Source organism: Momordica charantia, assembly GCF_013281855.1.
Source record: "Momordica charantia cultivar OHB3-1 chromosome 7 unlocalized genomic scaffold, Mcharantia_2.0 BLBB01000007.1, whole genome shotgun sequence".
Classification (NCBI taxonomy): Eukaryota; Viridiplantae; Streptophyta; class Magnoliopsida; order Cucurbitales; family Cucurbitaceae; genus Momordica; species Momordica charantia.
The window spans coordinates 11,709,667-11,770,614 of NW_028275165.1; the positions used below are offsets into that span (position 1 = coordinate 11,709,667).

General features: G+C 39.8%; 3 protein-coding genes and 1 non-coding gene across 12 annotated transcripts; 3 read left to right on the forward strand and 1 right to left on the reverse strand.

Moving 5' to 3' along the window:
- Positions 1-16,121: 16,121 nt before the first annotated feature.
- Positions 16,122-24,306, forward strand: LOC111024424 (actin-related protein 2/3 complex subunit 4). 9 transcript variants are annotated; one of them, XM_022302114.2, is made up of 12 exons: positions 16,122-16,324; positions 19,254-19,310; positions 19,426-19,756; positions 19,911-20,023; positions 20,165-20,261; positions 20,542-20,607; positions 21,664-21,716; positions 22,354-22,381; positions 22,613-22,687; positions 23,244-23,348; positions 23,704-23,793; positions 24,045-24,297. In XM_022302114.2, exons 5-12 carry the CDS (start codon positions 20,259-20,261, stop codon positions 24,132-24,134), a joined length of 510 nt encoding a protein of 169 aa, XP_022157806.1. In that variant the 5' UTR covers positions 16,122-16,324; positions 19,254-19,310; positions 19,426-19,756; positions 19,911-20,023; positions 20,165-20,258; the 3' UTR covers positions 24,135-24,297. The 9 variants fall into 9 exon arrangements, with proteins under 9 accessions (XP_022157806.1, XP_087982742.1, XP_087982741.1 ...); XM_088126616.1 differs by lacking the exon at positions 20,542-20,607; XM_088126615.1 differs by lacking the exon at positions 19,911-20,023.
- A 12,801-nt stretch (positions 24,307-37,107) lies between these two features.
- LOC148210357 (small nucleolar RNA R71) lies at positions 37,108-37,214 on the reverse strand. The gene has a single exon (XR_015792493.1). It is a non-coding gene; the product is annotated as a small nucleolar RNA R71 (small nucleolar RNA).
- Positions 37,215-50,853: 13,639 nt separating this feature from the next.
- Positions 50,854-53,408, forward strand: LOC148210358 (uncharacterized). Its single transcript, XM_088126298.1, has 3 exons — positions 50,854-51,130; positions 52,682-52,980; positions 53,034-53,408. The coding sequence occupies exons 1-3, from the start codon at positions 50,854-50,856 to the stop codon at positions 53,406-53,408; spliced, it is 951 nt and encodes a 316-aa protein (XP_087982424.1).
- Positions 53,409-55,211: 1,803 nt separating this feature from the next.
- On the forward strand, positions 55,212-55,667 carry LOC148210359 (uncharacterized). The gene has a single exon (XM_088126299.1). It carries the CDS (start codon positions 55,212-55,214, stop codon positions 55,665-55,667), a length of 456 nt encoding a protein of 151 aa, XP_087982425.1.
- Positions 55,668-60,948: the final 5,281 nt, after the last annotated feature.

Sequence of the window (60,948 nt, forward strand, 5' to 3'; positions counted from 1 at the left end):
AAGTGTATAAATTTCATTAGTCTTGGTGTTACCATGCTCTTTCAACGGCACAATTAATAAATTGAAATTGGAAGTCACCACGTGGATTGTTCTTCTCAAAGATGATAAATAAAAACAACAACAAACTTCTCTGCCAGGTCGAGATCAAACCCGACAGAGAGGGGGCCGATGTTCGGGGATAAAATATTTGATTGCCACGTGGAGGACAGAGATCAGTTGTCAAAAGAGATTGTTTGGAAGAACTGTTAAGCAAAGCACCTCCTCGGAACCTTCCGAGGAGGGAAGTTCATTACTCCTGATTGCATTACAACTTCGAAAATATCCGAGTTCGATCTACTCGAACCCAACATGTCTGACCTCAAAACCAACCAAGGTAACCCCTATCGTGACCCTTGTCGGGACCTAAACCTATAAATAGAGGGCATCATTTCACCATCAGGTATCGAATTTCTCCTCGAACTTAATATTAAGTCCGAGCTATTTACTAACTTGAGCGTCAGAGATTTTGCCCTCTTGTGCAGGTCTTCTCATTGTCTTTTGAGTCGGAGCGAGGACCGGGTTCGAGCTCAAGAACCATTGAGCAAATTCTTGCATAAACAGACTGCCACAAGCACCATCGACGTTCAATTTGATGCAGCCCGAAGGGGGGATTTTATAATTGTCAGGATATTCACTTATCGACTCACATTTCATTTGAAAGTCTTGAATCGAATGAGCCTGTGGCTCCAAATTTCGATCCTTCCATATGGCCCAACAGGCCTCTTGCTTGAGAATGTCAAGGATATGAACCCAAATACTCCGAAATTGCAGGTCGGGATTTGCGGGGACGGAGAGTAGTGAAAAAAGCCTGCACCAGATGTGGCGGGCTCTTTTAGTTTAATCTAATGAAAGTTTACGGACCAAATGTGTTCTTTAACCCTCTATTTATTTTTATTTTTTTCGGCCCTGTGGCTGTGATGTTGAAAAGGCATTTTATTTCATAATCTTGGTGGGAAATTAACCTTCCTTCTTTTAAAAGAAATAAATTTATGTGGAAATTTCTACCTCGATTTTATTTTTGAAAATTAAGTTTATTTGTTAATATTTTCTTGGCCGAGTCTCTCACTTTTCAAATTACATCTGAAATCTTAATTGAATTTAAAAAAAAAAGGTAAAAATTAAAATTTTTTTTCTTTTAAAAAGTGATTTTGTTATCAAATTACTTTTTGATAATGCCACGTTTCATATTTCTGTTCCTATTTTCTGTTTTTGATAATTATGTTGATTTCTATTATATATCTTTCACAAATACATATGAATTTTAAGCACAAAATTTTAAAAAACACTGTCTTTAGTTTTTAAAATTTAGTTTAGATGTTGGAACATTTCTAAAAATAAATAACAAAACAAATAAACACACAGTGTTTTTAGGCTCAATTTTTTAAAGCAGAAAAATAGAAAATAAAATAGTTGCCAAGTTTATGACTCCGTTGGATGATTATTTTTGTTTTTAGGTTTTTTTCTTGAAAATTAAGCTTACAAATCTTAATATTATATATATATATATATTTTAACTCTCTTAAGGAGTCATTTTGATTAGGTTGCATAGGAAGTAGGCCCAACAAATATATTTTACTTTTTTATTTTCCATTTGGGCGGACATTCTCCCGCTATTGCCACTGCCCCTCACAAATTCTTTTGCTTTATAAGAACCCATTGTCATCCTCCTCCGCCCATTTGCTACCTTCTTAACATACCTTCCTACGCTCATTTACTCCTAACTTGAGCTCTAACTTCTACCTTAAATATTGAAAATGCATTTGGTAGAGCTAGATTTTTCAGGTACTTGTTTAAAAATCGACACCAACACTTACAATTACGAATGTAGTTATATTGAATATATATATATATATATTGTAAAGGATATATTCAATATATATTACAAATATATTCATACATACTATATGTTAGAACTAAAAAAACCATATATTACCAATATATCTCTAAACGTAAATATTTTTTTGTCTTATTCCATTAATAACAAAAAATGCTGAAAGAAAATTTCAAAGACAACTGAAAAGTCCGTTAATTATTAGAATAATAATTAAAAAAAACACGTATACACACTCCACTGGTTGTTTAAGCTTCTTTTTAGGTTCAAATTCAAGCTGCAATGTATTTATTTTTTATTGTTTTTAGATTCAAATTCAAATTGTTGACTTGCTAAAATATAATCCATATTCATAATTCTATTTTAGGAAAGATCTACTTTATTATATTTTGAAAATTAATTTGTACTTATTTTTATATTTTTTAGTTTGAATTAAAAATGTTTGTAAAAGTTGTAAATATGCTGTGAAATTTACAAATATAAATTGAAATTTGTACTTATTGAAATTGGGAGTTGTGAAATTTAAAAAGACTTATTCACCTATACATTGTGAATATGTTTATTTCTTTAGTGGTTTTATTTCTTTATTTATTAAACTTGAAGTTATGTATTTAAATGGAAAATTGTTTCTTTATTTTGTAAAAGTTACAAATACATGTGTTAAAGTTACCTATGTAACATATGTAAAAATGTTACATATGTGTTTAATTTTGAGTGAGATGTTATTTGTTTGTACAACTATATATAGTTGTGGATTTCTTCATTTTGAGATATCCAAGCATATCACAATTGGGTATTCTCCTCCTCCCACAAGAATTTTCTCTTCTTTTGAGTTGTTCTTCTTGTTTATGTTGAGAGCAAGTATCTAAGAGTTCTGCCAGATCCGAGTAGTTCGAGGTTGCAGTTCTACTGGAGTTAGTCGTTGTATCCTACTGAGACGATCGCTGTAGTCTGCTAGCAACTTGTGCAAAGCGAATAATTATCTTCAGGTCAGCACTAGGTTAGCACTATTGAAGCGTGCCTCGACTATTTTTTTATCAAGTTTTGGTGTTCATCAAGTTGTTCAAATTTATATCGTTTGTAGCCAATTACGTTGTAATTTGTTTGTCAGTACTACACAGTTCATATATACAGCGTATATTTATCCAACAATCTGAAGACAATTATTTGATGGCTGCAAACACTTCTGCCAATGCTCCTACGATGATGGGATCGACCATTGTCAAATCACATGTAGAAAAACCAGAGAAGTTCAAGGGAGAAAACTTCAAAAGATGGCAACAGAAGATGATCTTCTACCTCACCACCCTAAATTTTGCTCACATCCTAAATGAGTTTTGCCCAACTACTCCCATAGAAGCAATCACTCCTGAAACTGAGGCTGCCAAGCAAGCATGGTTGCATTCAGATTTTCTATGTCGCAACTACATCCTGAGTTGCCCGGATGATACCTTGTATAATGTCTACTGCAATGCCTTTGATACTTCAAGGCAATTGTGGGAGGCATTAGACAAGAAGTATAAGCTGGAAGATGCTGGTACTAAGAAATTCCTTGTTGGAAAATTCTTAGATTATAAAATGGTTGATACCAAGTTGGTAGTCAACCAGTTGGAAGAATTGCAAATTATCATCAGTGATTTGCAAAGTGAAGGATTGGTTATTAATGAACCATTCCAAGTTGCTGCTGTGATTGAGAAGTTGCCTCCTACTTGGAGAGAATTCAAATGTTATCTCAAACACAAGCGAAAGGAGTCGTCCATGGAGAATCTTACTGTGAAACTCCGTATTGAAGAGGACAACAGAAAGGGAGACAAAGAGCCACGTAAAATTGAAGCTAATATTGCTGAAGCTTCAAGGCGTCATCCCAAGAAGAATCAAGCCAAGACAAAGAATGTGAATCTTGGGCCAAGGAATGACGCTAACAAGCGCATTCGTGCAAGAATGGCCATATAGCTGCAAATTGTAGACACAAGAATGGACAAAGCTCCAACAACCAGGCCAACACTGTGGAAGATGACAATTTAATTGCTGTCATCTCTGAGGTAAATATGGCCTCTAACACCAAAGGCTGGTGGATTGATACTGGTGCTACTAGGCACGTCTGTGGGGATAAATCATTGTTCACCACTTATGAGAAGCTAGATGGCAGTGATAAACTATACATGGGAAACGCTTCAACGACCTCAGTGGAAGGCAGAGGAAAAGTCCTACTGAAATGGACTTCTGGAAAGATACTTACCCTCACTGATGTGTGGCATGTGCCAGAGATTAGAAAGAATCTTGTGTCAGGAACCCTACTCAACAAAAATGGGTTCAAGCTTGTATTTGAGTCAGATAAGTTTATTCTGACTAAGGGGGGTATGTATGTGGGAAAGGGCTATCTAAATGATGGCATGTTCAAATTGAATGTACTGGCACAAGTGCCCAAGAACAACAATAATAATAACAACTCTTCTGCTTATATTGTTGAGTTGTGTGATGTATGGCATTCTAGGCTAGGACATGTCAATTATCATTTTTTACAAAAAATGGTAAGTGTAGGACTATTGCCTAATTTTAACATTGATAATAGACACAAATGTGAAGTTTGTGTTGAATCAAAGTTTTCTAGAAAGTCATTTTCATCTGTGAAAAGAAGTAATGAGTTACTTGATTTAATCCACAGTGATGTATGTGATTTGAAAAGTATTCCCACAAGAGGTGGTAAGAGATACTTTGTCACATTCATTGATGATTGTAGTAACTATTGCTATGTATATTTATTACATAGTAAAGATGAGACCTTAGATGTTTTCAAAACATATAAGGCAGAAGTTGAAAATCAACTTGAGAGGAAAATAAAAGTGCTTAGATCAGATAGAGGTGGTGAATATGAATCATCATCACTTTCTGATTTTTGTGAAGTTAATGGTATAATTCATCAAACTACAGCACCTTATACACCACAACAAAATGGTGTAGCTGAAAGAAAGAACCGAACTTTGAAGGACATGGTTAATTGCATGTTAAATAGTTCAGGTTTACCCCATAATTTGTGGGGGGAGGCTTTGCTTACAGCAAATTTTATCTTAAATAAAATTCCACATAAGAAGACTAATAAGTCACCTTATGAAGTGTGGAAAAAGAAGTTACCCTCATATAAAATACTGAAAGTGTGGGGGTGTTTGGCAAAGGTACAGGTTCTTTTACCAAAAAGGACAAAACTTGGACCTAAGACAGTTGATTGTGTCTTTATAGGCTATGCTATGCATAGTGTTGCTTATAGATTCTTGGTGATTAAATTAGAAATACCTGATATTAATCATAATACTGTCATGGAATCTATTGAAGCTGAATTTTTTGAGGATATATTTCATTTTAAAGAAGAAAGACCAAAAGGTAATGGTACCAAAAGAAATCATGAGGCTAGCTCTTCGAAAGGTCAAAACGATCAGGAAACTGAGATCGAGCCTAGAAGAAGCAAAAGAGCTAAGAAAGCTACTTCCTTTGGACCTGATTTCATAACATATATGATCGATGGGGAGCCTCAAAATTTTCAAGAAGCCGTGTCATCTTTAGATGGACCTTATTGGAGAGAAGCTATCAATAGTGAGATAGAGTCCATTTTGCAAAACAATACCTGGGTATTGGTTGATTTACTTCCTGGGAGTAAACCAATTGGAAGTAAATGGATTTTCAAAAGAAAGCTAAAGGCTGATGGCACTATTGATAAATATAAAGCCCGTTTAGTAGTTAAAGGCTATTGTCAGAAAGAATGGCTAGATTTCTTTGATACCTATTCTCCAGTGACGAGGATTACAACTATAAGGATGTTAATTGCTATAGCAGCTTTACAAAATTTGGAAATACACCAAATGGATGTAAAAACTGCATTTTTAAATGGAGATTTAGATGAAGAAATATATATGGAACAACCTGAAGGGTTTGTTGTAAAAAGACTTGAAAATAAGGTTTGTAAACTTGTCAAGTCTCTATATGGGTTGAAACAAGCACCCAAACAATGGCATAAGAAGTTTGATCACATTATGTTATCAAATGGATTTAAGATAAATGAGTGTGATAAATGTGTCTGTGTTAAAACCATAGATCAAGATTGCGTCATTATTTGCTTATATGTGGATGATATGTTGATAATGGGCACAACTAGAAGTGTCATTGATTCACTAAAAAGATGTTGAATTCCAACTTTGATATCAAAAGATCTTGGTCTTGCTGATGTTATCCTTGGAATCAAAATAACAAGAAATTCAAGTGGATATATACTTTCTCAATCTCATTACATAGAGAAAGTGTTGAGAAAATTTGGTCATTTTGAGAGTAAGCCAGTAGTTACTCCGTTTGATCCAAATTGTAAGTTGAAGAAGAATAATGGTGAAGGTGTATATTCTCTAGAATAGTCCAGAGTTGTGGGTAGCTTAATGTACATAATGAATTGTACAAGACCTGATATTGCCTATTCAGTAGGAAGATTGACAAGATACACTAGCAATCTCAGGCATGATCATTGGAATGTGTTAGTCAGAGTTTTAAAGTACTTGAAGTACACTTTGGACTATGGATTACATTATACAAAATATCCATCTGTAGTGGAAGGATTTAGTGATGCTAACTGGATCTCTGATACCATGGAGACTAAGTCAACCAGTGGGTATATATTTACCTTAGGTGGAGCAGCTGTGTCATGGAAATCTTCAAAACAGAAGTGTATAGCACGGTCTACTGTGGAATCAGAGTTTATAGCTCTTGATAAAGCTGGAAAAGAAGCAGAATGGCTTCGAAATTTTCTTGAAGATATTTCATTGTGGCCGAAGCCTGTAAGTGCCATATGTATTTATTGTGACAGCTTAGCAGCCTCAATGAGAGCTAAGAATAATGTCTACAATGGGAAGTCACGACACATAAGACGTAGGCATAATTTTATCAGGCAGTTGCTCTCTAATGGAATAATTTACATTAATTATGTAAAATCAAAAGAGAATGTTGCAGATCCTTTGACGAAAGGATTGTCAAGAGAGCAAGTTGCATATACATCGAGGGAAATGGGGCTAAAGCCTATGAAATGAAATATTTGGTGGTAACCTAACCTAGTTGACTGGAGATCCCAAGATCTAGGTTCAATAGGCAAACTGGCCGGATAATTCATAGTTGACATACTAAGAAACTTACAGTTTCATCCCATGTCTATGATGTTATGTGTGTGATCTGTTGATGTTAAAGTCATATTGATATCTTGATTATAAGAGGAATAGTGACAGAATACTCTTAATCAATATCACCTATGTGAGAGTAGAATTGGGTCGGTTCTATGAGAACTTTTCAAATGGTTTATGTTCTCTAAAGCTCTCATGAATTCGGGATCTTGTCCAGGACCAAAATGGACACAACCGTATAGAACTCAAAGATATAAGATAAGTTATGTGTGATATTTGTTGTCTCAATTTATCATGAGAATGATAGTTCCAAAGCTAGTTCTTACTATTTCTTCGGTAAATTCGATAAAGATTCACTAAGGAAGGTTCAAGTCCAAAAGACACCTCTTCTAATGCATAACTTATCTATTTGCTCTCAACGTCTTGGTTGTGTTTTGTCTGTCTCACTCTCTTTCATGTAGGGGATTGTTGGATTTAAAGGTGTGAAAGAAAGTGAAATTTAAAGAAACTTATTCACATATACGTTGTGAATATGTTTATTTCTTTAGTGGTTTTATTTCTTTATTTATTAAACTTGAAGTTATGTATTTAAATGGAAAATTGTTTCTTTATTTTGTTAAAGTTACAAATACATGTGTTAAAGTTACCTATGTTACATATGTGTTTAATTTTGAGTGAGATGTTATTTGTTTGTACAACTATATATAGTTGTGGATTTCTTCATTTTGAGATATCCAAGCATATCACAATTGGGTATTCTCCTCCTTCCACAAGAATTTTCTCTTCTTTTGAGTTGTTCTTCTTGTTTATGTTGAGAGCAAGTATCTAAGAGTTCTGCCATATCCGAGTAGTTCGAGGTTGCAGTTCTACCGGAGTTAGTCGTTGTATCCTGCTGAGACGATCGCTGTAGTCTGCTAGCAACTTGTGCAGAGCGAATAATTGTCTTCAGGTCAGCACTATTGAAGCGTGCCTCGACTATTTTTTTATCAAGTTTTGGTGTTCATCAAGTTGTTCAAATTTATATGGTTTGTAGCCAGTTACGTTGTAATCTGTTTGTCAGTACTACACAGTTCATATATACAGCGTATATTTATCCAACAATTTTTTCCTACTAAAACTGTGCTGCACTTCTAATGATAGTTTAAAACTGTCATTCATTTAACAATTTTTTTTTAAATTTTCGTGAAAGTTATAAACTATCATAAATTTTTTGCAATTCGTAAATCAACGTTTTTCCCATCAAATTCATGCATGCAGCATTCGTGATAAGTTTTTGTTTTGTTTTTTTTTTTCAATATTTGTTACTATTCATGGAAGTTATATTCTTATCCAATAGCTTATATGCTAAAGCTTCATGTTCTTTTTTAGTGCTCTTTCGGGATATGCTCTTCAAATTATTCATCTCACTTTGGCGATTATCACTTGAAGGAAAACATTAATCATCATCTTTATGTAGCCATAATATTATAAGAATTGCAAAGGTTATATGGATTAATGTTGTCTTGTTGGATTTGGAGCCAAAATTCATGGGCCAAAAGGTCCAAACCTAAAGTTTTAGGTTTTGCGTCTTCTACTCATATATATATATATATATATATATATATATATATATATATGAGTTGCTTTATGTGGTGTGCTAAAGGGATTTATAGAAGCAACCAATTTTGGGATTTTTGGCAGCTAATTTGTGTTGGCGGCTCGAGGTATTTGGTAGAGGTTTGGGCAAATCACGATCATCATTATTGGGGTAACTGTATCTTGATTCTATTGTAGTTTTTCATTCCTATACTTAAATAATTGTGTCAGATTGCTTAGAACCTAGGGGGCTTATGTTGGGACCTCTAAGGGATATTTTTGGGGAGAGTTTATCGTAATCCAATTCTTAACAATATTAGTGAATTACCTGCATCTGAGTGGAAGACTGAACGTAGCTCTTAGTGGTGAACCAGTATAATTTTGTTGTGTCATTTTCTTGTATTTACAGTTTCTTCCTTATTTGCATATTGTGGTGTGTGTTTCATATTTATGTGGAAGGATAAATTATTCAGGACTATTAATTTCCCAACAATTGGAATTAGAGCTATAGGGTTGCAGTCATGGGTGACAAATATCATGCACACCATTAATATGAAGGGGTTTTGAAGTATTTCAATATCCACATGGACGAGGGAACCTCGGTAAATTCTCACATTAATGAGCTCATCGATATATTAAACAAATTGGAAGGGATGGGCATCAAGATTGATGAGGAGGTGAAGGCTATGAGGCTGCTAACATCTTTGCCTGACAGTCAGGAGATGTTGAAGACCGCGATGTCGAATTTGTTAGGGGACTAGTCTGAAATTTTCAGCTATTTGTGATGCTGCTTTATATGAGAAAACCCAAAGAAAATCGGGGAAAATGTCTGCATCTACTTCAAGGGTAGAAAACGGACTTGAATTAGCTTTGGTAGCACAAAACAAGGGGAAGACCAGGATGAATTACACGGGGAAGCAACAACATAGAAATAATAGGGTTAATGGGAGTTCCAGTGGGGAAGTGGAGTGTTATTACTACCAAAAGAAGGGGCACATTAAACGCTTTTGCCGGAAGTTCAAAGAAGATTTTGAGAATGGGGACAATTCTGAAAATGTTGTAACAGGATAAGAGTATATTGAAGCGTTTCTAGCTTGTGTTGAGAGGAGCACATCTATAGACCATTCATCAGAGTGTGTATTGGACACTGTAGCATCAACGCATGTTACTTCAGACAGACGTTGATTATAATATTTTGCTGTAGGTGATTATGGCTTAGTGAGGATGGGGAATGAGAGTGACTCCAAGGTGGGAGGAATTTGAAATGTTTGTTTGAAGACAGGTGAAGGGATCGAGTTGGTGTTGCAAGACGTCAGGTATATTCCTGAAGGGATCGAATCTCCAGTGGTAGCTGTTTATCGTTTGTGATTCGACTTGGTTTAGAAATATTACATAACCAGTTTTAAAAATAGAACCAATTATATTCTTAAATGAAGGTTAAGCCTTACGGGAGGAAGATAACTTACATTTGAAAATCGTTGGGAATTCGTCTTCCACTAACCCTGATGTTTTGGCACGAACAAATTAACACAATCGCACGAACGATAGAATACCACCACAAAGTTTCCTTGCTATGACTCTAGCAACAAGAACCGGATTGTGGGATCCTTCTTGGAAAGAAAACGAAAAGGGAATTGAAGGGAGTTTGTAGTGGAATGAAAGAGATAGCAATGTGCTGTAGAACTTTTCCAGGACAAGCCAACAAAAAAAAACCAAAGAGATCTCCGTGTGTTTTAACAAAATGAGGTAAGAGAGAACCTCTCACTCTCCACCTCACCACTCCCGAGCAAAAATGCTAGGAGGTGGTAAATATGTTAATTATGTTAAAACATAATTAACCTATTTAATATATTTATTTTAAAATATAATTAATTTAATAAATAAATTAAATTAAATAATTAATTAAATTAAAAATATTTATTATTTAATTAATAATCAATTAAATTTTATTTAATTAAATCAAATGATATTTGAATCATATTCAAAATATACATTTCCCTCATAACCTATAGTATTTAATATGAATCTAATTCATATTAAACTTTAACCTATAGTATTGAATATGAATCTAATTCACATTAAACTTTAATCTATAGTTTCAATATGAATCCAAATCATATTATTCCTCTCATAATATATGGTTTTATAACGTATCATTATATGTCATATTAAATTGTGTCATACAAAATTAACTCAAATTCCCTTGAATTAAATTTGAACAATTCAAGTTCTTGCCAAGAATTAATGTTCTTGATTATCTGTTACGAGCTAGCAAGAGGACCTAATAGACCTATAGATCAGAAGCTCCAACGTTACGAGATTAATTGGTTAAACTCATTAACCACCTTAATCCACATACGTCAACTACGGGTTACTCCACTAAAAACTCGCAACTGCACTCTTATCACTATAGAATATTTAGGTGTGCATGGATATCGACCATTAATGGCAAGTCAATCATTCACGAGTGCTCGTTACTCAAGCTGGGTCAAATTTTCGTTTTACCCCTGAGTTACATCTTACTCCTTAAACACCACCGATCCTCCAGTGGGGGAGTGGAGTGTTATTATTGCCATAAGAAAGGGCACATTAAACGCTTTTGCAAGCAGTTCAAAGAATATTTTGAGAAGGGGGACAATTCTGCAAATGTTGTAACAGGAGAAGAGCGGATTGAAGAGTCCGTAGCTTGTGTTGAGAGGAACACATCTATAGACCATTCATCAGAGTGGGTAGTGGATACTGCAGTATCAGCGCATGTTACTTCAGACAGACATTGGTTCTAATATTTTGTTAGAGGTGATTATGGCTCAATGAGGATGGGGAATGACAGTGTCTCCAAGGTGAGAGGAATTTGAGATGTTTGTTTGAAGACAGGTGAAGGGACCGAGTTGGTGTTGCTACGTCCGGTATATTCCTAGCTTCATATTGAATTTGTTATCTGCAGAGAAGCTAGACAACGATGGCTACAATAGTGAGTTTGTTGGGGGTTGTTGGAAGCTCAAGATGGAATCGAAGGTAGTGGCGACAGGCCACAAGAGATCTTCTGTTTATGTGTTAGAGTTTGAGGTTGCCAAGGGTTTAATGAGACAAAGAATGCACAGAGTAGCTGCATATGGTTTAGGGCGAGACCTTAGAGGACCAGCAGCATTGATGGCCAGAAAAGATCAAGAGGATTTGCCATGAGCTCAAGTTAAACAGATGGGATGTACATGAAAGGGAATTTGATAGGCCATCGAGTTCATACCTCAACTGTCAGACGTTCAGGCGAGCTGGTGAAGTCACATAGGCGAATTAGTGCATCGAGGGTATGAGTTCTGTTTCTAGTGTGGTGACATGCTTGGGTGGGAGTGCCAAGCTTACTATAAAGAGAAAATATTATTTCAAAGATCAATGGGTTAGATGGAAGAAAGAAGCAGCGGGAACCACTTAGATCAAGTGAGAGTACGTGGCTAAAGATCGAAGAAAGAAGCAGCGGGAACCACTTAAACCAAGTGGGAGTACATTACTATGTCTTTAAGTTTGGGGGACAAGACCACGTGGAGATTCCCAGTCTCGGGGCAGAATCAGACAGAGCTTGGGGAGGGTTGAGTAGTGTGGATCAGCTCGTTGACAGAGCAGTCAGAACTGTGCCTTTTCAGGGGGTGCCAAGATGAATGAGAGTTAGAGAATTGGTGTTTTGTCTCCTAGTGGGAGATTGTTGGGTTTGGAGCCAAAATTCATGGGCCAAAACCCGACCTAATTTGTTAGGTTTTCTGTCGTATACTTATATATATATGAATTGCTTTATATGGTGTGTTGTAACTGTAGAACAAAAGGGTTTGTAGCAGCAACCAATTTTTTGGGGTTTTTGGTAGCTAATTTGAAGCAGCGACTTGAGGTATTTGGCATAGGCTTGGGCAAATCAAGATCGTCTTTATTAGGGTAATTGTAACGACCCAGAATTTCCATTGTAACGATCCAGAATTTCCCCCACACTTCTAGGTCACGTTAACTACCCAACTGATTAAACCTAACCCCAAACACGTCATGCCATCTCCCTATGCAACAATTATATAACATCAAGTTCCACTTCTCATCAATTCAACAATAAATCAAATTCATAGAATATCAATCAACAACATTCGTGGACAACCTCACGAGGAAATTTTATTATTCAAACAAGGCAAAACTCAATGAATGGAAGAAAACTAAAATAGGCACCTATCCCGAAATAACTTTAACAACAAGTGGGAACCTCCCCAATTATTCAAATACGAACAAATAGTTTATTGACCATAACATAAGGTCTTAACTAATAACTTAAGCTAAGCCAGAGTGACTAGCAGCCTATGGTCCTCGCTCGTCATGTCTCCTCCGTCTCATCACCATGGTCGCCAACGAGTCCTTCACCTGAAACAATAATTGTAGAGGGGGGGTGAGTATATAAAATATACTCCGTAAGTAGCCCTCACCAACAACACATACACATCATGCTCAACTAAATCATGAAACATTCATAGTCATGCTTTTCAACACATTATGCATTCAAACATAGACACATTCTATAAAAATCCGGTGACAACCACAACCAGGAACACATTAACTACCAACCTCTAGTCCCCCTAACATCTCAAGTACTTCTACGCTTATCACGGCTATCCTAGCCTTCCACAGTTAACTCCTTCGAGTAGAGTCGGCCCCTGACCATTTTTACCCAGAGCCCCGACACTGCTGCATCGGCCCTCGACCATTTATACTCGAGGCCCCGATGACTTCACCGTCTATTGGCCCTTGACCATTTTTACCCAAGGCCCCAATAGTCTTCCTTCCAAAGGACTCCTCGTATCAACCCTCGACCGTTTTTACCCGAGGCCTCGATACTCCATTAGTGACGTATCAACCCCCGACCATTTATACCCAAGGCCCTGACACTCACTCATTCTTTCCCTCCAAGAATCCAACTCTCACCAGAGTCTTACTATATACTTTCTTAAGCCACTACTCCTGCATCTTTCAACTCACAAATACAATTCAGCATGCTTCCACATCATAGACAACTTTCTAATAATAAGATAATAACCCAATCATGCTAAATATCCAACATCATTATTTTACAAGCATTACTAAGTATAATAACTCACAACACACACTGAACAATTCATACATATCCAGGCAACAAACATTACCACAGCAAAACTCAACAGTTTAGCAAAGTAGAAATCTCACCATCTTCATCGACAAACATCCAACACTACTCCAAGTATATCGACTAACACAACGAGAATTATTTAGCACAATGACGTAACAAAATTAGCATTTAACGCCACAAAATCAGCACGTTAGAGACCATTTAGCATACATTAACGCACGCACACGCCCCTTGTCTACTTACCCACAACCGCGTCCTTAAGTTTTGCGTCGACCTCACACCTAAGCACTAAAACAGAAAAATACAGCACGTTACGTACACTATTTAGCCTTCGAAATCAATTCTAAAAGGGTTCGAATGACTCATTACCACCAAAACCGACTTCGTATAGATGTGGGTCACCTAGATCTAGCTCGCCAAGGTGTGGGTAGCCTAAATCGAGCTTCGAACGGATGTGGGTCACCGCCAAACGTCCTAAACACTGCTGTAACGTACAAATCCCGTCGCTGGAGTTGTTGTTCGTCGGATCGTAGCAGCAGGTCGCCGCTGGTTCGCCGCTATACAACCCGTTCGCCGTGCGCCGCTGCGGATCTGGTCCGTCGCCGTGTGCCGCCGCGAGGAGGAGCGGTGCTGGTTCGTTGCAGATCACCGGGGAACGCGCCGCTGCTGCTGCAGACCGCCGGGACGTCGGGGAAGTCGCGCCGCCGGTTCGCCGCTATAACAGTTCGCCGTGCGCCGCCGCGAGGAGGATGCTGGTTCGTTGCAGACCGTCGGGACGTCGGGGTCGCGCCGCCGCTGCTGCTGCTACAGATCTGGTCGCCGGTGTACAAGAAGAAGAAGGGGGGGGGGGGGGTGACGGCTAGGGCAAAAGGAAGAAGGAGAAGAAGAAGAAGAAATCCCTCCTTTTTTTGTTTTCTTTTTCCCTTTGTTTTAAAACCAAATTAACCCAATGGAGGCCCAACAAGTCCAAGCCCAAAAGATAAGAAATTCATCCCCTCTTAAACAAGACCCACCACACGGAGTCCGGTAAATATTAATTTAATTGGAGTTTAGAGCCCGATAAATATAGATAAATTTAGTTAACAATCAATTTAAAATTAAATGAAAAATCTCCTGATTCGAGACTAACTAACCTGAGGGACTCAGGGCGTTACAGTAATTGTATCTTGATACTATTGTGAGTTTTTCGTTCCTGTACCTAAGTAATTGTGTTAGATTGCTTAGAAGGTAAAAAGCTTTTGTTGGGATCTAGGGAATATTTTTTGGGAGAGCTTATTGTAATCCAATTCTTGACAATATTAGTGAATTTTACCAACATCTGAGTGGAAGACTGGATGTAGCCCGTAGTGGTGAACCAATATAATTTTGCTGTGTCGTTTTGTTGTGTTCACAGTTTCTTCCTTATTTGCATATTGTGGTGTATGTTTGATATTTCTGTGGAAGGAGAAATTATTTAAGGCTATCAATTTCCTAACAGTTTTGTGGCCTAAGAATTCAAAGGATCCAAAGCCTTATTTCATGACAATTCTGGAACCCAACTCTTATCGGACTGCTTTCTCAAACTCTGTTGAGGTGGGCTGGTTGAGGTAGGCGAGGTAGGTTGGTTTTTTATTACATTGCGTATGTGAATTCTGTCGTTTTCCCAAATAAGTTGGATCTCTCATGGAAAAAAAAAAGAGAGAATTCATTTATTGATGTAAATTTAAAGAGATTATAGATCAAGAGATTTTAAAGTATCTCTTCTGATAGGAAAAATTGTATCTAAAGTTAAAAGATATTTTAGGGTGTGTTTAGAAAATCACTTTTGCCACGTCAAAATCACTTTCTTTTCCATTAACGATGTTTAGCAAATTAAAAAATTGATTTTAATAAAACGTAAAATCACTTAAATTTTATTTTTAAGGTATCACTTGGATGGTAATTTTGGAGAATCTATTCTAGTTAAATCCCTTGTTCTAAAATCACTAATTCATCATCCCTCCCAAACATATCCTTATTCTTCTACTTTCAAATTACTTCCAAGTGGATGAATCCTGCATGATTGCATGGTATACAATATTCTTTTAAGGTGTGAGAGTCACTGAAGCACAATTGCCTCTATTGGGCTTTAGAAAGTAGGCTATTATTATTTTTTTTCTTCAAGACTTAAATAAAATTTTATTTATACATGTAAAGATGGTGTTATGAATGAAAAGAAAGAAGTGAGGTGCTTTCAAGGGTTTTTTTATAGGTAAACATGCTTTTCAAAATTTCAATAGTGTACTCTTTTGGTTGTTCATTGGGGTGAAAAAAGTCCAACCGACTTGAAAAATCGATCTGAACCAATCCGGTCCGGATCAATTCTGATACGACCCGACCGAAACATAACCGGTTCGGTTGCTTTTTAACCCAATAGGGTTTCTTCGGATTGCAGTCCAACGACCCTCGACTCTCGTCTCTCGACTCCATAGTCGACCATTGCATTCGAGCTCGCACTCCGGCACTTATCCGATCGCAATCGGCGATTGCAGGAAAACGCTCCCTCTCACTGTTTGCAATTGCTAGAATCCAGAGCCTCATCGCTAGTTGCAGGAACCAGATGAACCTCTCCTATCTCTTACGGTATTTTTCCATCAAATCTCGCATTCCCGATTATTTTCGCTGTAGGATAACTAAATCTGTGAACTCGATTGCGTAGTACTTTGATGAATAATGAAAGCTGTGGCTGCCATTTTGATTGAGGGTTTCATGTATTTATAATAGGTTCCTGGTGGGAATTGGCATGAATCAATTCTGTGCATTTACGGTTTTTATCACAGCTTAATTTGCATTCTCTGCTTTGTGTGTTGATTTTTGATAGATGAGATTCTAAAGGCAAAAGCGTCACTGTAGAGTTGTGAGATTTGAAAGAGATCTACTTTTGTAAGTTCTTTGATGTGGGTCATGTCTATTTATAGACAATTAATGTTTGGTAAGCTTTGTGGACGTTAAATTGGTTAATATAATGATAAAAACTTGAAACAGATCTATATCTGAAATGAAACTGGGCAAATCAGCAACCACAATTTCCCTATAGTCTTTCATCGATTTACTGATTGTCATGATCCAGTTTTTGTATGATAAGATGGTGGACTAATGTGTTCCATAACTCTATTATTTCAAAGATGTAAGTTGTTAAGCTGATACATTTACAGTTGGTTTAAATACTTATTTTGGTCTCTATACTTTTGGTTTTGGTTCATTTTGATCCATGCACTTTTTAAGGTTCAATTTGGTCTCCGTAATTTCAACTTTTGTTCATTTTAGTAGTCAAAAGTTCAATTTTTTCTGTGTACTTTTAATTTTTATTCATTTTAGTCATTGTACTTTCAAAATGTTTGTTTTGGTTGGTTTCTATACTTCTAAGAGGTAATCAAATTGGTCCCTATTTGTAAAATTGAACACAAGTTTTAGACACTATTTTTTTTAGATAGAACTTTGTCTACATTTCAAAAAAATAGTTATAAAAATAAAAGTGAAGGGACGATAACATTTTGAAAGTATAAACAAAAACCAAAATAATAGTTTAACAAAAAAATATAAATACACGTTAAAAGTCTCGAAAATAATTAGACATTACTTATTAGAGCTTGAAAATCATATGTCGGATTTGATAAATCAACTGCGAAAAACGGTAAAAGCTGTAGTTAGGTAACAAGCACCATCTGTTGAATTTTCCACCCATAACTCAGAATGTACAAGCTGGAAAGGGTGTGAACTTCAAGATATACAGTTGTAAGATTCAAATAATCCATAATTATGATTATAATCTAGCATGTTCTTTAGTTTAACAGCATGTTGAAACTCTGCTGTTCAGGTTAGTGAACGAAATCTTGATGTTGTAGTTTTTTGGCATTGGTTACATTTTCATATTTCCTTATTTGAATTTGTACCTTTTTGTCTTGCCATGAAATTATTGATTGTTATGGCCTTAGATTAGACCTTATATCTTTTTTTTTTTGAAAGTAAACTATTTCATTGATAAGATGAAATATGAATACAAAAATGTAGAGGCCAATAGTTGGGAAATATCTGTAGGTAGAGCAACCGACCAGCAAAAAAGAAAAAGAAGTTTGTTCCATAAGCTAGAGGCCAATTTATAGGAGACAAAAATGGGCCCAATTGGTTCACCATGTTGCTTGCATATGATACACTAGTGAGGGGAGATATTCATATCAGGCATTTGTCTTTGTAACTTGTCTTGAGTATTGACAGCTTAGAGTCTAGATTCCCATAGGAAGAACTTAATCTTCTTAGGGTAATGGTCCTTCCAACTAGCACTGTATAAGGAAGAGGAAACCTATGAAGTAGCGGATAATTGGATGTCTTTGAGGAGGGAAGAAGTAGTGAATTGATCGTGAGATTCCAATCTCCATATGACAACATCCCTGTTGGATGAGAGACGAGAGGAGGATAGATTGTGAAAAGAGAAGCTAACTCCACAATCTCGGCCTCCTTGAGATTCCTTGAATGTCCCAAGAGTTGTCATCATAAGACCAAAAATCCTGTGCAGCACCCGGTTTTCTGTTGTGTAAGGCAAAGAGGAGGGGTAAGTATTGCAAACGGGTTCATTATTGAGCCGAACATCATTCCAAAATTTAGGGAGAGAACCCGAGCCAAGTTTACAAGCGATTCATCAACGACTGGTGCTTGTCAATGTCTTGCCATAGTCATCTGGTAGATGCAAAGGTTCGGTTTGGGTTAAGATTTTGATGGTCTGTGATGGCATGTTTGGACACAATCATTTTTCTCCATAGGGCAGTTTCTTTCGTGAGAAATCTCCAACTCCACTTGGCAAGAATAGCCCTATTTTTATCCTTGATACAGCAGAGATCGAGCCCACCTTCTTCAATGGGTTTCAGAACTTGTTCCCATCTAACCAGATTTTTGCCCCCCTTGTTGTTTGATCCTTCCACAGAAAATTCTGAATGAGCTTTTCAAGTTCATTAGCAAGTCTAATTGGGATGGAGTAGATGGATAAGAAGTAGGTGGGAAGATTGGATAAAGTGACTTGTATGAGGGTCAGCCTTAACAAGCACGAACACTTCATGTTGGGTAACGTGTCCGTGCCAGACACTCCGACACTAATCGGACACATATTGGACACTTGGTAGCTTAATAGATGTGTGTTACACACTAGTTGTAATAAGTGAATATACATTCGACACTTGTTAGGCACATATAAAATGCTTGTTAAGCATAAGAAATAGACATAAATAGTATTGTAGGACAAAATAAAAAACTTTTAGGGTAAAATATATCAAACTCACTTTTTTATACCTGAAAATGTATAAGTTCATTGGCTTTGAATTTCCTTCCTAAAAAAATAGTATATTTTAATAAACGTGTCCTTGTCGTGTCCGTGTCTTAGATTTTTGGGAAATAATGTATCACCATGTCCGTGTCCTATCTGTGTCTCGTGTCTGTATCCATACTTCTTAGTGAGCCTTCTTCCTTTCGAGATAAGAGTGTGTTCCCATGAGCTAAGTCTTTTCCTTACTTTTTCCAACAGAGGTCCGAAAAGGAAACTATTTGTTGCTTACCGTGGAGAGGGAGGCCTAGATAGGTGGTGGGCCAAGATCCTTTTCTGCAATCAAATTTGGATACCAAGAACTCAAGAACTGAATTTTCCAAATTGATGCCTAATACTTCTATTTTTTTTTTTTTTTTTTTTTTTTTTGGAGATGGAGTTTAGTCCAGAAGCTTCCTCAAAGGACTTGATGAGGCTGAAAAGGTTTGCTAACATTCTATTGTCCATGGTAGAGAAGAGAATAGTGTCATCAGCAAATTGAAGATGATTTATCTGAATAGGAGGGCTCCATAGAGAAAATTCTTCAATCAACCTGGAGGAGGCTTCTTGAGACAAGAGCCTACTGAAACAATCCACAATAAAAATAAAGAGGAAGGGTTAAAAGGGATACCTTGCCTTAAATCCCTAAAGGCCTTGATCTTACCTCCTAAGTTTCCCATTGTGGGTGAAAGGGGATCCTTAGGTCGCTGGTTTGAATCCGGCAGGTCGGACTTTTTATTTTTTTATTTTTTATTTGCCATTCCTTTTTTCCCCACTCTTCTTATTTTATTATTTTATTTTTGTATTTTTTTGAGAAATAAGTGCATTAAAAACTAAGAGTAAGATCAGTTTTTGAACAACGTTGGATTGGAAAGCCAGGAAGGGGAAATTATCGATCCAATTCCACTCCTCCGAGAGAGCACTGTTCATCGGCTTTGTTGCATACTGTTAATTTCTCTTCTCATCCACGGGCCCAAATAAAGTTTAGTTAGGTCAGAATCCTGTGTTGTTCAATACATGAATTACTTCAAGTGAATCGGATTCCAAGTAAATGGTTGTTTGTAAATTGTAATACTCTGCAAATGGCCAAGATTTCAAGGGTTTCAACATCGCTTTTGTCTCTGATGTTGCAGCACGCCTCGCTAATTGCCACCTCCATTGCTTTCTCCAGCGTCGGGCACTGGGAGCTTGAGCAACATTCTAGCAATCAAAGTATTCTCTACATAAATGGTGGGTAACAAACAATTCTTGTCTCTTTTGATCTTTGCTTCTTCTGAAGTTGTTTATCCGAGTCGTCTTAATCTGCTGCCTGAATAATTAGTAGATCGTTGCTAATGGAGTTCATTTGTTTTAACTTAGCGATGTTCGATTTAACTCATTTTTTCTAGTGAAATTAATGGTGCTAATGGATATGGTAATTCGAGATTCACAATGTTTTGCTGATTTCTTCATAGTATCTTTTTTTGTCTCATTTTCTATCGTGATTTTCTATCTATATGTGAAAACTCAGGCAAACACTTTACGCTTGTATTTGACGTGCATACGTAACACTCTTGAGGCTGCGATGTGCCTTCAGGTATATCTGTCATGTTCTTGTTTCAATTTAATTCTGGTTATGAGTGCGATTATTTGCAGTTTGTTATATTATTTTTCTAATTGAACTTATTATGTTCTGTAAAATAGTTTGTCCTTGATAATCTGAGAGCTAGGTTAACTGACTTTTCATTCTATGGATTATTAGCATTACAACATGAAGGATTCATGTAAAGCCAAACACGTTGTTTGTATTTGTTTCTTGCAAGTGAACATACATTGAGGTGTAAATGAGTGGTAATACTTCTTTTTGCATCAATAGGTTTTTTGAATTTCCATCCAAAAGTGCAAAAATTCATTAAATAACTTTAAGTTGTTGATAATAAATCTAGAGAGTGCTATGCTTTTAGTATTGTTAGTCTCGAAGAGATCGAAAATACTTTCTAATTTGTACTTGTTGAAGGAGAAAGAAGTAGTTCAACTCTAATGATGGGTTATTTCTCCCTCTTACACTTACATTATTCGTCTTGGAGAAACTTCATAGACAGCCAGGTGGCTTAAGTGGCCGAACTTGAATATCCCTCCAATTCAACATTGTGTGCATTAAGAGTAATGAATATCAGTGTTCTAAAGTAGTAAGTACATTGAGTTGAGAGTGAATGAAATTTAAACCTATGCGCGGCTAGTTATATTTCTAACTCCACTGCTACTTCTTGAAATCATTGATTACTTTGGATATTGTGAGAGTCCTAATAGGGGTATATAGGGAGTATTGTTAGTATGTAGGAAAGAGGCAATATGGTAATTAGTTAGGGTAGGTAGGTTATAAATAAGGGTGGTAGGGGAGAAGGAGAATATCTTGGAGAATAGTTTTGTACAAGGAACTTGAGAGATCTCTTTGGGAGAGAGATAGCCCTCTCAAAAGGCTATCGATATTGTAATTACTCTTTTGAATTGCAATATAGTGTCCTAGTTTGTGTTTGGGATCCTAACAGATATTTGCTTTCTTTCTAGTATAAATATCCCGGGTTGTCCGACTTACTTCAACATATATATAATGTGTGATTTTTCAAACTTTCTTCTTTCCACATGATTGCAGAATTTTCCTTGTCAAGAAGTTGAAAGACATAACAAGCCGGAGGTTGAACTAAAGTATGGTTTTGTCTTCTAGTTAATTTTAAAACCTCTTACTATAATTATTTTAGAATTTAGATATATCTTGTTTGTGAGCCACTGATGATCCGAGTTGCTTGGTTAATGATTTCATTCATAAGCACAATTATGAACATTCTTGAGGTCACTTTATGAAAAATCATGACACAGCCTTACGAAGTTTATAAAAAGCAACTGAACTAATGAACCTTTAATCTTTGGGATATCTGTTAGGTGTTCGCTTATCAATATTGCATAAGGGGTGTAACATTGTGATTACCATTCTTTTCAACAAATCATATTCGGCTACTTCTTAGCTTTGCTGTTACGTGTTAAGTCTTTTAATTTCATTTTCTCATTGGTCGGTTTATTTAAGCTTAAGCCTCAGCTTGTATTGGTTAGTTGAACATGCTGTTGGTAGTTGGTTAATGGCTAGCTTGTATTGGTTAGTTGAACATGCTGTTGGCAGTTCGTTGATGGCTACCTGTCCTAATGACTTGTATAGATACCTACCATGCTACTAGGCAGGTAGATAATAAGAACTAATTTTTAGCAAGGCTAAGTACAACATTCTCCAAATAGTATTAGTTTCTTGTTTATACCATGCTAATTATTTTCTTGTTTCTCTTCCTTACAGGACTAGCCCGGAACTTATTCTTAATCCTGTAAGATTCTTTTACAATTTAGATGACCTATTTGACAGTGGCCATTTGCATCGTTAAATGTCATTATGCTTGTGAATTTACTAATGCCTTTTTTTTTTTCCTTTTAATTGGAGAACCATGTTCATGCAAAGAACATTCTTAAGAGTTGGGAGTAGTCGGGGAATGAGTTTTATATATCTGTGATATGTTGATGGACATCTATGATCTCGCTTCAATGTTTTACTCTTGTAGATCTCAATATGTAGAAATGAGTCGGAGAAGTGTTTGATTGAGACATCTATAAACTCACTTCGTATCAGTCTCAAGGTAATTTTATTTTCTTCTTACTTTTGATCTTTTGGCAATAGACTTGAAGGGGAGTTTTGAGGAATTTTGTTTATATGCTTTGGTGAGGTTGATAAGGCGATAAAGAGATAGGTACCTTTGTCCTGCTCCTGCAAGGCCCTTTTTATCGGCTTAAAATTCTCCTTTGAATTGGAGCTAGTACTTCAGAACTTTCTCATGGATTGAGTTGAATTCTTAATATTGGAGTCAGTAGCTTGATTCTCAACTAGTTATAGGAAAGGAACCATCGGGCGCCGACCCTAACGGCTAAGAGGGGTACTTCATAGTTGTCTATTATTGGTTCTTGGTCATCTTTTTAATAGTTCATCATTGGTTGGGTTCGTCCTAAAGGTTTAACTTCAACCTTGAAGGGCATATTTACAGTCATATTTCCCATTCCATCTATTCCATTACTTAGGCTAATTCCTTTGATTCTGTCTTGCTTGTCTGAAATACTGCTGAATATCTGAGATATTCATCACAAATCACCACACCTTGTTTGCAAATATCTTATACTTGAACTCTTTCTTGTGCATAGGTTAAGCAAACAGATGAACTGGAGAACATTTTAACTAAAAAATTCCTTCGATTTTTGTCAATGAGGGCAGAAGCTTTCCAAGTTCTAAGACGAAAACCTGTACAGGTATTCTCAGTTCTGAACCATGAAGTTGACTTTATGCTTAAATTTAATAAAATATATTCAAGAGATTGGTTGAGAGAAAATGGTACGGTGAGTTCTAGGTTCATCTTTGTGATATAAAGAGATAAAAGAGGCGTTCTTCAATTTCTTTTATTATCAGAGTGGATGGAACAATAAAAAACTGTACCTATAATAACATATGGATAAACCTTTTATTGATGACTATTTGTGTCTCTCTTTTTCTTTTCCTCAAAACTGAAGTGAATAATAGTGTGAGCCTCTAGTATCATGAATCCTGTCACATGTAATAGTGTTTTTCAGAAAATAATCTTTTATTTCCTCTTTCTTCATTTGACAGGGATATGATATTAGCTTTCTCATAACAAACTATCACTGTGAGGAGTTGCAGAAGCAAAGACTCATTGATTTCATTGTACAATTCATGGAGGCAAGAATTTTATCACCATCGCATAAAGTTTTTCGGATTTTTTTTAACTCGATTGCATCTTGTTCAACTTAAGCTTCTACATGATTTTTGCTCCTGTCGTCCTACTATCCAATCTGCTCTTCTTAATTTACCTGTTCGAACAAATTAACCGTACTTTATGGATACTGTTTTCTTTTCTAGGCTAGCCACGGACATGCATTATTTCAGAAGCTTTTTTGAGCTAGTACAATAATCTTGTCTTCCATGTCCAGGATATTGATAAAGAGATCAGTGAACTTAAAATGTCCGTGAACACTCGAGGAAGGCTCGTAGCGACAGAGTTTTTAAAGCAATTTATTTGACGTCTCTAGTATAATACTAGTATCTAGGTAAAACTTCGACTCTCTCTGAGCATTTTTTTTTGAACAAGAAACAAACTTCCCATTGAATTAATGAAAAGGAATGACAATGTTCAAAGATAAAAACTCTCGAAAGAGTGACTCTCTGAGCATTTCCTCGAGGTTATTCTGTTTTTGCTTGTTGTGCATATCCTTCTACAGAAACATTTGTATCTTTTGCATCATTACCAAAAGGTCCTGTGGCCTTTACTTTTTGAAAACTTTCCTGTACAAGCAATCTAAAATTAATGCCTATAGTAAGAAGTTTCCAAATGATGTATACAAATTATTCATCCCTACGGATGAATTATAGGTAAAAAAAAGTCAAACTGGAACTTTCAGTTTCTGGTTTCCACTGATTGAGGAAGGGGTATTTTGCAATGAACAATATCATACACTTTGGAGATATGTACCGATTTATAATTCTATTTGATAGAGGAAAAGTAGATACAAAGATGAAAATGATTTATTCGATGCTATGGATGACTGGTTTTGGAGGAAGTGTTTCGTATTTGTAGGTTAGTTCAGTTTATTGATCTTTGCTTGTGCCTATTTTGCCATAGGAGGTTGGTTTACAGGTACAATTTTTGTTACTTCATGTAAGCGACAAAATGCCTTGGGGAGTTGAAAATAATTGTAGATCTATTGAATTTCAAATAGGTACACCTTTCAAACTGCACTATTTGATAGAGGAAAGGTAGATGGCAACTAAATCTGCTAGAAGAGAACCTTTTAGGGGTCGTTCAAAACGACAGACTTGCAAGGAGTAGAGTTGAGTTTGTTCAAGTGAAGGATTTAAAAACTCCAAATTTGACTAGTAAATTCACTTTTCAACTCGTCCAATTTACTATTCAACTCTCCCAAATTAATACTCAACTCCTTATTTTATTTTATTTTATCTATTTTCTCTTTTTTCAAGAGGATCCCGCATCAAATCATACATTTTTTTTCTTATCTCTCTTCTCACAATGTGGTCACATCATTTCAAATTTGGTGTGTCCCACCATTTTTTTCTTAAAAATAAAAAAAGAAATTTGATTTTGATGGGTTATACCATTTCTTTCTTATATTCTTTTTTTTTACTATCCTTCCTTTCTCCCATTTCTCTCTTCTAATTTTCAATTATTTAATTTTTTTTACAATTTAATTGTTTCGGTTTTACTTCCCCACGCACAAGTATACATATGGAAATTTTCTAAATTTTAATGCAAATATATTTTTTATTTCATAGATGTATATAATTTTCAATTATTATAGATTATATGAATTATAACTCAATTTTATGTATACGTAGTTTTTTTTTAAAAGATATGTATATGTTGTTATATCTTGATATAAAAGAAATTTTAAAATGTCAAATTTAAATAATTAAATTTAAATATATGATGAAAACAAATTAATTAAGTAGTTAATAATCTTAATTTTTATTATCTCTTATACATGTTTAAATAATTATAGCTTGTAAAAATATATAATTTTAAACGAGGACCTTAAAATAGGAGTAATAGTTTATTATGAATTTATAAAGATCAAAATAGAACAAATATTAAAATAAAATAATATATATTTTTTAAATTAGTCATTTTCAAAATAACAAAATAAATTGCATTGTTTTTGAACTTATTAAAATAAAATCTAAATTAAAAAATATATAATTTAAAATCTATAAAATAGATATATAATATTCAGTTTGAGTTTAGTTCGTTAAAATAATATAAATATGTATGATTTTACTTTTAATATAGTGGTTTTAAAAGCTATTTTATTTTCAAGGTAATTAAATTAAAATAATAACAAATATAAAAAAAATAAAGTAATGTTTATCATTGTTTAAATAGAATTTTAATGTTATGCAATAAAAATAAATGAAATGAATAATATATAATTGTAAACGTAACCCATTTAGTTAAAGAAAATTATCATAAAATAATATAACTTAACATTTAAATTTTAGAATAAATTTTAAATGAAATTTATTAGAATCTAACTTTAATGGTAATTTTAACAAAAAAAAAAAGAAGGAAAAAAGAAAAACATAAATCCAATTTACTAAACTTGGACTTTTGATTTTTTTGGATTGTATCCAAAATTCATAACTAAATTAAATGCGCTAAATGCATATAAAATTTCTTTTTTTTTTCACTTTTTTGTATTTTATTTTAAGGAGTAGATAACTATTTTCGGATATAATGTCACATTGGTCCTTAAACCAAACATAGAAAATCAACAAAGATAACCATCTAACTGCTATAATTAGAAGATTAAAATGACAACTAACCTTGTCCTACTTCTGATCAAAATTGAATTCAAATTCCCACCTTTACTTGTACTAAAAAAAATCTCCTCTAAAAACACTAGAATAAACGCACCCGTAAGCCAAGCATGTGTTGCCTAATAGCATTTTGCACCGATGATTATGGTTAGTTTAGGGTTCGTTTGCCTTTAAGAACGATTTTTGTTTTTTTTTTTTGCGTATTTTTAGTTTTCTGTTTTTTAAAAATAAAAAACAGTTATCAAACATAGTTCTTTGTTTTTATAAAAATAAATAATTACCAAACATGTTTGGTAATTATTTTTCGTTTTCGTTTTTAAAAAATAAAAAAATAAAAAATATATACAAGAGAGAAAATTCGAAGTAGGTACCGATGTCAATAGTGTGGGGGTGGAAGAGAGGATACGCTTTCCCATTTTCATGTTCGTGAAAATTTTTAGTCCCCCATCTTCAACTTATTTTTTGGTTTGGGAATCCATATCCAAGTTAAAGAATTCTTATTTGCGAATGCGATATTCACAAGAAAAATTACTGGTTTTATAATTAATTATAATTATTTTTATAATTCACAAGATAAAAAGTGTAATAAATATATATTAGTTATTTTTAGAATTATTGTCAAAAAAAGTTATTTGTAGAATTATTATTTATAAGTATAAATAATTAGTTTTAAAAAAATTTAATATTTTATCACAATCTAGTACAATAAAATATAATATTAATTATTTAAAAATTGAATTGGGAACGGAATTGGGATATGCATTTCCTTTTGTGTGAGTGAAAATAAAGTTTAGAGAGATGGAAATAAACTTCTGAAAGAGAAATTTTAGAGATAAAAAAAAGGATTTAGGGAAAAAAATTAGTGAAATGAAAATTAAGAACAAAAAAAAATTCTAGAGAAAAAGAGTAAACTTGAGAGGAAATGACATGTTAAAGAAAGAAAAATAAAATAGAAAAGTAAAATAGAAAGAGAGAAAAGTTATAGTGAGAAAAAAATTTAAAGATAAAAACAAGATTTAAAATATACTTTTAGAATAAAAGTAAATAGATACAAAGAAAAATAAAAGTTATAGTGTGTTTGGGGAGAGAATACCCTGGACACGTGGAAGATAGCTATTGGTGCTCCAAGACGACTCATGAGGCATGACCAGCTCGAACCGCTGAGATTGCCAACACTAGCGTTGGCAGGTGCCAAGTATGAGGGCCGAGGTGCGACATTGTCAGCGGCGTGATTATCGGGTGTAACCGTCGGTCCCGAGATTACTAGGTGTAACCGGCGGTTTCGAGATCACCGAGTGTAACCGTCGCGAGATTAACGGGACTACCACCCATAAGTAGAGGACCTCACTCCATGATAAGGTACGATGATTTCTGACCTCGGACTAAACTTGGAATCCGACCTATACTGACTTGATCGTCGGAGTGCTCACTTTTTTGTGCAGGTCCGCCTAAGTGTTCAAAACGGTCCGAGACCGAGTTCGAGCTGTAATCAGAAATACACTGTTGTGCATATCCTTGCATAAACATTTGGCGCCGTCTGTGGGGATATATCGACAATCTAAGTCATCCAAATTCTTCTAAATCAACACGCGAGCGAAAATGGTTCAACCAGCAAACTCGACCAATACAGCAGATCGAAGGACTCTAGCTGCCAGCGATGCCCACCAGAGGGAGGTCGGAGCAGCAGTGGCACGACGGCCCAGCAACAGAACCCCTCCGCAGGTCGGCGCGAATCACCGCGCCTGTTCTACCACTTGCGCACCCAAGGACATCCAAGGCCACCCGTGGCCGAGGTGGGACCTCTAAGAAGCGCGCCCGGGGTTCAGCCCCGGCTCCAACAAGTGAGAACTTTGACGCACTCCAGAGAGAAATGGAGGCAATGCGCACGCAAATGCGGTCCATGGAGGAAATGTATAACGAAATGATACTAACTGCAGGCGTAGGGTCCCGATCTGAAAATCGAGTGACGCGCGTTGACATACGCGAGCGAAGGGGTTCCCACCTCGGCCCAGTCGAGGAGGAACATCCCGAAGACAACGAGAGTGAGGGACACACTCGCCAGAGGGGGGACCTCCGTGAGCATCTCAACAGAAAGAGAGGCTCATCCCTCCGAAAAGGACAGTCACCATCCCGCTCACACAGGAGCTCCAACCAGCAGGCTGAATCCTCTCACAACCCAGCAACTCCCGCAGGGGTGATCACAAGGGAGGAGTTCGACCAGCTGAGGGGCAAGCTCGATGCTCAGGTTGAGGCCTTAGAGGCCAAATGTGAGCAGAAAGAATGTCCACTGAACGATGGCGACCTGGGAGAATCGCCATTCACCTCGGATGTTTTGGAAGCACCGATCCCTCCGAAGTTTAAAGCTCCTACCGTGAAACCTTATGATGGGTCGAAGGACCCTAAGGATTACGTTGAGGTCTTTGAGGGCCTCATGGATTTTCAAGCGGCATCAGACGCAATCAAATGCCGCGCCTTTCAGATTGCGCTTACTGGCAGCGCGCGTTTGTGGTATCGGACACTGCCAGCCAGGTCGATCTTGACCTACTCTCAGCTGAGAAGGGAGTTCCTCGCCCAGTTCTCTTCTCGGCACTATGACAAAAAGACAACGACCCATCTCGCCACCATCAGGCAAAAGGAAGGTGAGACGCTGCGGGAATATGTCACCAGGTTCCAGGAGGAACAATTGAAGGTCGCACACTGCTCCGATGACTCGGCCATGTGTTACTTTCTCACCGGTCTAGCCGACGAAGCCCTCACGGTGAAGCTTGGAGAGGAGGCCCCGGCCACCTTCGTCGAAGTGCTACAGAAGGCGAAGAAAGTCATGGATGGACAGGAGCTCCTCCGAACGAAAACCGACCGACCAGAACGAAAAATCGACCGGGGCAGAAGTGGAAAAGATATAGAAAAGGCGGATCCCAAGTCCAAGGACAAGGGATTCTTCTCCAGTGGCCGAGCTGAGTATCGAAGGGCGGAGAACGGACCTACCAGGAGCCGACCTTACGAACGCTTCACCCCGACCACGATTCCAATTTCCGAGATCCTAACGAACATCGAGGAGTCCGGAATGGAAAAACTCCTCAAACGCCCTAAGAAGCTTCGGGGAGCCCCGGAGAGGCGCAACAAGGACAAGTATTGCCGCTTCCATCGGGAGCACGACCATAACACGTCGGATTGCTGGGAATTGAAGTGCCAAATTGAGGATCTAATTCAAGATGGCTACTTCAAGAAATTTGTGGGGAAGCCCGGGACCAGCTCGACAGAAAAAAAGGAAAAGAGGAAGCGTTCGCGGACGCCGCCCCGGCGCATTGACCGACCTGCGGTCATCAACACCATTTTCGGAGGGCCAAGCGGGGGCCAGTCCGGACATAAAAGAAAGGAGTTGGCTCGTGCAGCCAGGCGCGAGGTGTGCATCATCAGGGAGCAGAGGCCGACCTGCCCAATCACCTTCGACAGCGCAGACTTGGAGGAGGTCCACCTGCCCCACAATGATGCACTTGTGATCGCTCCCTTGATTGATCATGTGATGGTCAGAAGGGTGCTAGTAGACGGGGGCGCATCTGCTAATATCCTGTCGCTACCAACCTACCTCGCCCTGGGATGGACAAGGTCGCAATTGAAGAAAAGCCCAACACCGCTAGTTGGGTTCTCTGGAGAATCGGTCATCCCAGAAGGTTGCATCGACTTGCCGGTCACATTTGGGCAAGACAAAACCCAGGTCACCCAAATGGCCGAGTTCGTGGTGATTGACGGTAGATCGGCCTATAACGCCATCTTTGGGAGACCCATCATCCACTCATTCCGAGCCGTTCCCTCAACACTTCATCAAATTTTGAAGTATTCCACCCCCAATGGCGTGTGCACAGTCCGAGGAGAACAGACCGCTTCGAGGGAGTGCTATGCCTCCGCACTCAAAGGGTCATCGGTATGCGCCCTCGAAACTCACGCCAGTGGGGATGGGACGCTCAAGTCCGAGGCCGACCTGCCGAGAAGGGAGTTTTCCGCGCCCACTGAGGAGCTCGAGCTTGTTCCTCTGCTTAGTCTCGAGAAACAGGTAAGCATAGGAACTAAGCTAGGGGCCACCGACAGAGAGGAGCTAATCCACTTCCTCAGATCCAACTCGGACCTCTTTGCGTGGTCTCATGAGGACATGCCTGGTATTGACCCGAAGATTATGACGCATCGCCTCAGCATAGATCTGTCATTCCGACCTGTAAAACAAAAACGAAGACCTATAAACAAGGAGAAGAGTGATGTAATTGTTGAGAAAGTTAACAAACTTTTGAAAGCTGAATACATAAAAGAAATTTCGTATCCCGAGTGGCTCTCCAATGTTGTATTAGTTAAAAAATCTATCAGAAAGTGGAGAATGTGCGTAGACTTTACGAACCTAAATAAGGCATGCCCGAAAGATTGCTTCCCACTGTCGAGGATCCCTGGCACGAACTGCTCACCTTCATGGATGCTTACTCTGGGTACAACCAAATCAAGATGCATGTCCGAGATCAAGATCATACCGCATTCATAACAGACCAAGGTCTATATTGTTACAAGGTCATGCCCTTCGGTTTAAAGAACGCAGGAGCGACCTACTAGAGAATGGTGAACAAAATGTTCGCCAAGCAGATCGGCCGGAACATGGAAGTGTATGTGGACGACATGCTTGTCAAGAGCAAGCAGTCTAAGTCGCATCTTTCCGATCTGATCGAAGCCTTCGAGGTTCTAAGGACATATCAAATGAAGCTCAACCCAGCTAAATGTGCCTTTGGAGTCTCTTCGGGAAAATTCTTTGGTTTCATGGTGAACCACCGGGGGATCGAGGCCAACCCCGAAAAGATTAAAGCCGTGCTCGAGATGGAGGCGCACCCAAGACCCTGAAACAGCTTCAGCGCCTCAATGGCAGGATTGCAGCCCTGAACCGGTTTGTTTCAAGATCGACAGATAAGTGCCTTCCTTTCTTCAAAGTCCTACGAAAGAAAGGTCCATTTGAATGGACAGCGGAGTGCGAACAAGCATTTCAGCAGTTGAAGAGCTACCTCTGCTCGGCACCTTTGCTCGCCAAGCCCCTGCTACGGGACAAGCTCCAGTTGTACTTAGCAGTGTCTGACAGCGCCATCAGCTCGGCTCTAATCAGGCAAGAGGAAACGCGGCAAAGCCCAGTCTACTACACAAGCAAGGCTATGACCGAAGCCGAAACCAGATACCCTCAAATGGAAAAGTTGGCTCTCGCTCTAGTCACCTCGGCCCGACGGCTTAGACCATACTTCCAAGCCCATACTGTGGTGGTGCTCACTAACTTGCCCCTAAAGAACATCTTCCATAAGCCAGAAGCTTCTGGACGCCTGATGAAGTGGGCAATGGAGCAAGTGAGTACGACATCCAGTTCGAACCCAGAACTGCGTTGAAAGGACAAGCAGTGGCAGATTTCATAGACGAGCTCACACCACCTTCCGGGCTGAGCGAGTCCGACCTACCGTGGACAATCTATGTCGACGGATCCTCCAATGAGAAGGGGTGCGGGGCCGGGGTCCTCTTGCTCGGACCAGGAGGCAAACGATTTGAGTATGCCTTGCGGTTCGGCTTCCAGACTTCTAACAACGAGGCTGAGTATGAAGCATTAATTGTCGGTCTGCGAATTGCTAGAGCATTGGGGGCCTCTTGTGTTAAGGTCTTCAGCGACTCCCAGCTGGTTGTGAGCCAGATCAAGGAATAGTACCAAGCAAGAGACTCCCAAATGGAGAAGTATTTGGGCAAGGTCAGATCGTACCTTGCCCAGTTTCGAACTTACGAAGTAAGCCGGGTTCCCCGAGCAGTAAATTCTAACGCTGACTCCTTGGCCAAGTTAGCATCAGCATACGAGACCGATTTGGCCAGGTCGGTCCCCGTTGAGATCCTGGATAATCCCTCGATCTTGGAGCCAGATCTGATGGAGATTGGCGCTCCAGAGCCCTCATGGATGGACCCGATTGTGGACTTCATTAGGGACAATTCACCACAAGACCCCAAGGAGCGCAGGAAATTGGCAAGGCAGGCAGCTCGGTTCGTGGTCCGAGGAGGAGTGTTGTACCGGCGCGACTTTTCCCTGCCTCTACTGAGGTGTTTAACCCCTGAAGAGGGCCTATACGTCCTCAGAGAAATCCATGAAGGAGTATGCGGCAACCACTCAAGCGCCCGGCCGCTGTCAGCCAAGGTGATCCGACAAGGATACTATTGGCCGACCCTCAGCCAGGACGCCAAGAAGTTCGTTAGATATTGCGACAATTGCCAACGCTACGGAAATGTAATCCACCAACCTCCCGAGCTGCTTACCCCCATCTCGACCCCGTGGCCATTCGCGCAGTGGGGGGTAGATATTATTGGTCCTTTCCCTTTGGGCAAAGGCCATACAAAGTTCGTTGTAGTTGCTGTGGATTACTTCACAAAGTGGGTCGAGGCCGAGGCGCTCTCCCACATAACGGAATCCAGAGTCACGTCCTTCGTATGGACAAATATCATATGTCGCTTTGGTATACCGAAGGCCATTGTGACAGACAATGGGAAGCAGTTTGACAACGCAAAGTTCAAAGACTTTTGCAGCAAGCTTGGCATAAGTCACCTTAGCTCGTCCCCCGCACATCCTCAAGCAAATGGGCAGGTGGAGGCGGTCAACAAGATCATCAAGCGAGGCATCAAGCTTAGACTGGACTACAAGAAGGGCAGGTGGGCCGAAGAGCTACCTGAGGTTCTGTGGTCATACCGGACCACCCAAAGAGAATCGACGGGCGATACCCTGTTCTCCCTAGCCTTCGGCTCCGAAGTTGTAGTCCCGGTTGAGATCGGCATGCCATCTGACAGAGTAGAGCATTACGAGCCCACAGCAAATGGGGAAGAGCTGCTCCTCAACCTCGACTTATTGGAGGAAAGAAGAGCAATGACCCAGCTACGCCTGGCGGAATATCAAGGCAGAATGGCCAGACACTACAACGCCCGCGTTCGACCTCGAACCTTCCAAGTCGGACATCTGGTCTTAAGGAAGGTCCCAACCCATGTGGGTGCCCTTGACCCGACCTAGGAGGGGCCGTTTGAAGTCAAGGGAATAGTCCGACCTGGGACGTACACATTGGCCGATCTGAAAGGAGACATTCTCGTGCACCCATGGAACGCGGAGCACCTGAAGCGTTATTATCCTTGAAATGCCGAAATGGTTTTCAATGGATTTGTAAAAACTGTTTCAATAGGATTATGATCGGAATAAATGTGATGATTTAATTTCATGATTCCGAGTTCGACCAGAAATTAAATGGGGGCCACGGACTCCCACACGATCGCATTCCAGCAGTCGGTTAAAATTCAATCCTCCAAAACCTAAGGGTACGAGGTGCGATGTCAAAAATCCAGAGTTGGTGCAATGCATTGAATACTAGACGGAGATTCAAATTCAAACTTTCAAATTATTTTAATTGAAGGCGCGACCTCCAAAGTACGAGGTGCGAGGTGACATTGGCTCCAGCTTAAAGAAAAAGCAAAGAAAGGAAGGCAACAAAGTAAAAACAAATGAAAGCTTCTTTATTGAACGGAGAGCAGGGCCAAGGCTTATAGACCTTGCAGCTCTGCCCTGACACTTACAAACAAAGGAGAAGAGAAGAAAGACAGAGAAAGGCCTCATGAAGGATGATCGCCTAAGAGCCTGCTTGAGGAGCGCCCTCCTGAGTGGTGCCGACCTGGTCCTCTTCGAGATCGGAGTAGTCAGAGTCCAGATCTCTGACATACTTATCCACCAATGCTTGGGGGCCAGGGGTGCCGCTAGGCCCAGACGCCCACTGCTCGGCATACCTTTTCTTCAGACCACCGAGATCGATCTGAAGGTCAGGCATGTCGGAAGAAATGCCCTTCATGAGAAACTTGAAGCCCGCATCGGAGAAGTCTTTGGCAAATACATCGAAGTCAGGATGTTGCCTGAACGATTCCTCCAATAGGGCTCCATTGCTGAGACGTTCCTTCGCCGTTTCCAGCTCGGCAGTCACATGCTTCAGCTCCTCATCCTTCGCTTCAAGCGCCTGGAGCATGTCGTCCTTCTCCTTGAGGAGTTGGAACTTCTCCTTCTCCAAGGCCTTGGTGATAGCATGAGCAGCTCGGAGCTGGGCCTTGCGTCTGTCCTCTTCCTTTTTCAGCAGCTCGGCCTTGGCCTCCACCTCGGCCTTCAAAATGTCCACCTCAGAGTGAGCCTTCAACAGCTCATCCTTCATGGTGGAGGAAGCAGCCTCCAAGGCAGCAGAGAACTCCTTTTTCTCTCTCGCTGCCACAGCTTCCCTCCCATCCAGCTCGGTGATTACGCTTGTTTACATGCTTAAAAAGAAGGTTTTAGATGCTGTTTTTACAATGTTTCAGCTTTGTTTCAGATTTTTCTCGGTCGTTTGAGTTCCAATTCATGCAAAATTCATATATTATGGTTTGTGGTTGGCTTACATTGTATTTATGACATTTTAGGACCATTTGGGAGTGCAAATTAATCAAAAGAAGCAAAAAGACGAAAAAAGCTTCATGGGAGGCGCCAGACGCCTGCGTGCCTGCAGAAAAACAGTTTTTCTTCCAACTTTGCCCTTAATGAAACGCGTCTTCCAATGCGTTTTGGTGGTTCCAACCGATGCATACGTGTAGAAGAAGTGTTCCACTATCAGTTTGAGCACGATTTGGTCAGTCAAAAGAGTTGGAAATGGGTGATTCACCATCGTTTTAGGACCTACCTAACCAATTCTGCACAGCTATAAATTCCAGCAACTTCACCAAAATCATCAAGTCTTGCTTCCTTCTATTGATCATTTTTAGTGTTTCTTTGTTGCTTTCTAAGTACTTTTGAGTTGCTTTCATTAGTTTCTTTTGGTTTTTAAATCCCGAGTACTTTACATTCTTTTATTGATCTTTGTTTTGTTTCCATTTGTACTTAGTTATTTACTACTTATTCAAATATATAAAAATCTAGCACTTTGCTTATCTTCCCTTTGCCTTTACTTTATTTTTAGTTAAGAGAGTTGTGTTTTTGGAGGAAAGAGCATGTGACACTCTCCCTTGCTTGAAAGAGAAGGGCGAAGCTCTCAATCCCGATAAAAACTCTCCGTTAGTTAACTTTTGTTTTTCACACATGCATTCCACATTCAACCGTTTTACTTGCTGTATTTTCTTCAATATGTCTTTCTAAATTCCCGTCTCTAGCCCGGTTATGGATAGTTAGCCTTTTATGTCTAAAAAGGGTTGCTAAGAAGTAGTGTTTTTGCTTTCCATTCATTGCTCAACATGTTTTCCCAAAAAGTTAGGATTTAGAGAAGGCCACTGTAAGTCTTAACAAGTCAATACTGAAAAGGTTGCTTATTTGCATTGTTGAGTGGTTAAACCAAGGAGAGGAGCGCCTTAGACATAAGGGTTCCGCTTAAGTAGCCTAGACATAGGACCTTAACCCGAGGTTGCGACTATTTCCATCCTAAAACTAAGATATATCTCATAATAGACATATTAGGGAATGTCTTAGGACTTTGAACTTGCTTAGACATAAGTCAAGTGAGAAGCGTAGTCGTTGGTTTCTAAAGTAAAATGCATATTGTCCTTAGCATGTCCTTGATTCTTTGATGGCTAACTTGAAGTAATTCGGGCTAGGTTTTATCATTATAAGTCCAAATCCCAAATCCAAACCCATTATTTGTGACCACTTCCCATTTTACAAGAATCACTCATTCCAACATTCACTATTCTTTAAAACTTTAGAGTTTAGAAATTATTTAGAAGTCCTTGAGGATCGATACTTGGATACTTCATCCATTTTATATTACTTTGACAGGTGTGCGCTTGCATCTATATAATTGTTACCACGCTTAGTGCGTGCGTTCAGCATAAACGCCCAGTCAAGTTTTTTGCGCCGTTGCCGGGGACTTTAGTTTTAAAATTATTTTAAAATTCTTTTAGTTTTTATTTTTGTGAATTGTTGTTGGGTGTAATTTCCATCCACCATTTTTGTTCTATATTTTTGGTCGTTTATCTCACAAGGGTAAGTTAAAGTGCATGAGCACAAGATCTTTTCTTCTACCCCTTGACCCTGAGATTGAGCGGACCCTTCGAAAAACTCGAAAGAAGCAAAGACTTCGAAAACAACTAGAAAAGCAAAAAGAGAGACAAGGTGAAATCAGTCCTGAAACTGAGGTAGAGAGTACGAGCACATCAATGGCAGATATTCCACCTCGTGATCCGGTTGATCCACCTGCTGTTAACGGTAATATGAGGGATCATGCAAGAAATGATGAATTCAACCATATCCAGATGGCGGACAACAGAGACGTGGCAATGCGAGAATATGCCGCCACGGCTTTTCAGAACTTTGATTCAGGGATAGTCAACCCTATTCCAGCCCACGCAAACTTTGAGCTTAAACCAATGATGTTCCAAATGTTGCAGACAATTGGACATTTTGGAGGGCAGGAACATGAGGATCCACATGATCATCTGAAATCATTCATTCAAATTGCAAATGCATTTCGATTACCTGGTATAACAGACGATGCTCTGAGACTAACACTTTTTCCATTTTCTTTGAAGGACCAAGCTAGAGCATGGCTCAATGCATTTCCACCGGGATCCATCACCACATGGGGGTCGTTAGTGGAGAAGTTCTTAACAAAATTCTTCCCACCTACTCGCCACGCTGATATCAGAGAGGAGATCATCTCCTTTAGACAGTATGATCGTGAACCTGTTCACGAGGCGTGGGAGAGATTTAAAGAACTAATCAGGAAATGTCCGAACCATGGCTTGCCGGCATGCATCCAGATAGAACATTTCTTTAGAGGTTTAGATCATCCTACTAAGATGATGCTAAACAATGCTGCCAACGGAGCCTTTACAAAGAAGACATTCAACGAGATAGTTGACATCCTAAATGACTTAGCTTCACACAACGAACTATGGTGTTCGCAAAGATCTAGGGCAGCACCAAAGAAGCAAGATCCAGCTGGAGTTTTGGCTCTGGACATTGCGACCTCGATGCAAAAAGAGATGGTTACAATGAACCAGAGGCTAAAAGAGATGGCATTGGGAATAAAAAATCCATTAGCCACGCCGATACAACCTGTGCAGTCGGATTATTGCACTCCTGCCCCTGTTTGCCAAGTCAACGATCTCATTTGTTCATTTTGCAGTGAAAACCATATTTATGATAATTGTCCACATAACCCTGCTTCTGTTTTTTATGTAGGACATGGGAACAATAGGAACTTTAACCCATATTCGAACACCTACAACCCAGGTTGGAGGCACCACCCTAATTTCTCATGGGGAGGACAAGGAGGTTCGAGCGGTTTTAATCAAGGGCAGAGCCAACAGAACAAGCAGCCCTATGTTCCACCTACACAGCAATACATCCCACCACCGCAACAGCAGTACAATCAGAGAACACAGACTCCACCAGTTCAAAATAACAACTCAAATCTTGAGAATATGATGAAGGAGTACATGGCCCGAACCGACGCAGTGATACAATCCCAAGCGGCATCAATGAGGAATTTCGAGACCTAATTGGGACAGCTCGCCAATGAATTGAAGAATAGACCACAAGGTTCTTTTCCAGGCCATACTGAATTACCAAAACGAGAAGGGAAAGAACAGTGCAAAGCTGTCACCCTCAGAAGTGGACTGGCATATGATGGACCAAGAATGCCAACAACAGATGTACAGATTCCGTCCACTGAACCAATTGTAAAGATACCAGAAAATCCAACAACACCAGAAAAAGAAAATATTAGAAAAGGTAATGAGGACACCCCGAGTGTTCCTCCACAGGTACAGCCTTCTTTTACCCCTACCCTTACTCCCATTAGTAGATGCTCTAGAACAGATGCCAAATTATGCTAAGTTTTTGAAAGATATAGTTTATAGGAAGAAAAAAATAGGAGAGCATGAACTGGTAGCCATGACAAAATGTAGTAGTGAAGCTGTAGGCAGCCCGCTACCCATGAAATGTAATGATCCTGGCAGTTTTACCATTCCATGTTCCATAGGAGGAAAAAACTTAGGTAGGGCATTATGTGATCTAGGCGCTAGCATTAATCTTATGTCATTATCAGTTTTCAAATCTTTTGGCATAGGAGAAGCTAGACCTACTACGGTTACCCTCCAACTAGCAGATAGATCTATTATAAGACCTGAGGGAAAGATAGAAGATGTTTTAGTCCAGGTGGACAAATTCATTTTCCCTGCGGACTTTATCATTCTAGATTGCGAGGCAGACTTAGACGTTCCCATTATTCTGGGAAGACCATTTCTAGCCACTGGGGATACAGTTTTTAATGTGAGGAAGGGAGAAATTACAATGAGGGTAAATAATGAAGAAGTTAAATTTAACGTTCTAGACGCCATGAAATTACCAGGAGACTTTGAAGAGTGCTCTGCTATAAATGGCTTGAATCCTGTTATGTTTGATGAGTTTTATGACTTGTTAGTTACAGAGATTGAAGAAGAGCTTGATAAGATAGCAGAAGGACCAGAAGATGTGGCTAGTCCTATTGAAAAAATACAAAAAGAAGAATGCAAGTCGTTACTTCCGTCCATAGTGGAACCACCCACGTTGGAGCAGAAGCCATTGCCGTCGCATTTGAAATATGCGTATCTAGGGGATAACGACACTTTACCAGTTATTATAGCTTCCAATTTATCACCTACTAATGAATATTCTTTATTGCAGATTTTGGAGAAGCACAAAAAGGCCATTGGATGGACGATAGCAGATATCCGAGGGATAAGCCCAACCTTTTGCATTCACAAAATTCTATTGGAAGAAGATGCTAAGAACTCTATTGAGAGTCAAAGGCGGTTGAACCCGAAGATGAAAGAGGTTGTAAGGAAAGAAATTCATAAATGGCTTGACGCCGGTGTTATATACCCAATATCCGACAGCAGCTGGGTAAGCCCAGTACAGTGTGTACCAAAGAAAGGGGGTATAACCATGGTGGCCAACGAGGAGAATGAGCTCATCTCAACCCGAACTGTGAGCGGGTGGAGAGTTTGCATTGATTATCGCAAACTCAACAAGGTAACAAAGAAAGACCATTTTCCTCTCCCGTTTATTGACCAGATGCTCGACCGTCTGGCAGGTAAGGATTTCTATTGTTTTTTAGATGGATATTCGGGTTATAATCAAATTACTATTGCTCCAGAAGACCAAGAGAAGACAACATTTACGTGTCCGTATGGTACGTTCGCTTTTAGGCGAATGCCCTTTGGACTATGCAATGCACCCGCGACTTTTCAGAGGTGTATGATGGCCATCTTCTCTGACATGGTAGAAAATATTCTAGAAGTTTTTATGGATGACTTTTCTGTTTTTGGAAATTCTTTCGACGCTTGTTTAGTTAATTTGGAGAGAGTATTGGAGAGATGTGAACAAACAAACCTAGTCCTAAATTGGGAGAAGTGTCATTTCATGGTACAAGAGGGTATTGTTTTGGGTCACAAAATTTCCAAGCAAGGAATAGAGGTAGACCACGCTAAGATAGACATCATTTCAAAGCTACCTCCTCCTACAAATGTCAAAGAGATTAGAAGTTTTTTAGGGCATGGGGGATTTTACCGCCGCTTTATAAAAGACTTTGCTAAAATTTCTAAACCCTTGTGTCAATTGTTAGAACATGATAGACCATTTGTTTTTGATGATGACTGTTTAAAATCATTTGAAATGTTGAAAGTTGCTCTAAGTTCAGCTCCTATAATTATCGAACCTAATTGGGATTTACCTTTTGAGCTCATGTGTGATGCCAGTGATTATGCAATAGGAGCTATGTTAGGACAACGTAAAAACAAGATCTTGCATCCTGTGTATTATGCTAGTAAGACTCTGACCGGTGCACAACTCAATTACACTACTACTGAAAAGGAACTGTTACCAGTTGTGTTCGCCTTTGATAAGTTTAGGTCTTACTTAATAGGCACAAAAGTCATTGTTTTTACTGACCATTCTGCTTTAAAATATTTATTTGCTAAAAAAGATGCTAAACCACGTTTGATACGGTGGATTTTGTTACTTCAAGAGTTTGATATTGAAGTTAGGGACAGGAAGGGTACTGAAAACCAAGTTGCTGATCACCTGTCTAGATTGGAATCCCCACTCTGTGATGATGGAACTGTTATACGTGAACAGTTTATTGACGAGCAACTCTTGCGAGTTGATTCAGTTCCGTGGTATGCCGATATAGCAAATTATTTGGTAAGTCGAATAGTTCCTTATGAGTTCAACAAGCAACAGGTAAAGAAATTTCTAAATGAAGTTCGATGTTATCGTTGGGATGAGCCTTTTTTATATAAGCTAGGACCTGTCAATATCTTACGCAGGTGTGTCGCAGAAGAAGAGCACGAGGCGATATTAGACGCTTGTCATATGTCTCCATATGGAGGACATTTTGCAGGACACAAAACCGCAGCCAAAGTTTTGCAAAGTGGGTTCTTTTGGCCCACTCTGTTCAAAGATGCACATAAGTTTGCCCAGGTTTGTGACAAATGCCAACGGACAGGTAATATATCTAAACGCCACGAAATGCCTCAAACCCCGATCCTGGAGATTGAAATATTTGATGTGTGGGGTATAGATTTTATGGGTCCATTTCCATCTTCTAATGGTAAGCTTTATATATTGTTAGCAGTAGATTATGTTTCGAAATGGATAGAAGCCATTGCAACTGCTACCAATGATTCCAAAGTTGTCATTCGTTTTCTGCAAAAGCACATTTTTACGCGTTATGGAACCTCGCGTTGTCTGATAAGCGATGGGGGGGCTCATTTTGTGAATAGGTCTATGCAAAAGTTGCTGACTAAATACAATGTGCGTCATAGGGTTGCAACAGCATATCATCCTCAGTCGAATGGGTTAGCCGAAATATCTAATAGGGAGATAAAAAACATTTTAGAAAAAACTGTAAATCTTAACCGTAGGGATTGGTCTTTTAAGCTTGATGATTCACTTTGGGCATATAGGACAGCATTTAAGACTCCCCTCGGCATGTCCCCTTATAGGCTAGTTTTTGGAAAAGCATGTCATTTGCCTCTTGAGCTAGAATATAAAGCATTTTGGGCTACTAAGAAATTAAATTTTGATTTGTTGACTGCAGGTGAAGCGAGGAAGTTACAATTGTTGGAATTAGAAGAACACAGGCACTTTTCTTATGAGAATGCTAAGTTGTTTAAGGAAAAAACTAAACAGTGGCATGATAGGCGTCTTCGGCCGAAGAATCTTCAAGAAGGTGATCTGGTTCTGTTATTCAACTCTAGGTTGAAACTTTTCCCTGGAAAACTTAAGTCTAGATGGTCTGGTCCCTTTCAAATTTTTAAAGTCTACCCATATGGGGCAGTGGATCTAGTTGACTCTAAGGGAAATGTTTTTAAAGTAAATGGGCAGAGACTTAAGCCGTATTTTGGAGAACCAGTGGATAGAGGAAAAACCTCTATTCAACTTTCAGGTCAATAAATTTTTGCGAAAAATGTTTTTTGCTTCTTATCCGTTTTTGAAAGAACACAAGTAAAGGAAGGAAGTCTTTGTATCTTGTATTTTCTTTTTGTTTAATTATAAAGTTTTTCTTATTAAGAGAATGTTTGTGAAAACGTTGAAAAAAAAAGAAAAAAAGAAAACGTTGAAAAAAAAAAAGAATTATGCAGGCGCCTGGCGCCTGCCCTGTTTTTCCAGCATTTCGAAAACTCTCAGGTTCGAGAAGTCGTGCAACATATCTACAACTTAAGGGCTTCATTGGATTTTGCGGTTTTACCTTCATGGCCTCCAGCGCTAGCTGCTATCCTTGGTCATCCATCTCCCAGTATTGACAATGATCCTAGTCCACAACCTCCGACTTCATGAAGGGGAGGTTCCTTCTTTGCTATTTTTTTGTGTTTTCTTCTTTTGGTTAATGACGTAGTTTGCATATTCTAGCATTACTACGCATGTTTTTTTTTGTATTGATTATGTTTCGAGCTCAGTTGAAGCATGAATAAATTAGTATCGTTTATCTTCTGATCACTTAAAGTATGCCTTCACTTAACCTTAGTTTAGCTTTTCACATGCCTATTTTGAAGCATCTGTGCTGTGCATGTGATTTCATGTCGATGATGATTATAAGAGATTGTTGAGTTTTCTGTTCTATGCCTGACTAAGCTTTGAGCTATTTCCTTTGTTTATGTGATAAACTCATTTTCTTTTATGTCTTTTTGATCTTTACAGACTTTAAGCTTTTTCTTTGCCCCTATATAGGAAGTCCTTGTCCTTTTTACTGTTAAGCTTTTTTTCATCTGATGCAAAAGTCTTTTCCCAGTGAGGACACTATCTCTCTTAAGTTTGGGGGGGACAGTCGTTGTGTCAGTCGTTGTTTCAGAAAGATAAGGTGTTATTTATATTTGAAAAATCATGCTATTTTCTTTTGAAAAAGAGTCAGTTGGAAAAACAAATGCTATTAAAAAAAGAAAGTGTTGAAAAGAAAAAAAAAAACACAACAAACAATAAAAAAAATTGCAAAAGAGTAAAAAGAGTCTTGTTGAGAGAAAATAAGAGTGGAGAAAAGACTTGTGTTAGAAAGAAAAGAGCGGTAAAAACAATGAGAGTTAAAGAAAATGTATTTATGATTCCCGAGTCCTACTGTAGACACCCATTTAGTTTTAGCTTGGGTGTTGACTTTGAAAATAGCAGTAAAGATGGTGATAAGTGACTTCGTGTTTCTCATTGTCATCGTTTTATGACCTAGCTGTTAGTTCAAAGTCTTTCTACGAGTAGCTGTGGTTGAAACCGATGTTAGTGTGTGGAAACCTCAGGGGCTAGTAGCCGGTCTGTCAGATGTAAAAGTCTTAGTGTAAGGAGGGAGTGTGCAGATTCCTTAGGGGTATTTGAAAACGTTTTCTGTTTTTGAAAGAGAAAAAAGATTTTGAAAGAAAAAGGTTTTATCATTTCAAACTTGGTTTATAGTGACTAAGTTTACAAAGGCAATAGAATGGTAGGCTCTGACATCTTTTCCTTGAGACAATTTATGATTGAACATCTCGGTTGCTTTTGCTTTTCCTTGTCCATGTGTTAGAAAGCTGATTAAAGTTGCTAAGTTTTGCTTGAGCACAAGCAAAAAGTTAAGTTTGGGGGTGTGATTACGCTTGTTTACATGCGTAAAAAGAAGGTTTTAGATGCTGTTTTTACAATGTTTCAGCTTTGTTTCGGATTTTTCTCGGTCGTTTGAGTTCCAATTCATGCAAAATTCATATATTATGGTTTGTGGTTGGCTTATATTGTATTTATGACATTTTAGGACCATTTGGGAGTGCAAATTAATCAAAAGAAGCAAAAAGACGAAAAAAGCTTCATGGGAGGCGCCAGGCGCCTGCGTGCCTGCAGAAAAACAGTTTTTCTTCCAACTTTGCCCTTAATGAAACGCGTATTCCAATGCGTTTTGGTGGTTCCAACCGATGCATACATGTAGAAGAAGTGTTCCACTATCAGTTTGAGCACGATTTGGTCAGTCAAAAGAGTTGGAAATGGGTGATTCACCATCGTTTTAGGACCTACCTAACCAATTCTGCACAGCTATAAATTCCAGCAACTTCTCCACCAAAATCATCAAGCCTTGCTTCCTTCTCTTGATCATTTTTAGTGTTTCTTTGTTGCTTTCTAAGTACTTTTGAGTTGCTTTCATTAGTTGCTTTTGGTTTTTAAATCCCGAGTACTTTACATTCTTTTATTGAGCTTTGTTTTGTTTCCATTTGTACTTAGTTATTTACTACTTATTCAAATATATAAAAATCTAGCACTTTGCTTATCTTCCCTTTGCCTTTACTTTATTTTTAGTTAAGAGAGTTGTGTTTTTGGAGGAAAGAGCACGTGACACTCTCCCTTGCTTGAAAGAGAAGGGCGAAGTTCTCAATCCCGATAAAAACTCTCCGTTAGTTAACTTTTGTTTTTCACACATGCATTCCACATTCAACCGTTTTACTTGCTGTATTTTCTTCAATATGTCTTTCTAAATTCCCGTCTCTAGCCCGATTATGGATAGTTAGCCTTTTATGTCTAAAAAAGTTTGCTAAGAAGTAGTGTTTTTGCTTTCCATTCACTGCTCAACATGTTTTCCCAAAAAGTTAGGATTTAGAGAAGGCCACTGTAAGTCTTAACAAGTCAATACTAAAAAGGTTGCTTATTTGCATTGTTGAGTGATTAAACCAAGGAGAGGAGCGCCTTAGACATAAGGGTTCCGCTTAAGTAGCCTAGACATAGGACCTTAACCCGAGGTTGCGACTATTTCCATCCTAAAACTAAGATATATCTCATAATAGACATATTAGGGAATGTCTTAGGACTTTGAACTTGCTTAGACATAAGTCAAGTGAGAAGCGTAGTCGTTGGTTTCTAAAGTAAAATGCATATTGTCCTTAGCATGTCCTTGATTCTTTGATGGCTAACTTGAAGTAATTCGGACTGGGTTTTATCATTATAAGTTCAAATCCCAAATCCAAACCCATTATTTGTGACCACTTCCCATTTTACAAGAATCACTCATTCCAACATTCACTATTCTTTAAAACTTTAGAGTTTGGAAATTATTTAGAAGTCCTTGAGGATCGATACTTGGATACTCCATCCATTTTATATTACTTTGACAGGTGTGCGCTTGCATCTATATAATTGTTACCACGCTTAGTGCGTGCGTTCAGCATAAACGCCCAGTCACTCGGCCTTTACAGCTAGAGCCGATTGAATGGAAGCAACAAATGCCTGAGGAAAAACACCAAGAAGAAAATTAAACCGAGCTACCTGTTAGGTAAATTGAGCAAAAATGAAGACACCAATCTTACCTCAGCGGCGTAGTCGATGGTCCTCTGCAGAACGGACCCCGGGTCACTTACAAATTTGGACGCCCTTCTGAGGCAGCGGTCCAAACTTGCAGCCGAGATGCGGGACACCTGGTCCCTCACCCAGGTTGACGGCTCGACTCTGAACCGTGCTGTCACGTCGGACGTCCCGCCCATCCTGGCTTCAGGATCGTCCACCCGATCTGCGAAGCTCGTAGGCAGGGCCCCACGAGCTCCGACCTCCAAGGGGGAGGTGGTCTTCTTCTTCTTCCTCCTCCGCTTCAGAGGGGCCTCCTCCCTCACCTCCTCGCCCAAGGACGAGACGTCCACCGCCCCGGTTTGACCCCTTGGGCGCTTCTCCCGCGAAGGACCCCCAGAAGACTCCAGCTCGATGACTGGGGCTGGATCTTCTGAGGCTGGCCCTGCCACGGCAGGAGTTGCGGGTTCCAAACTCTGGGCGGCCTCGAGAGCATGGGCTCGGCCCTTGGACTTGCGTTTCACGTTACTTGCGAATTCGCAAACCATGGCTGCAAAACAAAGGAAAGAAGTCAGCACAAAGTTAGAAGAAAAAGGGGGGGGGGTAGCAAGCTCGGCATACCTAATTCGGAGTTCGGCCTTGAGGATTCAATGGGACGAATTGCAGAGTTGTAATCTAGCAGCTCGGACTCAAGTAGCAGCTTGTCGATCACCAAGGTTCCGACCTTCCTGCCCCTCGGAAAGTGCTCCTTGTAATACTTTAGTGTGTCGAAGGAGGCTTGAGTAAGCTCGGGGACTGGTCGGATTGATACTGCACAAAGACAAAGTCTGAGTTAGACCTGAATGACAAGAAAGAAAGTTAATCACAAAAAGTAAGAACTACTCCATACCTAGGTTCCCAAACCTAGTGGGAACGTCAAAGAAGGAACGACCTGACTCGTCATTTACAAACCATTCCCCAGAAGCGTAGAACCACTTCCTCACCCATCCTTTGATGGAGGTCGGCCCCTTAACTATACCTCCTGCGCCTTTCCTTGCGCACATATAGTACCGACCAGGCTTCTTAGCTATCCTTTTCGCTTCGAAGCACGCGAGGAGTTGGTCTACGTCCAACAGCTCGGCCTCTTCATGGTCCCGAGCTCGTAGCCAAAAAAGGATGGCCAAAGCAAAAATGACACCCCACCCATTGGAGGCCACTTGAGCCGGAGCCAGCCCAGTTCGGAAGAGAAATTCTTGGACGAAAGGGTGAAGGGGAAGTCTGAGGCCGTACTCAAACATTTTGAAGTAGAGAGTGACCCATCCCTCTGGAGGATTGTCAGCTCTCTCCCCCTCCTCCGGAATCCTAAGGAGGATGTTTTCAGGGATAGCGAACCCCCTACGGAGGGATCCGAGGTAGTGCTCGGGTAACCTAGAAGGGTACTCCAAACCCTGACCCGAGGTGGAAGCATCACTATCCTCCCCGTCATCGGAGAACCTAAAGTTTTCTATCTTCTCGAGCTCGGACTCTAACCTACGAGCTAAATCCTCATCGAATCCTAAGTCGCTACTAAAAGAGGACGACATGGAAACTATAATTCGAAAGGGAAAGTGAGGGAAGAGACCGACCTACCAAGGGTTCGAGCTGCCTTTTAGATCGAACTCGAAGAATTCAGGAAGCGTAAGGTATGACCTGAAGGATTGGGGGTATTTATAGCTCATCGGAAAAATTTCCCCACCGTACACGTGTAATCAACGAGCGGCTGGGATCTTCCCAAAAACCCGAAGCGTCGGAATATTTGAATATTCCGACGATAAATCTACCGCAACAGTTATGTTTTTCCGACGAATAGGAAGTCGCCACGTGTCCAAAGCAAGTCGAATGAACTTCTCTGCCAGGTCGAGATCGGACCAGACAGAGAGGGGGCCAATGTTTGGGGAGAGAATACCCTGGACACGTGTAAGATAGCTATTGGTGCTCCAAGACGACTCATGAGGCATGACCAGCTTGAACCGCCGAGATTGCCAACACTAGCGTTGACAGGTGCCAAGTATAAGGGCCGAGGTGCGACATTGTCAGCGGGGTGATTATCGGGTGTAACCGTCGGTCCCGAGATTACTGGGTGTAACCGGCGGTCCCGAGATCACCGGGTGTAACCGTCGCGAGATTAACGGGACTACCACCCATAACTAGAGGACCTCACTCCACGATCAGGTACGATGATTTCTGACCTCGGACTAAACTTGGAATCCGACCTATACTGACTTGATCGTCGGAGTGCTCACCTTTTTGTGCAGGTCCGCTTAAGTGTTCAGAACGGTCCGGAGACCGAGTTCGAGCTGCAATCAGAAATACACTGTTGTGCATATCCTTGCATAAACATAGTGAAAGAAAATTGAATGAGAAAATAAAATATAATTTTCAGATGGAGTGTCAGACAAAAATTTTAAAAGGAAAAATAGGTTAAGAAGAAATGAAAAGTTACAAAAACGAAATTTTAGAGAGATAAAAGTTCATAATAATATTATATTTTTAGAGAGAGTTGTGACAGTGATATGATACAAAAAAAAGAAAAAAACAAAAATAAATAGTGATGAATTTGAACAGAGAGAAATAATACTAAATATTTAAAATATTAAAATTTTAGAGTGACAAAGAAATTTTTCAGAAATAAATACGTTAAAGAAAAGAAAATTTGAATATTACAAACAAAAGAGATTTTGAAAAATAGAAATCTGTTTTTAAAAATGACTCCTTTTTGGTTTTTTAAGGTCCGTTTGATAACATTTCGTTTTTTGTTTTTTAATTTTTTAGAAATAGGGTGTTTGACAATTTTTCTATTTTTTATTTTTAAAAAATCATGTAATTTTTAAAAACAAAATAATAAAAGTAGTTCTCAAAAACTGTTTTTCAAAATCAAGATTTTTTCTTTTAATACTCAATTTTTTTTCTTTTTTATATTTATCTCTAAAAAATTTATTTCTTATTCTAAAACTTTTTTCTTTCTAAATTTCTCTCTACAAAATTTATTTTTCTCTCTCTAAACTTTTCATATTTTAAATATTTTTAATTATTTGTGTTTCTCCAAATTATTTTTTGCATTTTTATTTTTTATTCTTTCTCTAACAAATTAGTTTCATTTATCTCTCTAAAAATTTAATATCTTTCCTAATTTTTCTGTCAAAAATTTCGTCTTTTGTAACTTTTCTTTATCTTCATAATAGGTACTATTTTCGTCTGAAAATTATATCTTATTTTCTTGTTCAATTTTCTTTCAATGTAACTTTTATTTATCTATGTATTTATTTATTTTCTCTAAAAATTATATTTTGAATCTTATTTTTATCTCTAAATTTGTTTCCACTAAAATTTTCTCTTTCTTTATATATATATTTTAATATATCTTTGACTTTACTCTTTTTCCTCTAAATTTTTCTGTTTTTGTCTTTAACATTTCTTTCACTATTTTTTTTTTCTAAATCCTTTTATTTATCCTTCTAAAATTTATTTTCAAAAAGTTTATTTACCACTCGAAACTTGTATTTTCATGTCTCTACATTAGGGGATGACAAAAATTTTTGTAGGGTCGGGTCCAAAAATAGAAAATGCATGTCCCGACCTCGTCCCCGTCACTAATTCTATTTTTTCAATATTTAATATATATTTATTACACTTTTTTATACTTAAATTCTATAAATAATTAAAAACAATTATAAAACCAATATATTTTCTCTAAAATATCTTTCGGACCGAAGAATGAGGTTGAGATGCGGACTAAAAATTTTCACGAGTACGAGAATGGGAAGAATAACATCTTTTTTCTACAGGGAGGTAAATGCTAATGACACCCCAAGGGGAGAAGAAGAGAATCTCAGTCAGTCAAATGGAGTCTTAGACGGGGTTTGATAATTATTCTTAAATTTTGTTTTTAAAAATTGAGCCAAAAAAACACTACTTTTGTTGGATTGATGTGTTTGTTTGTTTTGTTATTTACTTTTAAAAACGTTGCAAACATCTAATCTAAATTTGAAAAACTAAAAACAGTGTTCTTTTTTTTCAGAAAATTTTGTGCTTAAAATTCGTATGTATCTGGGAAATATAATAGTAATCTAGCATAATTATTAGAAAAAAGAAACAACAATATGAGTATGAAAAGTGGTTTTATCAAAAAGTAATTTGATAACAAAATCGTTAAAAAAAAAAACCCAATTCTCTGTTTCCTTTAATTTGTCATTCATTTTTTCCGTGCTCTTTCATATTTTATTTCATTTTTGTAGTTTTTGAGAAATAAGTGCATTAAAAACTAAGAGTAAGAGAAGATCAGTTTCGAACAAAAAGCTAACAGGAAGGGAAATTATTGATCCAATTCCCTCCGAGAGAGTACTGTTCGTCTGTGGGGACGACACATCTAGAAGTCAGTACACCTTTTGCAATCTGAGCCAATGGCCTGAACCCGCTCCCAGTAGTCACGATCCCAACTTTCACCAATCCGCTCTCCGGCGAGGGATGCTGCCACTTCCCGTGCCCATCCTCGCCTCACGTACTCTCAGGTGGCCGGGACTCTTGTCGTCGAACGACGACCCCAGGCGGGGGTAGTCAAGGAAAATGGAGGTCGGCCGGCCACATCCGATCCCGTAGCAGTTCGGGACTTCCACCTCACCTCAGATCAGTTTCTGCCACTACAGCTTCAGAGGAACGGGTTGCCGCCCTGCGCACCTCGTCTCGGCAGTTGGGGGAACATAGGTGCGCCCTCCGGGGCGAGTGCTGACGTGGGTGTGGACCCCGTCATGGTAGCTGACGTGATCGCCGAGCTTACTGAAGTAAAGGCGAGGCTCGAAGCGGTCGAAAGAGGCAACGAGATGTCCGGCTCCTCCGTCTCCAGGGATCCCATTCGAGGAAAAGGGCCGATGCATCCAACCCGAAAAACAGAGTATCAGTTCCGACCTTGCAGGGAGGCCCGAGCTGGGGTACCCTCGCGAAGGCCGCAACGGGTGGAGACAGGCGGTGCCCTGGGAGCGTAGGTACGTAACCCCCCTCAGTAGGACAATCAGGTGGAGGATCGACGCCCGAGGGTTCGACCAATTCAGACTCCCTCGACATCGTTTGATAGCTACAACCCCCGATAAGGCCGAGGTGAAGGGCCATCAAGGCGACGAGGGGTGGCGCCCGAAGATCGGGAGTACTGGACCGACGACAAGGAAGGAAGCCTGGAAGTCGACGATCGAGAGAGGTCCTCCCAGGGTGATCATTTGTTTCGGTCCGTAGTGGACCTCATCCGAGATCAATTTCAGAAGGACATAGAAAATCTCAAGCGGCAGTGCAGGCCTGTAGATCCGCATCGCGTGGCCGAGCAAGAGGAGCCGCCTTTCTCCCAAGCAATCCTGGACGCACCTATCCCGCTGAGGTTCAAAGCTCCGGTCATGAGCTCCTACGACGGGTCTGGAGATCCGATCTCTTATGTGGAGGCGTTCGAGGGGAAAATGGATTTCCTGGCCGCGAGCGACGCGATGAAGTGCCGAACATTTCAGATAGCATTGGAAGGCTCGGCAAGGTTGTGGTACCGACAGTTGAAGCCCCGATCCATCGACAGTTATCAATAGCTGAGGAGGTTGTTCATCAACCAGTTATTAGCTCGGCAGTTGTTGATGTTGTCGCCCTCTCACCTCGGAACAGTGAAGCAACGGGACAATGAGTCCTTAACGGAGTACATCGCTCAGTTCATGGACGAGCATGTCAAGGTGGTAAGTTGCCCCGACGACATCGCCATGATGTATTTCACAACGGGGTTAAATGATAGAAACCTGACGATCGAGTTCCGAAGTCGGCCGCCGACCTCACTGAACGACATGCTCGCCCGAGCTCGGCAGTACATTGATGGCCAGGAGCTGTGGAAGGCCAATGACTGGGATGTTTATGCTGAACGCACGCACTAAGCGTGGTAACAATTATATAGATGCAAGCGCACACCTGTCAGAGTAATATAAAATGGATGGAGTATCCAAGTATCGATCCTCAAGGACTTCTAAATAATTTCCAAACTCTGAAGTTTTAAAGAATAGTGAATGTTGAAATGAGTGATTCTTGTAAAATGGGAAGTGGTCACAAATAATGGTTTTGGATTTGGGATTTGGACTTATAATGATAAAACCTAGCCCGATTTACTTCAAGTTAGCCACCAAAGAATCAAGGACATGCTAAGGATAATATGCATTTTACCTTAGAAACTAACGACTACGCTTCTCTCTTTACTTATGTCTAAGCAAGTTCAAAGTCCTAAGACATTCCCTAATATGTCTATTATGAGATATATCTTAGTTTTAGGATGGAAATAGTCGCAACCTCGGGTTAAGGTCCTATGTCTAGGCTACTTAAGCGGAACCCTTATGTCTAAGGCGCTCCTCTCCTCGGTTTAACCACTCAACAATGCAAATAAGCAACTTTTTCAGTATTGACTTGTTAAGACTTACAGTGGCCTTCTCTAAATCCTAACTTTTTGGGAAAACATGTTGAGCAATGAATGGAAAGTAAAAACACTACTTCGTAGCAACCCTTTTTAGACAAAAAAGGCTAACTATCCATAACCGGGCTAGAGACGGGAATTTAGAAAGACATATTGAAGAAAATACAGCAAGTAAAATGGTTGAATGTGGAATGCATGTGTGAAAAACAAAAGTTAACTAACGGAGAGTTTTTATCGGGATTGAGAGCTTCGCCCTTCTCTTTCAAGCAAGGGAGAGTGTCACGTGCTCTTTCCTCCAAAAACACAACTCTCTTAACTAAAAATAAAGTAAAGGCAAAGAGAAGATAAGCAAAGTGCTAGATTTTTATATATTTGAATAAGTAGAAAATAACTAAGTACAAATGGAAACAAACAAAGCTCAATAAAAGAATGTAAAGTACTCGGGATTTAAAAACCAAAAACAACTAATGAAAGCAACTCAAAAGTACTTAGAAAGCAACAAAGAAACACTAAAAATGATCAAGAGAAGGAAGCAAGGCTTGATGATTTTGGTGGAGAAGTTGCTGGAATTTATAGCTGTGCAGAATTGGTTAGGTAGGTCCTAAAACGATGGTGAATCACCCATTTCCAACTCTTTTGACTGACCAAATCGTGCTCAAACTGATAGTGGAACACTTATTCTACACGTATGCATCGGTTGGAACCACCAAAACGCATTGGAAGACGCGTTTCATTAAGGGCAAAGTTGGAAGAAAAACTGTTTTTCTGCAGGCACGCAGGCGCCTGGCGCCTCCCATGAAGCTTTTTTCGTCTTTTTGCTTCTTTTGATTAATTTGCACTCCCAAATGGTCCTAAAATGTCATAAATACAATATAAGCCATCCACAAACCATAGTATATGAATTTTGCATGAATTGGAACTCAAACGATCGAGAAAAATCCGAAACAAAGCTGAAACATAGTAAAAACAGCATCTAAAACCTTCTTTTTACGCATGTAAACAAGCGTAATCAGCCAACGGAGCTAGGCGGAGCAGCCGCAGTAAAGATCGGGATCGGAAGTCGCCTCCTTTTAAGAAGCAACGTGCTGATGATCGGAGCTCGTCTCGGCGGGCCGACGACAACAAGAACAGAGAACGCCACGGTGAGAGAGCCCCTTCAGACTGTCGGGGGCCGAAGTTTGACAAGTTCACTCGGCTGAACGCCTCAATCGCAGAGATCTACGTGGCAGCTGAAGATACCGACCTGGAGGCGCTGTTCGTAGCCCAGAAAAGCTCCGCCGACCTTCGAGGAAGCGGGACAAGCAGCACTACTGTAGATTCCACAAGGATCACGGCCATGACACCTCACGTTGCTTTCACTTGAAGGAGCAAGTCGAGGATCTGATCCGAAGAGAATATTTGAAGAAGTACGTTTGCAGTAGAGAAAGAGCCGAGCCGGAGGGGATAGCTCAGGAGGAGAAGCGAGAGGGAACCCCGCCACCCAGACGGAAGGAAGGTCGTCTTGCAATAATAAATACCATCCATGGGGGCCCGAGTGGAGGACAGTCAGGGCAGAAGAGAAAAGCTCTGGCTCGGGAGGCAGCACACGAGGTCTGTACCTCGTACCCCAAGGAGCCTGTGATGCCGATCTTATTTGACGAACAGGACAGCGAAGGAGTGCACCTGCCTCGTAACGACGCTCTGGTGATCGCCCCACTAATAGACCACGTGAAGGTCAGAAGAGTGCTTGTTGATGGCTGAACATCGGCTAATATACTGTCCTTCTCGACCTACACGGCCCTAGAATGGGAGAGGAGACATTTGAAGTGCAGCCCGACGCCATTGGTTGGCTTTATCGGGGAGACGGTTAGTACGGAGGGATGTATCTCACTCTCTGTCACTGTCAGCGAAAGAGATCAGCAGGTGATCAATGTCCCAGAGTTTGTTGTGATAGACCGGAGCTCGGCGTACAAAGCCATACTTGGCCGACCTCTGATTCACGACCTCAAAGCGGTCCCGTCTACTTACCATCAAGTGTTGAAGTACCCGACCTCGGTTGGAGTCGCCACAGTCTGAGGAGAGCAAAAAACGTCGAAAGAATGCTACACGGCTGCAATGAAGGGGACCAACACCTGCGCAGCAATCATGGAGCTAGAAGCAACCGCGCTACCACGCGCCGACGAAGTTGAGCCCAGTCGAGGCACCCCAGCTGAGGAGCTAGAACTTGTCCCTTTGTTGGGGTCGGATAAACAGGTCAGCGTTGGTAGCAGACTGGGGGCTGAGGTGAAGGAAGAGCTCATCGACTTTCTGAAGGCGAATTCCGACGTGTTCGCATGGTCCCATGACGACATGCCAGGCATAGATCCAAGTATAATGGTGCATAGGCTTAATGTAGATCCTAGCTATAGGCCTATGAGGCAAAAGCGTCGGCCTGTCGACGCCGAGCGAAGTAATGTAATTTGTAAAGAAGTCGAGCAGTTTCTACGAGCTAATTTTTTAAGAGAAGTTCACTACCCTGTGTGGCTGTCTAATATTGTTTTAGTTAAAAAGTCTAACGGCATGTGGCGTGTCTGTATCGACTTTACGAGCCTCAATAAGGCGTGTTCGAAAGACAGTTTTCCCCTACCTCGGATAGATCAGCTCGTCGACGCGATAGCAGGGCATGAGCTCCTCTCCTTCATGGACGCCTACTCTAGGTACAATCAGATTCGGATGCATGGGCCCGACCAAGAAGACACCGCCTTCGTTACCGACCAAGGGCTGTAATGTTACAACGTCATGCCTTTCGATCTGAAGAATGCCGGGGCGACCTACCAACGGATGGTCAACATGATGTTCGCCAGACAGATCAGACGCAACATGCAGGTGTATGTGGACGACATGTTGGTGAAAAGCAAGCAGACGAGCTCTCATTTGGCCGACCTGGCAGAGGCCTTCAGCGTACTTCGAAAGTATCAGATGAAGCTCAACCCGAGCAAGTGTGCCTTTGGGGTCTCATCAGGAAAGTTCCTCGGGTTTATGGTCCACGAACGCGAAATTGAGGCAAAACCGGACAAGATAAGAGCAGTCCTCGAGATGGAGGCACCGAGGAATATTAAGCAGCTATAGAGGTTGAATGGTCGTTTGGCAGCTTTGAATTGCTTCGTATCTCGCTCCACTGACAAGTGCCACCATTTCTTCCAAACGCTAAGGAAAAAGGGTCGGTTCGAATGGACTGACGATTGCGAAGCAGCACTTCAGCAGTTGAAGCAGTACCTCAGCTCGGCTCCGTTGTTGTCCAAGCTGCTATCTGGCGACGTTCTCTATTTGTACTTGGCCGTGTCGGAAAATGCAGTGAGCTCAGTACTTATCAGGGAGGCAGAGGGACGGCAGAACCCTGTTTACTACACAAGCAAATCATTAACAGAGGCCGAGGCCCGTTACCCCTGCGTTGAGAAGCTGGCTCTAGCTTTGGTAACTTCGGCGCGGTGACTACGACCATACTTCCAGGCACACAAGATAATAGTTCCAACAAACTTCCCCTTGAGGCAGATTTTCTACAAACCCGAAACGTCGGGTCGACTGATGAAATGGGCCCTGGAGCTCAGTGAGCATGACATCGCCTTCGAGCCCAGAACAACGTTGAAAGGTCAGGTAGCCGCAGACTTTGTTGCCGAGCTGACCCCACCCAGGCAAGGGAGCGATGTCCATGACCAGTGGACACTCTACGTGGATGGTTCGTCCAATGAGAAGGGTTCTGGGGCAGGCATGCTACTCCTCGGCTCCGGTGGTCTTCGGTTTGAGTACGCACTCCGGTTCGGTTTCCGAGCTTCGAACAATGAAGCCGAATACGAAGCATTGATAAATGGACTGAAGGTCGCCAGAGGAATGGGCGTGAGGCGACTCTTTATTCTCAGCGATTCCCAGCTGATCGTCAATCAAGTTACCAAGGAATACCAAGTGAAGGATGCTCGTATGGAGAGGTATCTGGCCAACGCCCGGAGGCTCCTCGCCCAGTTTGAGGACTATGTGATTCGATAGCTGCTGAGGTCTGAAAACTCCAACGCTGACGCACTGGCTCGCCTAGCCTCGGCCTACGAGACCGACCTATCGAGAACGGTTCCAGTTGAAATACTCGCCGAGTCGTCCATCGACCAGCTTGAAGTAATGGAGGTCCAGTCAGCTCAGCCTACATGGATGGACCCGATTAAGAACTTCCTGGTCAGTGGCTCAGTCCCTACTGATCTGATCCAGGCCAGAAAGCTCCGACGTCAAGCTGCTCACTACTTGATGCAAGAAGGCAAGCTCTTCAAGAGGGGATATTCCCTACCATTACTGCGGTGCCTCGACCCAGAGGAGGCGAGGTATGTTATACGCGAGATCCACGAAGGAGTTTACGGAAACCACGGAGGAGCTCGGTCCATGGCTGCCAAGATCGTCCGCCAGGGGTACTATTGGCCGACGATTGAACGCGACACTAGGGCGTTCGCCAAGACATGCGACAAATGCCAACGCTTCGCGAGCATCTTGAGACAACCCCTGGAGATGCTGACACCGATTTCAAGCTCTTGGCATTTCGCTCAGTGGGGGATAGATCTGATCGGCCCACTACTGATGGGGAAGGGGTAGTTGAAGTTTGCCATAGTAGCTGTAGATTACTTCACCAAGTGGGTGGAAGCTCTGGCGTCTATTACCGAGGGGAAGGTCGTCAGCTTTGTGTGGAAGAGCGTAATATGTCGGTTCGGTATACCGAACGCCATCATCACCGACAATGGAAAGCAGTTCTACAGTGCCCGGTTTAATCAGTCCTGTCAACAGCTCGGCATACGCCACCTCAGCTTGTCTCCGGCCCATCCGCAGTCTAACGGGCAGGTTGAAGCTGTCAACAAGATCATCAAGCGTGGTCTGAAGACAAGGCTGGAATCTCTGAAAGGTCGGTGGGCAGAAGAGCTATCGGAGGTGTTGTCGTCCTACAGAACTACACCCCGCCGATCTACTGGCGAGACGCCGTACGACTTAGCTTTCGGGTTGAAAGCCGTCATTCCTGTGGAGATCAGCATGCCGACGCCCCGAGTTGAGGAGAAGCTACGCGAGGAGAAGCTATCTCACTCCCAGCTTAGACTAGCTGAATATCAGAACCGTATGGCTCGGTACTACAACGCCAGAGTAAAAGTCAGAACGTTCATGTAATGACCCCAATTTTTATATGTCATTAATAATATAATATTGAGATAATTACTCATAAAACATAATTTCGTTAAAATAAAATAAGATAAAAACTTGTATTTTCATCTAAAAGTGAAAACGATAACTTAATAAAACTTAACTTATAAATCTTTAGCAGCGGAAATCACAAAGTTATTATCCTTAAATAAAACAAGTAAAAATGTGGTATAGTCATAATTAAAAGTATAGATTATAAATAAAATTCAACTGTATCTCATATCTCCTCCTCGTCAATGCCCAGGTCATCCTCGACGTTATTCCCGTCAACTATATAACTATCTGTAAAAAAATTGAAACAACATGGAATGAGTATAAAAAAATACCCAGTAAGTAGTTCCCATCATAAGGAACCTTTCATGCTCAAACAAACACATCATGCTTATATGAATGCATACCTCAACCTAACATATAAACCAACGAACAACTTAACTTAAGATACTTGTGCTTGCTAGCATAAAATTACATATCTAAATCCTTAATTTGGCGCCATGCTATGCAGAAATATCCCATACCATAACCGTCAATTCCGCATGTAATATTTATAGGGTAATTACCCTCATAAATACCATTAACATGAACTAATTTGTTTCCTAGGGCCCAGCCTTTAGCAGAAACCATACATGTCATATCATACATCTAGCTGCATAACATAACTGCTTAATTTGGATATTTCATGCATAACATTAATCTTACCTAAATCCATGACACATAAGACTACTAACTTCACTACGAATGCAATGCATCACACATTATGTCATGCTTTACCTAAACATGATTTGCTATTAAACATACTTAAAATGACATGAGAAAGCCATAGAATCATAACATGCTTTGTAATACATAAAATTTAACCACCATCACCATTCAATAACAAAATATATTTAAGCAACATGAATAACATAATTTGATAACAAAACAATGCAACACATTACATAATTCACTTACAATCAAACAATAATACAACAAAACATACAAGGCTGTAACTTATGATAGAATCCACTTACCTGAACTTCGCAAACTAAAAGAAATTCCTTAAAGCCTCCTAATAACAATTCACACAACTAAAATTAGGACTCAATTACCAAAACTAAGCTTTCTCCAATAAGTTCTCATAACTAGATATGTTCACTATTCTACTAGTAGAAATCCCTTAATAATTAACCTAGTCCATAATAATCATAAAATATATATATAAATTTGTGAAAAGTAATTTTAAATCTTCATATTAGCCTCTGATTTATATACTATAATATCGATAAAAATAATTTACTGATTTTGCAAATTTACAAAAAAACTAGAGAAAACACATGGCACTAGTTTTCACAATTTTAAACCGTAGGTAAAACTAATCATAAAAATCAATTTTTATACATTCAAATACATTTTAGGTTAGTTTAAAGGTGCTGGTCATGGTCTCAAAAATTCAGAATTAACAATCCAAAATTTGATACTAAACAAGCTAAAACTATGAAAAGAACATAAACCGTTAAAAACCGTTATGAAGGAATTTTATGAACATTTTTAGGACCTTTTAAATTCAGATTTTCAGATCTCAAATCAACAAAAATAAAGTCTAAACAGTACCTATTTTATCTTAATAATGAAACCTTAAAATAAATTTACACAAGGAAGAATGATGCTTACCGTTGGTGCGTTTTCCTCTCTACCGTAAAGAATAAAAAGAGAAAATTTCCAGCAACTAAGAGAGCTTGAAATGATTATGGAAACCTTAGAAAATGGATATGAACATGCTTAGGTTCTATAAAAATCATTAGGAAAAATCTACTTACAAAACTAGACTAAAAGAAACCGTTCTTACCGAAAAGACAAAACCGCAATGAACGATCCTTGAAGGGATTTGGAAAAGCAACCACAACTTCTCTAAGGTGTGATTTAAAACATAGGATAGATGATTGAGAGGAAATTTTCAGATTTGTTTAGAAATGTTCTTGGAGGAAAATGAATGAAACAAACATAGGTAACTTAAGGAGAATGGCTTGGAAGATGAAACAAACATGAATCTTGGAAGATGGAACAAACTTCTTATCTCTCCTCATGCATGGCCAATTACTTAATGGGATTGTTAGTGTTTTTTGGTCTTCCTAACTAACTTAATTACTACATGTGTCTCTTGGGTGGAAGGTGGGTTATATTGCCTAATCATGGTTAGTGGAAGGTGAGTTATATTGCCTAATCATGGTTATGAGTTAAGCAAAACTTTCTATATTTCCCCAATTAAGTTAATTTAATTAAGGTAGAAAATAAAAAGTAAAATAAAGGTAACATGGGGCTTTACTTGGTTAATTACCTTAAAATAAAACTTTGGATAAAATGTATGAACTTTATAAATACTCAAATAATGCTACCATTACAATTACCACATTTCACAACATTTATCAAATTACTAAAGTAGTATTGTTAATTTTGTTACTTAAATACAATTATAATCTCGCTAATTTTATTAATCTCTTATGCATATTTATTTTTTATTAACATACATAATTAATTAAACATTGATAAGATGAATCACTAAATTTTGTTGTAAATTTCTTTTTAATAAACAAAATAAAATTAACTTGAGCTTAATTAGTTAGAGTATTAGAAGCCTACAATTATTAACTAGGATTCATTAAAGTTTATTGGCATAAAGGTAATTAGATTTAACTAGCTTACCTGAAAAAAACAATAATAATATAAAGTCAAATGAAAATACCCTTATAGGTAATGCGGGGCATTACAGTTCAAGCTTGGCGACCTCGTCCTCAAGAAGGTAATGCAGCATGTTGGAGCACTCCAACCGAACTGGGAAGGTCGGTAAAAAGTCTTGAAGATACTCCGTCCTGGAGCGTATCTACTATCCGACCTCAACGGGAGGCAACTCCTCCACCCATGGAACGCCGAACATCTGCGAGTTTATTATCAATGAAATGCATGTAATCCGACGTGTAAAATTTCTTCTATTAATGAAAGCTGATCTCCAATGACTTGTGCAAATTTTGACTTTATTCGTTAGCCTCGTCTGCTACTACCGAGCTACGTCAAATGGGGGCCGAGGAAGACTACATGGTATGACCTATGCTAAACGACCTACAATAAGTTATATTTCTACGAACGTTGAAAGCAGTGGTCAGCTCGTAGGAACCTAGCTATCCCAAATACTTCCCTAGAACACACTGTCGAGCTGAATTGTTCGGATCGTAAGTCGTTGTGTAAGGAAGAAATTATCTAGACTTGAAAAGCTCAGATAACGCGACTAAAACTAAAGCCGAAATTTAATTTAAATTTTCTCTTTAAATTTCTTTAAGTATGGGGGCTTCGGAAAGAGTAACTTATGTTTGAATACAACCACATTTCATTAAAAAGTTTGGTGAAGAGCCGAGGTATATATGCCTCGGCTCAGTATAATGATTCGAATGAAGAAAATGAAGAAAAGAAGCAACAGAAGGAGGGGACGATCTACTCCTGTGGAGGATAGGCAGGTTGGCTGACCCCTGAGTTGGTGTTAGCGACCTCAGTCCCCTTATCGGCCTCAGCAGGGCGGTCGACCCAGATAGACTCATACTCCAGCTCGACAGCGGCGATGGCCTCTTCCAAGCAAGTAGTGTCGAGCCTGTTGATGGCGTAGTAGAAGCCCTTGTCCGCCAAGTCACGAGTTAAGCCGTCGAACTCAGGGAATTCTTTGACTTTCTTCTCCAGGTAGGCCCAGCTGACCAGATTCTGCTGAGCCTCATTCCAGCCCTTCTCCGCAGTCTCAACTCGGCCCCAGGCATTCTTCAGGTCGGTGCGAGCTTGGGCTATCAAGGCCTTCGACCTATCGGCCTCAGCCTCTTTCTCAGCTCGCGCCTGGTCAACCTCCGCTTATAGCTCAGCGATCCTCCGCTCGTAGGAGGCGTTCGTCTCCTCCTCCTTTAAGTCCCGCCCTCTGAGCTCCAAGATCATCATCAACGGCGAGAGGTAAGCGTGGGAGTGCAACTGTAAGAGTTTGAGGTTAGATAAAAAAAAAGAGGAAAGGGAGTAGATGCGAGTAGATGCGAGCTCACCTCTGCAGCAAGAGCTATGGTCTTCCTCACCTCCTCCACCGGGTCCTCGGGTGCCC

What these genes read in the sequence shown, in the direction of transcription:
- LOC148210359 (XM_088126299.1), top strand. Translation starts at nt 55,212, where the DNA reads ATGAAATGGGCCCTGGAGCTCAGTGAGCATGACATCGCCTTCGAGCCC.
- LOC148210358 (XM_088126298.1), top strand. Translation starts at nt 50,854, where the DNA reads ATGTTGTCGCCCTCTCACCTCGGAACAGTGAAGCAACGGGACAATGAG. An exon ending in CTGGGATGTTTATGCTGAAC is followed by an intron (nt 51,131 to 52,681) that starts GCACGCACTAAG and finishes AAGCGTAATCAG; the next exon opens with CCAACGGAGCTAGGCGGAGC. An exon ending in GCGGGACAAGCAGCACTACT is followed by an intron (nt 52,981 to 53,033) that starts GTAGATTCCACA and finishes TTTCACTTGAAG; the next exon opens with GAGCAAGTCGAGGATCTGAT.
- LOC111024424 (XM_088126614.1), top strand. An exon ending in CACTTCGTATCAGTCTCAAG is followed by an intron (nt 22,688 to 23,243) that starts GTAATTTTATTT and finishes TCTTGTGCATAG; the next exon opens with GTTAAGCAAACAGATGAACT. An exon ending in TCATTGTACAATTCATGGAG is followed by an intron (nt 23,794 to 24,044) that starts GCAAGAATTTTA and finishes TTCCATGTCCAG; the next exon opens with GATATTGATAAAGAGATCAG.